Source organism: Rattus norvegicus, chromosome 2 (assembly GCF_036323735.1).
Source record: "Rattus norvegicus strain BN/NHsdMcwi chromosome 2, GRCr8, whole genome shotgun sequence".
In the NCBI taxonomy this organism is placed as follows: domain Eukaryota; kingdom Metazoa; phylum Chordata; class Mammalia; order Rodentia; family Muridae; genus Rattus; species Rattus norvegicus.
In genome coordinates this window covers 91,369,792-91,441,880 of record NC_086020.1, presented here as the reverse complement: position 1 = coordinate 91,441,880, position 72,089 = coordinate 91,369,792, and the positions used below count along the sequence as shown (strand labels likewise).

Below are 72,089 nucleotides of genomic sequence, written 5' to 3'. Positions count from 1 at the left end.
TTGTAAATCTTCAGCTAAAATATATGGACAGGATAGGCACATATAATATATATAATGATGACATTGCTCAGCCTGTAATTTTACCAACTCATTATACCTGCTTGTCAGTAGCAAATGCCCATTGAACCTATCAGTTTCCGTGGCTGTAATTTTGATGACTGTATCTTTCATTCTCTCATAGCTGGCCTTGGAATAAAATTCATTTTTTCCTAAAAAATTGTCATCTCCCTAGTCTTGGTTTTTGAGAGGTAAGCACTCCTGACCTATGTCTGGTACAGCTCCTCTGCTTATTGCTCTAAATTGCTTAACCTTTTCACTTATCCAGCACCAATCACCAGTGATGGAAAAAGCTAGACAAATTTCTTACAAAGTCAAGCCATTGTGTTATCCATTGCTTTTGCCTATTAGGCTACAGTTAATTTCTTGTCACAGAGTTGCTCAGTGATGTCTATAAATGCAAGAAAAGTACAGAAAGTTTATGGAGCTACTGTGGTTTCAGTTTTCCAAAAGTTACCTATCCTGGAGAGCAAAGTAAGGTTTTGAATCTTCCTCTCTTATTTAATGACAATCATAAAATTTATAGGAAGGTAAAAGGAAAAACTGTTGCTTATTGGATGGTCCCCTGAACATGTGTAGGAAGCCATTATGTCCCTTCGGTGATTGTTTCTATTTGAGATGTAGTTATCATATTATGCTATGATATCAGCAAGTCATCATCTAGCTTCTATAGAAGCTCCTTCTTTGAGAAATAGTTTCAAACCAACCTTCACTAGATTCTGCAGATACTCTATAAATACATGACTCGAGCACTTTGTATCTTAAAGAATTTGTGTGCTAAGGTGTCCAGGGTCAATGCGGCAGACTAATGAAAACAATGTGTACAGCTTAGCGGAAGGTATCTGGGAAAAATGCCAAAATAGAGCCACCTGTTTTCTGATGAATGTAACAAAAAGGGATAAGAGAATAGAAAAAAATATATATCCTAGAATCTACTCCCAAAATACTTTGTATTTCAAACAAGAAACAAAAATAAGGCTTTGTTTAAAATGTCCATATTGACTACACGTAGAGAAATTTAATCCAGCATCATGACTTCTCTGGTTAGAGACTGCATCCATAGACATTCTAGGTCTATTTGATTTCACTGGAATACAGAAAGACCCTTAGTCCAATCCCTTACTGTAATATTGTAGGTAAAGTTAGTTTGTAAAAGGAAGCATTCATATAGAACAGTAACATCTAAGGGACGGACGAAGTGATGAAAGATTTGACAGATTGAGTCAGAGATAAGTTATTTTCCACTCTCACGTGAATAGAACAGGAAAGAACAGCTATTCATGAGCATTGGAGGGGAAGCTAGTTCTTTCCAGGCAGTTGAGTTCAGTGCAGTAGAGTTTAGTTACTCAATTTAGCTGGGAGTCAGTGCAATGAGTGCCATGCAGTGGAGTTGTGTTTGTGGCGAATTTATTCAATTCAGTGCAGGTCAGCACAGACAGTTGAAGCCAGAGACTATGAATGAATCAGAAGATTAGAACAAATTCCCACAGTTTGTTTTAGGCCAAGAACATCAATTCAATGAGAAGCTAAGAGAAGCCAGATTGAATCTGTCAGCTTAAAATGATTGATCCAGGTAAGTTGAACTAGCCAGTCAGAGTTCAGAAAGAAACAATGAGTAAACTTATTCAGCAGTAAGTCTACAAGATGACAATTACATCAGGTAAATAAAAAATATTTTTAAAAATACAGGTGAAGGTAGTTGCTCTATTCTATAGAGAGAGTTCCCAGGAACTGGTTAATCAAATAAATACTCGTAAATTAGTCTAGGAAACTACTTATATAACAAAATTATTCATCAAAATAACTTAATCTTAAAATAGATGACTTTAAAAATATTTTCATAGGAAAATGCATATCCATTAAAACATTCATTTGTAAAGATGTCTATATTTGAATAAGGCATTGTTTTAAGATAATAGCACAGATCTTGCTCTCACTCAGTTTTATGTATAGACTTTTCTATTTCAGCAGTGATGACATTTATGATTAACATGCCTTCAATATGGAACTTTCTGTCTCCCTAGTAAATGTTGGCTCTCTTTTAAAATAAAATGGAAATAAATTTTTTAGAGGAAATGGGGGATATAGATAGTAATTAGACATAAATTACCAAGACTTATGAATAAGTGCTAACAATTATGTTTTCATGAGTGTGAATAAGCAATAATGTGAATATTATAATACATCTCATTGGGCTTATGAAAACTGACCAGTGAATCAGGCTCAGAAGGTTATTATGGACCAGATATAATTGCCTTCCTGATACAATTAAGTCCTCAAATATATGAAACAACCATTCATAAGACAACGAATTTAAGCCAATAAAGAGCAGTGATTCTGGAAAATGAAAGAAGTAGTAAGTTACCCTTATAATCATGTTAGCTGACATCTGTGTTCATAGGGCTTCATTTGAAAGTGCTTCTTCCCTTGTTCTGCCTTTTGTCTTCCCTCTGTTTCCTAATAATTTTTATTAAAGATAAACTCATTCTTCAGGTCCTGTTGATCAGCCACAAAAGTATACTCTGTGAGCTTCCCTGAAGTGATTGGAAAGGAGGAAGTACCCCAGATGACCAGACTTCAACATTTTGGTACATGTCCCATAAAATCTCTTGATGTCATTAAAAGCAAAAATCCTGAAATTTCATGGAAAAAAACCCTATAAGAATGAACTAGAAATTAGAAACATTATCTAGAAAAGACAACCTAAAGTATTTGACTAAAATTTGGTTTTGGAAATATCCAAACTAGAATAGGAATGATACACATTAAAAATGTGTTGGGAGCGATGTCCTTGAAAACCCTCCATTATTGATGTTATTATTATGTTTAGAATTAAGTATGACTAGGTTCATGGAAAATACCCAGCCAGCTGCAGAAGACTAATACAAATCTGGTAGTCAAAATGAATAATGATATGATAAAGCTCTGACCTTGCTGAGAAATACATCTGACGTCAAGAAACCCAAGGTGATGACCTGTAACCTTTCTGAAAAACCAACATCCTACTGATCAATAGATATGACAAACCTGTGACCTTTCTAACATCCTGTCAACATCAGCCGATTCCCTGACCACACGAATAATATGTCCTTGGCCTGCGTAAATGTTTCATACTTCCCCCCTCCCTCTGTTACCCCTGTTATGGTATAAATTCAGCCTTGGGAAAAAATAAAATTGTCGCCTTGATCAGACTCTTGTCTTGGCGTCCTTCTTCAATCTCTTCTCCCCCATTCTCTTCCAGGTACCCTCAGCACCCTTGTTGACAAAAATGTAAGAAGTACAAGGGAAATATCTCTCCTTGAATAGAATTAATAGAAAGTAGTATTTATTAACAAATTCATAGGAAATGGATAATGTGCAAAGTAAACAGCATAGAGACTGGAAGAAACAATAAAATTTGGTCCCATACATCTAGAAGTTTATAATAATCAGGTCATAAAAACTGCCACCATCATTGTTTCCACATAGTGAGCAACTCTGTTGCATCCATAACCACATCTCTTTTTTTGCAATCAATGATTTTCAGGAGAAGTGTTCACTAGTATTAATAATCTTAAAGCTTCCGGTACCATTATTTCAGTTAGACTTTATGAATTTTCATGTGCCCTTCTTTTTCATAAAGTATTTAAAATTACTTACCTAATGCACAGAAAAGTTGACAGAATATCTGTTCAAAAATTAAATTATTTCAGTCATAACACTATACTAATTTAAAGAAACATTTTTAGAGAACTGAAAATGATTAGTGAAATTTAAATAGTTATGCCATAGTTTAAAAACATTTAGCATTGAATTACCCTAGATGCACAGAACACATGAAACTCAAGACGGATGATCAAAATGCGAATGCTTCACTCCTTCTTTAAAAGGGGAACAAGAATACCCTTGAGAGGGAATAGGGAAGCAAAGATTAAAACAGAGGCAGAAGGAACACCCATTCAGAGCCTGCCCCACATGTGGCCAATACATATACAGCCATTCAATTAGACAAGATGGATGAAGCAAAGAAGTGCAGGCGGACAGGAATGGGATGTAGATCTCTCCTGAGAGACACAGGCAGAATACAGCAAATACAGAGGCGAATGCCAGCAGCAAACCACTGAACTGAGAATAGGACCCCCGTTGAAGGAATCAGAGAAAGAACTGGAAGAGCTTGAAGGGGCTCGAGACCCCATATGTACAACAATGCCAAGCAACCAGAGCTTCCAGGGACTGAGCCACTACCCAAAGACTATACATGGGCTGACCCTGGGCTCCAACTGCATAGGTAGCAATGAATAGCCTAGTAAAGGCACCAGTGGAAAGGGAAGTACTGTTTCTGCCAAGGCTGGACCCCCAGTGAACATGATTGTTTGGGGGAGGGGGTTTTGGGGGGAGGATGGGGAGGGGAAAACCCACAAAGAAGGGGAAGGGGAGGGGTTAGGGGGATGTTGGCCCGGAAACCGGGAAAGGGAATAACATTCGAAATGTAAATAAGAAATACTCAAGTTAATAATTAAAAAAAAAACATTTAGCATGATTCACGAGTGCATGGGATTGTTGAAAAACTATGTGTCATATGCTTCTTCAATTAAAAATATGTAAAAATATAAAGTAGATATATGAGAAATATAAATCGAGGTTTTCTTTTGTTCAGTAAAAATAAATATTTTGCATAATCTATTGCTCTTATTGTAGGGAAAGCTCTCAATTCTTATTGAAAGCATTAAAAATTAGTATTGTTTGTATGTTTTAGCATTATAACTATTTTGTCAGATATATGTGTAAAAATCATGTCTTTCTTAATATCCAAAAAAATACCAGTTTTCCCTAACTGTTAGAAATTAGGCAATATCTTTCAGTGTTCAGTATCAGTGCGTGAAGTATACAAAAATTCGATGCTGAACCACATGACATAGACAGGTGTTGGTGGAAAGGTTAAAAAAGGGACCTCATTGAGGAAATAAAGTCATTTTGAGTATGATGTTAAAGAGAACACTGTGGCTCCAGCAACAGAACATGATACTATTTTTCATGGCATGGTATGGCAACTCACATGTAAACAATTTTTTTCTAGTTTAGCTCAAGTATTTCAAATTAAAAAACATGTATTACTCATTAACTTTTACTGCATTCTCAGGAGGTTCTTGCCTAGTTTAATTTAGATCACTTTTGTTTTTGTTTTATTTTGTTTATTTTCTTAATTAATTTTTTTTCTGCACATCAATCTTATTTGAAACACAGACATGTAAAGGTCTTGTTTGCAGCTCTAGTCATCTTGTAAATGCAGAATAAGAGTATGAAGAAGCACATGGGTGTGTTTTACCATGTTGCTAAGGCCTAATATTCTTTGTTTAAATTATTTCTCTTTTCTTTATTTACTTTGAAAATATTAAGTGGATTTATTTGCCACTCTCTTGAATCTTGTAGCAGTCCAGATCAACTGTGAACTCCACTGAAAAATAGACAGGCTCAGAGTTCACTATAGAAGACTATGTGATGTAAAGAGTCAGGTTATTTACAGCTCAAACTTCCTTAGATTAATATAAGTTGGAGAGGGAGTCATTTATGGTTGTTAATTCTCTTTTCATTTTCATTTTATTGAGAGATAATAAGTCATCTCTTTCCTAATTTAGTGTGGCCTTGTTCTACCAATACTTATTTTGTAGCGTTTACAAGAATTGACAATTTTCTCAAATAAAAATTTAATCAATACAAGTATATAATTTAAAAGTTACATGGTTTTCACAGTCAATATTGAATAGAAACCACAGATGATTAAAAGGTGATCAAATTAGTTTGTTTCAGTTTTAATATATCATGTCTCTTTTAGTTTGATTTTATTTTGAGTAAAGAAACGTATTATGTAACTTAAATCTATCTACTTGAATGCTTTCCTCAAAGAAGACAATACCCTATGAATGAAATATAATATTTTCCTGTGTATTTCATTCTTATGTGGTAGTAATTGCAAATCTAAGTTAATCTCCTTAGCAACTCCAGATAATGATTAGGATGAATTATCATTAAGAACCATGAAAAGACAGTTTCTATAGAACAAATGAGAATCAATACTGCACTATCAATGAAAATGACATGGTTAACAGAATGCTGTTTAAAGCATGTGTTTAAGTCTTAGTCAGAAGAAAGTAGAGATGATGGCGAAGCCTCAGAGGGAAGCAATATTGAAAAGCACCTATGATTGTCTCTCATTACTATACAAATGCATAACTTTTATAAATATGCATAAAATATATTACATATACAAAAGTACTAGTATATATATATTAAAAAATATATCAATTGTTAACTGTATCTATATGTTTTATTTTATAAGTGAATATTTATGTGTAAGTGATTATATCCTTGGAATATTTTCATATATGATTAGATAGATACAATATTTTTAAATATATTCATACATGGTCTAAATTACCATTTAACTGCATTACTAAATTCTGCCTAATGAGGTCCTGGCTTTCTTGTCCAAAATAGATATGCAATGTTTTTAAATACCATATCATTTTCTTATATTAATGAGATCTCAGTCTTAAAGAAACCAAAGTTGAAGGTACCAAGGAGTCTTTTTGTCCTCAAAGTCTACATGACGAAAATATAACCAACTTAAACAAGTCAAACACACCAATCTAAATATGTTCAGTATTCAAAGTTAATAAGCTGATACACTTTCTAGTCTTTTCTATTCTGTAAGTCCAGGATTCCATTCCATGGTTTACCTCATCTTTAGACACCATCAGAGATCTTCCTTAGAGGAACATATAATGAGCCGATCCTCTAACAATCAGGGATTATGACTAGATATCCTCACCTATCGTTGGCAGCAAGACTTTTGAGTTCTCCAAAGCTTTTTTTAAAATCTTTTTTATTATGTCTCTTAAAATAATGGTCTACCATGATAGAATAGGGAGAAAAATAGCATTATTTCTTTGATTTTTATATAAATCTCATCATTTAGCCCCAGTTCTATTGTTCATACATTTTGAGGAAATAGTACATATGTACTGGTTCATTTTGTCTTAAAATTTGCACTAAACTTGGATCCACACACTCCAATTGAGGGTCAGATTACACATGCTTTCTATGTTATCTCATGGAAATTAGTTGAGGGAGAACAACAAATGAAGTAAGCAAATTGTAAAACAAACAAAAACACATTAACAGATATAACTAATAAAACCTGGAGAAAAGGAAGAGTGTGGATGCCAAAGAATATGGGAGATCTTCAAAAAACACCAATGCTCAATTTCGGCCCTAGGCAGCTGGTGCATGGCAACATGGCTATAGGCAGGAGAAATTATATAAATAAAACACAAGGCAATTACACTTTTGAAATTGTTGTTTTGAAATAAATATGCAAAGTTCTAACACTTCCAAAAATTGATGATTAAATAGTAAGACTTAATTTTGACTCAGAAAATGAATGACTTTGTAGTCAGAGTGGCATTTGAGCTAGCTTCTCACTTGTTCTATGGTCTCAGGTGGCAGGAGAAACAGTCTTCCCCAGAAAAGAGGCACCAATTAATTAATCAATATTAAATGGTCTGCCCTGAAAATATATACATATAGATAATATTTTACAGATGGAGAAGCTCCTCTGAATGCTGCTGCAAGGGCCTTTAATACCCTCCACCTGCTCCTCATTGATGCCAACAAACCATCTCTTCTAAACAGCAGTTCCTGATTGGCTGGCATTGCCTGCATCGGGAATCCTGGTCTCTCAGATAGTCCTCAGTTAAGTCCACTTGCATCTGTGCAGCCAATCCTTTCCTTCTACACACATTGAGAACAATGGTTTAATAATAATTTCAAATTAATATAATTTCAACCCTATCCTTAGCTCCATATTCCCACCCATAACTTCAGCAGAAGCCTCTGCTTTTCTGGAGGCCATACTAGTATTAGGTATTAGGCATTAGGGTGACAAGGTAAGACACTGCCCACATCCTGTGAATACTCCTTAAAGCCCTCCCATCAGTCCCAAATTACAATACTCCTCTGGAATCCATATTATACCCCATGGATTTGGCAAAACAAATTTGCTTTATAGGAGACCATGCTATACTAAGGAGTCCAGAAACCAAGTAAGTACACAGAACCCTAGAGACCACACAAGAAATTGGAACTCTAGAGGCAACACTAGCACTCAAAACTCCAGAGGTCACCCAGACAGAGAAAACACTAGTGTAGATATCCTATTACACCACAAGACATTTTAATCACTAGAATTGCAGGCTACTCAGGCCAGAAGACCAATGTTGTCATGATGGTTGAAAATAGGGAAATAGCTATATCACGCCATATGATCCATCACATACACAAGCTGAAAGAAATAAAAACACATCATCATTTCATTAAATGCTGAAAGTCTTTGACAAAATCCAACACCACTTCATGGTAAAAGTCTTGGAGAGATCATGAATACAAGAGACATACCTATACATAATCTATTCAATATACAACAAGCCAATAGCCAACATCAAAATAAATGGAGAGAGACTCTAAGCAATTCCACTAAAATCAGGAACAAGACAAGTCTGTCAACTCTCTAGATATATATTTAACACAGTATTATTTGAAGTTTTAGCTAGGACAAAAGTAGATCAAGGGAGATAGACAAAGAAAGAAGTCAATGTATCTGTTTTCAAAGGGCATGATCGTATCCATGGGCAATTTCCAAATCTACCAGAGAATTCTACAGCTGATAAATCCCTTAAATAAAGTGGAAGGATTCAATATTAACTCAAAACATAATCATTAGTTCTTCTACAAATGAATGAACTGGGCAGAAAAGGAAATCAAGGAAACAATGTCCTCTACAACAGTAAAAATAATATAAAATATCTTTATCTAACTGTAAACAAACAAGGGAATGTTCTGCATGACAAGAAGTTCAAGTCTTTAAGAAAGAAATTGGGGAAGATCTCAGAAGATGGAAAGTTCTGTCATGCTTATAGATTGGTAGAAGGAACATAGTAAAAATGGCGATCTTATCAAAAGCAATCTACAGACAACACAATTCCCATCAAAATTCCAACACAATTCTTTACAGACCTTGAAAGAACAATGCTCAACTCCACACATTAAAACGAAAACCCCAGGATAACTAAAAGAATATTGTACAATAAAAGAATTTCTGGAGGTATCACCATTCCTGATTTTAAACTGTACAACAGAACAGTAATAATAAACTCCTCAGTATTGTCATAAAATCAGACAAAATGATCAATGGAATAGAACTGAAGACCCAGTTTTAATCTATATATCCATGGACAATTGATTTTTTGACAATGAAGCCAAAATTACACAATAGGACATAAAGAATCTTCAATAAATGGTCCTCTTATAGTTGGATGTTTTCATGTAGAAGAATGCAAGTAGATGCATATCTCTTACTCTTCACAAGCTCAAGTGAATCAACTATCACAACATAAAACCAGATGAGCCAAAACTGATAGAAGGTTGATATCGAAATATGTAAAGAATTTAAGACACTAGACATCAACAAGCTCAATAGTGCAAGTTGAAAAATGTGCACAGGTCTAAGCACTGAATCCCCGACAGAGTTATTGCTAATGCCTGAGAAACACTTAAGGACGTTTTTGACAGCTTTAGCCATTAGAAAAATTCAAATCAAAATGGCGTTGAGATTTCATGTTATACCTGTCAGATTAGCTAAGTTCAAAAACACAAGTGACAGCTTATGCCAGTGAGGATGTAGAACAGGGAGAACACTCCTCTAGTACTGGTGGGAGTGAGTACATGTAAAGCCACTTTGGAAATCAATTGGGCAATTTCTCAGAAAATTAGGAATTGATTTACCTTAATCTATCTACCTCTTGATCTATCCGCACTCCTGGGCATATACCCAAAGGATGCTTTACCATACCACAAGGCCACTTATTTGCTCAGTTATGTTCACAGCTGTTTTATTCACAGTAGCCAGAAACTAGAAACAAGTTAGTTTTCCTGGGATGGAAATTGAATAAAGAAAATGTGGTACATTTATACAATGGAACAGTACTCATCTGTTAAAAACAATGACATCATGAAATTTGCCGGAGATAGACAGAGATAGGAAAAAATATCCTGAGATAACACAGACCCCAGAAAGACAAACATGGTGTGTACTCACTTATAAGTGGACATTAGCCAGGAAATAAAGGAAATCATGCTACCATCCATAGATATAGAGAAACTAAGTAACAAGTGTTCAAATGGGAGGACACATGAATCTCACTGTGAAGGTGAAAAAGAATAGATATAGCTGGTAGACAAGGTCTGGTTTCGGTGAGAGCCTGGGAAAAGGGGGAATGAGGTAGAATGAAGGGAGTATGTGAGAGACAAGCAGAATCAGGAAGCAGTTCTGTTAGAAGCTAGAAACCTAGAGTAATGGAAAGTCTATGATAGTGAATCTGTGTAAGACTCCTAGCAATGGGGGATACATAACCTAAACCACTCATCTGCTGTAACCAGGCAAGACTTCCAGTGGAGGGATAGGGACATCAACACAGCCACAAACACTTTGATCTACAGGATATCTTTCCTACAAGTTGTGCTAGGTAAAGGTAACCCAGAAATTGTGAGAATAGCCAAACAATGGCTGGTCCAGCTTGATGGCCATGCCACAAGGAATGGCACAGTCCTGCCACTTCTTGGAGGGACAGGAACCAGAGGCTTACTATACCAGAGACCCAGGATAGAACCAAGCACAAGTGAGAACAAAAAAGTCAATGAAATTATCCCTAATGATATTCTGCTATATTTATAGATTGATACTAATAGGTACAGGTGGTGCTGGGAGTGACATGGAGGAGAGAAGGGAAGAGAAAGTATAGTAAAGAGGTAAAAATAATAATGAATAAATAGAATGAAGGAAGGGAGGAGAGAAGAATGGAAGGAAGAAAGGAACGAAGGAAGGAAGGAAGAAAAAAGAGAGAATACAAAGTAATTTTAAAAGCATCACTAAAAACAGTTGAAATAATGGTTGGAAATAAGTTGGGGAATTTAAGGATTAAAGCTTTATTACTGAAAATTCGAATAAATGAACAAACATAGTTTCTGGTTCAAGTGTTCAGATGAATATTATAAAATAGTAATTTCTTTTACTATGATAATGCTATTTCTCACAAGATTTCCTACCAAAGTTGTTATTTATAATACACTAATGGCTCTCATATTCAAATCTGAGTCAATGGAAATAACAGAAATCACAGAAATGTTCAATCCAATATTGATGGAGCCAAGCAATTAATGTTGAGTTGATAAAACATCACTAAGGGTACAGAGATGTCTGATTTCAAGTGTGGTGTTTGAATTTCTTTTTTTATTGGATATTTATTTCATTTGGATATTTTTATCCCCTTTCTCCCACCCAATCACCCACTCCTATTTGCCTCCCTTCCCTGACATTCCCGTACATGGCGTGGTCCAGCTTTGGCAGGACCGAGTGCTTTTCCTCCTATTGGTGCCCAACAAGGCTATCCTCTTCTACATATGCAGCTGAAGTCCTGCATCTATCTATGTGCACTCTTTGGATGGTGGTTTAGTCCCTGGAAGTTGTGGTAGGTTGGTGTTGTTCTTACGAGGTTGCAAAATCCTTCAGCTCCTTCAAACCTTCCTGGAACTCCTCCAATAGGGACCCTGTCCTCAGTTCAGTGGTTGGCTGCAAGCATTTGTCTCTGTATTTGTCATGCTTTGGCAGAGCCTCTGAGGAGACAGCTAGATCAGACTCCTGTCAGCATGCACTTCTTGGCATCAGCAATATTGGGTGGGTTTGGTGACTGTATCTATAGGGAATGGATCCCCAGATGGGGCAGGCTCTGAATAGCTGTTCCTTCAGTCTCTGCTCCAAACATTGTCTCCATATCTCCTCCTATGAATAGTCTTGTTCCCCCGTTTAAGAAGGACTGAAGCATCTGTACTTTGTTCGTCATACTTCTTGAGCTTTATGTGGTGTTTGAATTGTATCTTGGGTAGGGTAATCTAAGCTTTTAAGCTAATATCCACTTATCAGTGAGTACATACCATGTGTGTGTGTGTGTGTGTGTGTGTGTGTGTGTGTGTGTGTGTGAGAGAGAGAGAGAGAGAGAGAGAGAGAGAGAGAGAGAGAGAGAGATTGGGTTACCTCACATGGGATGTTATTTTCTAGTTCTATCCATTAGCCTATGAATTTCATGAAGGCATCGTTTTTAATTGCTGAGTAGTACTCCATTGTTTAGATATACCACATTCCCTGTATCCATTCCTCTGTTGAAGGATATCTGGGTTCTCTCCAGCTTCTTGCTATTATAAATAAGGGTGCTATGAACATAGTGGAGCATGTGTTATATGTTGGAACATCTTTTGGTTATATGCCCAAGAGAGGTATAGCTGGGTCCTCCAGTAGTACTATGCCCACAATTCTGAAGAAACTCCAGAATGTTTTCCAGAGTGGATATATCAGCTTACAAACCACCAGCAATGGATCTCTCTCTCTCTCTCTCTCTCTCTCTCTCTCTCTCTCTCTCTCTCTCTCTCTCTCTCTCTTTCTCTCTCCACATCCTCCCCAGCATCTGTTGTCACCTGAGTTTTTGTTCTTAGCAATTCTGATTGGTGTGAGGTAGAATCTCGGAGTTGTTTTGATTTGCAATTCCCTGATGACTAAGGATGTTGAACAGTTCTTTAGGTATTTCTCAGCCATTCGATATTCCTCAGTTGAGAATTCTTTGTTTAGATCTGTACCACATATTTTAATAGTGTTATTTGATTCTCTGAAGAATACTTTCTTGAGTTCTTTGTATATATTGAATATTAGCCCTCTATCAGATGTAGGATCGTTAAAGATCTTTTCCCAACATGTTGGAAGCTGTTTTGTCTTATTGACAATGTCTTTTCCATTATATAAACTTTGCAATGTTATGAGGTCTCATTTGTTAATTCTTCATCTTAGAGCATAAGCCATTGTGTTCTCCTCAGGAAATTTTACACTATGCCCTTGTGTATGAAGCTCTTCTATTAGTTTCATTTTTTCTTCTATTAGTTTGAGTGTATATGTTTTTTGTGGAGGTTCTTGATCAACTTAGACTTAAGCTTTGTACAGAGTGATAAGAATGGATCTATTTGCATTCTTCTACATGCTGACTTCCAGTTGAACCAGCACCATTTGCTGAAAATGCTATCTTTTTTCCACTAGATGGTTTTAGCTTCTTTGTCAAAGATCAAGAGACCATAGGTGTGTGGGTTCATTTCTGGGTCTTCAATACTAAACCATTGTTCTACTTGCCTGTCTTTACAAATATGATACAGTTTTTACCACTATTACTCTGTAACACTGTTTGAGGTCAGGGAGGGTGATTCCTCTGGAAGTTCTTTTATTGTTCAGGATAGTTTTGGCTATCTTGGGGTTTCTATTATTCCAAATGAATTTGCAAATTGCTCTTTCTAACACTATGAAGAATTGAGTTGGCACTTTGATGTGGATTGCACTGAATCTGTAAATTGCTTTCAGCAAGATGACCATTTTTTCAATAGTAATTCTGCCAATCCATGAGCATGGGAGGCCTTTCCATCTTCTGAGATCTTAAATTTCTTTCTTCAGAGACTTGAAGCTCTTATCATACAGATTGTTCACTTACTTGGTTAGAGTCACACCAAGGGATTTTATGTAATTTGTGACTATTGTGAAGGTTATTATTTCCCTACATTCTTTCTCAGCCTGTTTATCCTTTGAGGAGAGGAAGGCTACTAATTTGTTTGAGTTAATTTTACACTCAGCCACTTTGCTGAAATTGTTTATCAGGCTTCGTAGTTCTCTGGTGGAAGTTTTGGGGCCACTAAATTATACTACTCTCTTATCATCAAGCAAATAGGGATATTTTGACCTCTTCCTTTCCAATTTGTACCCCTTTAACCTGCTTCTGTTGTCTGATTGATCTGGCTAGGACTTAGAGTACTATATTGAATAAGTAGGGAGAGAGTGGGCAGCCTTGTCTAGTCCCTGATTTTAGTGGGATTGCTTCAAGTTTCTCTTCATTTAGTTTAATGTTAGCTACTGGTTTGCTGTATATTGTTTCTACTATGTTAAGTTATGCTCCTTGAATTCCTAATCTTTCCAAAACTTTTAACATGAACGGTTATTGAATTTTGTTTCAAGTCCATATACTATTGGCACATTTGTTGAATACTTGCTTCACAGATACTAGACCACATTTTATTTTTTTAATATTTATTTTTTAATATTAATTATTTTCATTTTTACACTCCAGTTTTTATTCCCCTCTTGGCCCACCTTCCAATACCTTCCCATACCTCCTTCTCACTTCCCTGTCTCCGTGAACATGTCCCCACCCCACTGATCGCCTGAGACCTCTAAACAATCTGGGTCTCCTGTTTCTTGAGGGTTATGTGCATCTTCTCTGATTGAAACCAGACCCAGGAGTAATCTGCTGTATATTCATTGGGGGCCTCATATCAGCTGGTGTATGCTCCCTGGTTGTGGATCCAGTGTGTGACAGATCTCAGAAGTCCAGGTTAATTGAGATTGCTGGTCCTGCTACAGGGTTGTCCTGATCCTCACCTTCCTCCAACTTTCCCCTAATTCAACCATAGGGTTCATCAGCTTTTGTCCATTGGATAGGTGCATCTGACTCATTCAGCTGCTTCTTGGGCCTTTCCAATGATAGTAATGATAGGTCCCTTTTTGTGAGCACTCCATAGCCTCATTAATACTGTCAGGTCTTGGGGCTTCCCCTTGAGCTATATCCTACTTTGGGCCTGTTGCTGGACCTTCTTTTCCTTAGGTCTTCTCCATTTCCATCCTTGTAGTTCTTTGAGACAGGTATAATTATAGGTCAGTCAAAAGATTGTGGGATAACAACCTCATCCCTCACTTGATGCTGTGTTTTTTCTACTGGAGGTGTACTCTACAAGTTCCCTCTCCCCATGGTAGGGCGTTTCATCTAGAGTGTCTCCCTTTGATTCCTGAGAGTTGCTTACCTCCCAGGTTTCTGGTACATTTGGAGGGCCCTCCCAACCTTGTACCTCCTGAAGTCTCCTGTTTTAATTCTTGCTGCTGGCCCTCAGAGCTTTAGTTCTTTTCCTCCCACACAGTACCAGATCATGTTCCCCTCTCCACGCTATCCCCTTTCCATTCCAAATTCTTCCCTTCTTACCCCGTTTTGGTTGCTTTTATCTCCCTCCCAAATGGGTATGATGCATCCTCACTTGGGCCCTTCAGCTTGTTGAACTTTTTGAGTTCTGTGGACATATCTTCAGAGTTCTGTAGTTGTGGGTTTTTTTTTGTTTTGTTTTGTTTTTGTTTTTGTTTTGGCTAATATCCAGTTAATAGTGAGTATATACTATGCATGTCCTTTTGAGTTTGAGTATCCTCACTCAGGTTATTTTCTAGTTTTATCCATTTGCCTACAAAACTCAGGATGTCCTCATTCTTAATAGCTGTGTAATATTCCATTGTGTAAATGAACCAGATTTTCTGTATCCATCCTTCTGTCATGGGACAACTGGGTTGTTTTTAACTTCCGGCTATCACAAATAAGACCATTATGAACATATTGGAACATATGTCCCTGTGGCATGGTGGGTTATCTTTTGAGTATATTCCCAAGAGTGGTCTTGCTGGATCTATTTCCCATTTTCTGAGGAACCTCCAAATTGATTTCCAGAGTGGTTTTACCAGTTTGCAATCCCACCAGCAATGGAGGAGTATTCTTCTTTCTCCACATCTCTCCAACATGTGCTGTTACATTAGGTTTTGATCTTAGCCATTTTGTTTGGTGTAAGGTGGAATCTCAGGGTTACTTTGATTTGCATTTCTCCGATAACGATCACTAAGGACTTTGAACATTTCTCTTGGTGCTTCTAAGCCAATTGAGATTCCTCTGTTATGAATTCTCAGCTTAGTTCTATATACCCCATTTTTTGATTAGGTTGTTTCATTTTGGCATTTAGATTCTTGATTTCTTTATATAATTCAGATATTAGCTCTCTCTCTGATGTGGGGTTAGTGAAGATTGTTTTCTTAGTCTGTAGGTTTCTGATTTTTCTTATTGATTTTGTCCTTTGCCTTATAGAAGCCTTCCAGTTTCATGAGGTCCCATTTATCAATTCTTGATCTTAGAACATGAGTCATTGACATTCTGTTTAGGAAACTGCCCCTGTGCAAATGAGTTCAAAGTACTTTCCCACTTTTTCTTTTATTAGATTGAGTTTATCTGTTTTTTTGTTGAGGTCCTTGATCACTTGGACTTAAGCTCTATGCAAAGTCACAAATTGGTTTGCTTTTCATTTTTCTACATACAAACAGACACTTAGACCAGCACTCTTTATTAAAGATGCTTTCTTTTTTGCATTTTATATTTCTGGCTTCTTTGTCAAAGATCAAGTGTGAGTAATTATGTGGTTTTATTTCTGGGTTTTCATTTCTATTCCATTGATCAACCTGTCGTTCTCTGTACCAATACCATGCAGTTTTTATTACTATTGCTCTGTAGTAGAGATTGAGGTCAGGGATGGTGATTCCACCAGCTGTTCTTTTATTGTTAAGAATTGTCTTTGCTATTTAGGTTTTTTTGCCTTTTCAGATGAATTCAAGAGTTTTTTTTTTGTCCAACAACTGCAAATACATTAAAGAAAACATATTCTTGTGAATAACCAAAGAGCACACACAGGCTGGACCTAGGCCTCCCTGCACATATATAGCAGATGTGCAGCTTAGTCTTCATGTTGTTGACCCACTAACTGGTGCTGGGGCTGTCCCTAAGGCTGTTGCCTAAATGTGGATTCTATTCCATAATTGGGCTTCCTTGTCTGGCCTCAGTGGGACAGGATACACCTAGCCCTGCAGACTTAATGAGTCAGTGAGGGGGGAAACCCAGGAGGGAGCTGAACCCTCTTAGAGCAGAAGGGAAGTGGAAATATCTGGAGGGACTATGTGATGGGGTTCCAGGAGGAGGGAGATAAGTGATGGGATGTAACATGAATAAAAAAAGAAAAATGAAAAGAAAGTCTATTCTAAAGAAGGTTGTGTGATCACTATCATTTAACGGGAGCTCAGTTAGTTCATGTTTAGATTTAAGTCATCCTTTCTATTTATTTTCTCTTGTAGATGTACTTTTGCCAATTTTATAATTGGAAAATTGAATTTATTTCCATTATTTTTTAAATGCAGCATGGGATATTTACTTGCTTAAGAGAAGGTGTACTTTTCTTCCTCACTGGAAATCAGATGTGTCTGAATTTTTCTCATGAGCCTTAACAAAACCAAATAACATGTTGTCTAAATTACATAAATGGATACATCTGAGAAACTTGTCATTTCTAAAACAGTTAATAAAATATAAATTAATTGTAGATTTGTGGAAGTAATTATGAAATTTCTTTAAGGAACATCAGAACATTCTGATGTCCACCTTTAATTTAGACATCTTCGTGAAAATGTATTTTCCATTTAGAAACCAGCAGGAGGGTACACCAAGAAAGGGATAAAGTCTGGATTGTGAAAATAATGATTAAAGAATAAAAATAAATAAATAAAACAAAAAACAAACAAAAAGTAACAATCTTCAGGAAAGATACTTAGGGCTGTTAGCAAATTAACACATAAGAAGAAGGGCATAGCACATTATGTGTTTAGAAGGAACCTCTTGTCACAGGACACCCTGGTGAAATTGGTCTTTGGCTTAGACTTAGCCCTCATTGTCCTAGAGCATTGTGAGAGAAGTGCTGGATGCATTATATCTCAAATTCTACAGAAGAGTCCTTGTTAGCAGGGTGACTTGGCCCATTGTTCCTGTCAAATTGACATTATTAAGGCAGAAGTTCACAATTATAGCTCCTTAAATCTAACAATGACAACACAAAGGAAGCAACCTTGAATTTGTAGAATGCTGTTTTCCATTTAACCAGATGTAAAAGAAATCAGAATGAAAGTTTAAACAACTGGTCCTTTGTTCCTTTCAAATAACTATATACTTAATATTCATTAATATTGAGTAAATGACAAAATCATTTCTGAGTTAAAAACACATTTTATCTTCTCCCCTTAGGGATAAGTTATTCTGCAGAGCTATGAATATAGCCTATGGTAGACCACATCCTTACATCTAAGTAAAGAGAGAAAAAAATAGGAGAACTTTAGTTATACTTTAAAAACATTACAGTACATACTGAAGTCAAATAATAATAGCAGGTAAATAGAAGCTATAATATTCTAATTAAAAATGTCTGAGTTTATCACTTAATATAGCAAACATTGACTTCTTACCTCACACTTAACTGTAACAACTCCAGCCAATATTCAGCAGGTGTATCTGTGAGCCTGTGAACTAATTTTGTGTTACTGTTTCCCTGAAGCAATTTTATGAAACCAAATTTATAGGGAGGATTCTAATCAGCCATAGTGATGCATGGCAGTCATCACTGAGCTGCAGAGAATGAGGCAAAGGGCCGGTAAGGTGGAGGACAGTCTAGGCAATTAAAAGGAACACTGAAGAAAATAAAAATGAAATTGGTTTCTTTCTTGGCTTGAAAATGGTAGAAAAATGCACTCTTTTTGAATGTGTGCTTTCTAATTACTGTAATAAGTTTATGACCAAATAAATTAACACTTTACAAAGTATAAAATAGAGTAACTTAAACGATAAATATATGCACAACATATGATTACTTCTCATTATCATCACATTGTTAAAACAATTTTCATATGTATATTTTGGTGAAGCAAAACTTCTGAAACACTCTGAGGAATAGTACTCATAGTTCTAGCCAGAGCAATTAGGAAACAAAAGGAGGTCAAAGGGATGCAAACTGGAAAGGAAGAAGACAACATATCACTATTTATAGATGATATGCTAGTATAGTTAAGTGACCTTAAAATTTCTACTGAACTTCTCCAAAAAAGTTCATCAAAGTGGCTGGATATAAAATTCAATCAAACAAACCAGTAGCCTTCCTCTACTCAAAGGAAAGCATCACAATATTCACGAATAATATAAAATACCTTGGTGTGATTCTAACTAAGTAAGTGAAAGATCTGTATGACAGGAACTTCAAGTCTCTGAAGAAAGAAATTGAAGATCTCATAGGATGGAAAGATCTCCCACGCTCATGGAACGGCAGGATAAATATTGTAAAAATGGCCATCTTGCTGAAAGCAATCTACAGATTCAGTGCAATCCATAGCAAAATGCCAACTCAATTTTTCATAGAGTTAGAAAGAGTAATTTGTAAATTCATTTGAAATAATAAAAAACCAAGGATAGCAAAAACTGAAAACTATTCTCAGCAATCAAAGACCTTCTGGGGGAATCACCCTCCCTAATTTCAAGATGTATTACAGAGCAATAGTGATAAAAAAAAAACAAAACTGTGTGGTACTGGTACAGAGACAGGCAGGTAGATCAATGGAATAGAATTGAAGACCCAGAAATGAACCCACACATCTATGGTCACTTGATCTTTCACAAAGGATCTAAAAATAGCATTTTACAACAAATGGTGTTGATTCAACTGGAGGTCACCATGTAGAAGAATGCAATAAATCCATTCTAATCTTTGTACAAAGCTCAAGTCCAAGTGGATCAAGGGCCTTTGCATAAAGCCAGATACACTGAAACTAATAGAAGAGAAAGTAGGAAAGACCCTCAAACACATGGTCACAGGAGAAAATTTCCTGAAGGGAACACAGATGGCTTATGCTGTAAGATCAAGAATGAACAAATGGGACCTCATAAAATTGCAAAGCTATTGTAAGGCAAAGGACACTGTCAACAGGACAAAACAGCAACCAACAGGTTGGAAAAGGATCTTTAGCAATCCTAAATACAAAAGAGGACTAATACCCAATATATAAAAAGAAATCAAGAAGTTGGACTCCAGAGAATCAAATAATTCTATTAAAAATGGAGTGCAGAGCTAAACAAAGAATTCTCAAATGAGAATGGCCACAAATTCAACTAATTGTTCAACATCTTTAGTCATCAAGGAAATCCAAATCAAAACAACCCTGAGATTTCACTTAACACCAGTCAGAATGGCTAAGAACAAAAACTCAGATAACAACAGATGCTGGGGAGGATGTAGAGAAATCAACACTCTTCCATTGTTGATGTGATTGCAAGCTGGTATAATTACTCTGAAAATCAGTTTGGAGTTTCCTTAGAAAATTGGACATAGTACTACCTGAGGAACGAGCTATACCACCCCTGGTCATATATCCAAAAGATGCTCCAATATACAACAAAGACACATACTCCACTATGTTCATAGCAGCCTTATTTATAATAGCCAGAGGCTGGAAAGAACCCAAGTGTCCTTCAACAGGGGAATGGATACAGAAAATGTGGTACATTTACACAATGGAGTGCTACTCAGCTATTAAAAACAATGACTTCATGAAATTCTTAGGCAAATCATGGATCTAGAAAATACTGTCCTGAATGAGGTAACCCAGTGACAAAAGAACACACATGGTATGTACTCACCGATAAATGGATATTAGTCCAAAAGCTTGAATTACCCAAGATACAATTCACAGACCACATGAAGCTCAAGAAGAAGGAAGACCAAAGTGTGAATATTTCAGTCCTTCTTAGAAGGCCCAACATAATACTCACAAGAGGAAGTACTGAGACAAATTGTGGAACAGAGACTGAAGGAAAAATAATCCAGAGTCTGTGCCACCTGGGGATCCATTGCATATGCAGTCACTGAACCAGACAATATTGAGGATGCCGAGAAGTGCATGCTGACAGGAGCCTGGTATAACTATTCCTTGGATGCTCACAGCCAACATTGTACTGAAAATGGAGTCCTCAATGGAGGAGTTAGATAAATGACTAAAAGAGCTGAAGAGATTTGCAACCCCACAGGAAGAACAACAATATCAACCAATTGGTAAGTAATCCCTGAGTTTGTATGTCTTCATAGGGTTTTAATTTCTGCGATGAAACATCTTGACCAAATGACAAGCTGGAAAGGAAAGGATCTATTCAGTCTATATTTCTAGATACATAGTCTATTATTGGAGGAAGTCAATACAAAAACTAATGCAGCACTGGAACCTGGAGGCCAGAGATGGTGCAGAAGCCATGGAGGGGTGCTGCTTACTGGCTTGCTTCCCATGGCTTGATCAAGTTGCTTTTTTATAGAACTGAACACGACTAGACCAGGCATGATACTATTCACTATGGCCTGGGCCCTCCCCAATTCTTCTCTAATTGACAATATGCCTTAGAGATGGACCTCATGTGGGCATTTTCTCAGTTGAGTATACTTACTTTCTGATGACTCAAACTTGTATCAAGTTGTCATACAATCCAGCCAGTATAACTATACATATGTGTGTATGAATATACTTACATATGTAATAAATCAAAAAAGAGACCATAGATTCAGAAGAGAACAAGTGGGAACATGGAAGTTGGAAAAAAGTAGGAGAAAGGATAAATTATGTAATGACATTTTAATTTCAAAGTTAAACTAGTATTAAAACTAATGAAGACACTTCTACGCTATTTTTGAGACAGTTCTCAAGTGGGCCAAGGAGACCTCAGGCTTCCTATGCAACTGATGAGGACATTGAATATCTGCCTTCACCTCATTAATCTGGGGATTATAAATGTGCAGCATGTCTGGCACAATTTAATATTAATTCATTTATATCTATTATGGATCTATGTATCTGCATTTATTTATCGATTTGTTTATTTACTTTTATAGGTGTGAATGCTTCCATATTTGTATGTACATCCTTGGGTAACTTTTTGCCAAAAATGCCAGTATGGATTAACTGATCCTCTAGAAATAAAATCATGGTTTTATATTATTGCTCTGCTGTTAACAGAAGCATAGGGTCTTGAGAAAGAGCAGCAACAAATGTTCTTAACAGCTTAGTCATTGGTTTTGTCCAGCACAGCTCATTTAATAACATGAGTGAACTGAGAAATATTTGAGGTATTAAATAACTGAATCTACATAACCACCTTACACCACTTGTAATACATAATTCAAACCACTACATAGAAGTGTTGTGTTGAACCGAAGATTCAACAAGGCATAAGCTGTAGGTAGGAGTATGGAAAACATGTGTGATTATTACTAAAGTGGCTCTCCATGCTCTGGCACATAAAAACACGCTTCTGAACTGCTCTGTCCTTGAGGATATCTCATTTACTTTCCCTGGGTTGCCTTGGCTTTTCCCTCATGCTCCAGTTCATTAGTAATAGTAGATATGTACAAATACCCCTGTCATTCACAAGCTTACTTTCAGTATTCCAGAATGTCATTTCCATGCCTTTCTTCATGACTTAGAGTTAAGAAGTAAAATGACTTGCAACTCCAATTCCTCATGCCAGCCACCTCTAAAAGTATGGTGTGTAATTATGTGTGGAAAAGCTCACAGATCATTTTTATTTTCTTCTTTAATGGTTTTCAACTGTATTTTTTGTTGACTCAAATAATGCATAAAATGTATTTTATAATATTAAGCTAACAATAATTCATTATTCTGAGAGCTTAATTTATAGTGAAAAAATGCCTGTATTTTTTTTAATTTTGAATATCTGAATAACTTCATGCTGTCAGAACTTATTCTGCACTTGCTCTTTCTGGCAAAATTGTATAAACTGTCTACAGTTAATATTGTGCCAAACAATATTTTATTTCATAATGACAGACTGAGGCACAGAGAAGTTAGATAAGGCCCCATAACTAGAAGGAGTCATAATTGGCATTTCAAGCTGCCCAAACTGTAATTCTAAATGCATGTTCTTTAGTATGCTTCATGCCTGGTTAGTGGGGTCAGGCCCACAGGTATCACTGTATCACTGCAGAGAGTTTTGAGAACTTGTTGTAAATAGAGTGGTTTTCAAGAAGCAACCCTCCCATCCTGTAACTTGCACTCCATCTTTTGAAAATAATAAACACCTTAGTCCTATTATTCTGTTTCTGCTCCTGCCTCACTGAGCGCCAGACTCCTTGTGATTGCTAGTTATCCATGGGTACAATGCAGACTGATTCGCAGCTTCTGAAGCCTTTGCTGCTTGTCACCAACACTCTTCCTCCACAACATGCCCCAAATTTGGAGGTTCAAATCATGGAACCCATTAATGCTATGCAATCTTTTCTCCCAGTCATATAATTTGCATAATGTTATGTAAAAACCTACAATACTTAAATACACTTAATTTTGATGCAAGCCTGATTTCAAATATTTGTGTGTAGTCAGATTATGTACCGATCCACATAATTCATTGACTCGAAGCTGTATTTGCTATATGTTGGTATGGTTCAGTGAGCACTTATGTGCAATGTTAATTTTGCTCACAGAATATTTTGGGTCCTACAGTTGTTTTCCCTTTAATTTGCTTTTTGTACTCATTCTTTTGTCTGAGCTCTTCTTAATACATAATATAACCTCAAGCAAGAAAGAACACTTATTTTTACAAACATGCTATTAATTTTCATTTCGTGTCATAAAGAAAGGAGCTTACATACCGAAAATGCTTTCTGAAGCACATCTGAATATTTTATCATAATTATATTAAGTGAAGTAAAAAGAGAATGGTGAGATTCACTTAGATTGATTTATTCCCTTTGTTGATAATGACATCTATTATCACTTCCAGGTTGCTTCACTGGAATAAGAATTATTAGAAAGCATTGACTGAGTCAGCATGTGCACTGCATGTGAGGATGAAGATTCCATTAGGAACAATCAGGAGCTCAATATTCTGAACACACACATCCATCACAGAAAGAAGATTAAAATGCACCACACATTGTGCAAATTGGAACCTTTACATTGCTAATTGAAATTTAATTGGATTTCATTTTAATTTAATTGTTAACCCATATCAAAAATGTTTACTTAAATGTGAGTATTTGAGAGATTCCATGACCAAGTAATAGATTCTACTAAGTCTATTAATTAAGCATAGCTCTCATGTTTTCAAAGATACAATTTTTCTCAGAGTGTACTATCAGAGTATATTTGGAAAACAGTTTGTGATGCTTTTGTTGTTAAACAGAGCTTCTTGGATAAAAAGTAACTAGAGGAGAAATTTAAATTATACTACTATATTTATTCTGTTAATTTTAAACATTTGGAAACTGAATAAAATGTCTAGCTTATTTCGTTAAGCACTATATGTTTCATATTTTAGAAAAAATAAATTTCAGGCTCTTTCTGTCTACCTGTTCTCTTATTTTTGAGTTTAGCTTAAAATTTAAATTATGAAGCTTAATCAACACATTCTTGAAACTTTGAAATAAATGGATGCACATTCAGTTGTTTTGCTTAAAATAATTTGTTGAACACTATGAACCTAGTGTATACTACTACACAGATCCTTCCTCCTGTGTTCCTGAGTACATTTTGTTTTTAATTTTATTTTGTGCACCTAGTAAGCAAGAATGGTTCCTTATGAATTATGAACTACTCCACATAAGTAGCAAAATCTACCAATAACGTCTATCGTAAACTGCTCCTCTCAGTAATGGGAAGTAGGATTGCTGCCTCAGCACTTTGCCTGCCTTCCCTTTCCCTTTAGTAACTGGCTGTCTCCTGATGCATTATTCAGGTATGTACTGCTGACGATTTTTATGATGTGTTCCATTTGGGAGGAAATTCTATGATACACAGCAGACAGGTGGTCATAGAATTCAGGACACACTAGGCATTTCACAGCAGACAGTCTCTGTGATCAAGGTCACTCATTCCTGCCCTAACTTTAGGTCTACCCCTCAGTTGCTCTCATTCTGCATTATTTTTACTGTGATAAGAAGAAGCATGCATAAATTTAGTTGAACTTTTTTCCTCTTCAGTGCAAATACATATATATAATATTTTCCTGCTTCCTCAGATAGAATATTTATTCTTTGATTATTATTCATTTAAGTAACTCAAATGTTTTATCTGTAAAACAAATGTTAAGGATTCCACACAGCTAAGTTTGAAATTCCCCTGAATCTCCTCGTTGTCATCATAGTAGAATTTCTTTCATCTTACTTTAAAAATGCCTAGAGTGTATTATAAAATGTAACCCAACCCTAGACAACATTTTCTATTGAGTGATAATCCACACATATTGGATTCTATTTTTTTATTCCAAGAAGGTGAAGTTAGTCTATTAGGTAAACTCATAGCAGGAAGAGAAATTACACAGGATTTACAGGAACACCTAAAATCTTTAGTCATTTAACAAAATTACTGATGACATGAACGAGTGAAAGAAATGGTTCCTAGAACATAAATGACCCTGTTCTTTCTTTTATTGAGCATCAATGTAAATTAAAATAAGCAGAATGTATAATATAGAGTAAATATAGAGTCAGAAAAATTGATACAAGACAACGATACATCTGTGAAGTTTAAAAGCCAAGTATGGTGTGGAGATGGCCATCTTGAAGGTTTTAGCAGGCTCTCAGAGCATGCTTTCTACTCTCCCTTCTTCAGCATTTTCTATACTCATTTTCAATTCTCTGTTCTTATGGCTTAAGTACCAAATGAAACGAATAATATTTGGAAGTTCTATCTGACTAGTCTTCATCTTTCATGGTCTATCGACTTCAAGTAGACATGTTGATTCATGTCACATGACCTTACCACTCAGTAAAAACTTTGTTATTCAAACTGGGATTTTGATATTTTAACTTGAAGTCATGCTCCAACAAAGCACGAATCTAACGTAGTCCAATGACTGTAACCCTAGACACAGGGTTACAACTGGTACTAAATTTAGAGCTGAAGAATACTTAAAAGCATGCTTTAAACAGGAGTATATCAAGCACGTGGGTCAAGCCATGTCACTCAGAACCATTTACAGAGAATGTCATACCACTGAGCAGAGACAAAGAGAACAGGTCAAGTTGTCCAGAGAGAAATGATTTACCTTCATCTCATTTCAACTAAACTCTAAAATTTGGACATCACAAAGTGAATAAATGCAAAGCACCATTGACATATATGGCTAACAATAAGTAAGAAGTGAAAGGAAGTAGTATTTGTATGGAAATATTAGCAACACCCAGGCCTACATTCCAGCAAATGGAAAAGGGTCCACTTAATGATTACAGAATCTGAGAAAGCTGAGTGATTTCATATTTTTGGTGAATAAAATATGTAGTAACTATTTTGAACTTAAATACTATCATAGTTAACTAATTTTTAGACTTTCTGTTATCCTGAATTAATTGTCTTGAGACTAAAAAAATGTCCTGGAGAATATTTAATGCTATTTCACTATGCTCTTTCCATATTAAGACAGAAATTTAAAATTTTTTATTAAAGTAAAATTATAGGATACTGTTTAATAGAATTGGCTTTTGGATTTTCAGAAAGAAGTATATTTTTTTTACCAATTTGTGAAAGTATTGTGAACCCTTTGTAAGAACATGAGTAGTGAAAGACATATCTTTGTTTCAGAAAATTAAATTGTACACAGATGTCAAAATCGATCAGGTTAATGCAGGCTTTCATGCTTAGAAATTAAAACTTAACCTATGGCAAGGAAAGAATTGTCAGCAGACCTTAGGGACAAAAGACATCCTTAAGTTCAAAATTATGGGAGCTGTTTCAAACATACAATTCTTCTCATCTCAACCCCATTCAGGTCTGCTAAAGGAGGAATTGCAAAATCAGGATGTGGCTGGGGATATAACTTAGCAGTTGAGACCTGCCTACTGGCTTAGCATGCACAGAATTTTAGGTTACACAAAGGTAGACAATAAAAGAAGGGGAATTCAGGACAAATCCAGAAGAAAAATTTCTAGAATGAAATGTAGACACATAAAATGGAGACGTGACACACCTTGGAAGGCAAAGAATTAGGAGGTAAGGTATAGGCTTTGATTTTTTTAAAACCTACTTTAATAAGGGTCCTAAAATACTTTGGTCCCCCTTCTAGCTCACTGTCCAAAGTTATGGAGAAGTGATGGTAAGTAAGACAAAGGGATGTGGACCTGAGCCAATTGAAATGCCAGGAGTTCTCTGCTTTGCTTCTCTCAATGAAGTGAAGATCAGTGAATACACAAGACCAATGAACAGTTGCACAGCTAGCTATACCACAGCCCATCACTCTCTTTTGAGGCCTATTTATACTCTCTTCAAACATTACATGTCTTTTCATGGTTCTTGCCTCAAGAAAACATCATGTGAGTTTGCATCACATGACAACACCAGGAATTTCCACTCCAGTTATTCTTAGGTATATAGTGTGGTCAAGGCTGTCATGGGTTGTATGAGACACCACTTCAAACAAAATAAATAAAAAACTGCAGAAATACACAGTAAATGTATCATTAATTCTATGACACAGTTAAACCTGGAGTTAATGAAACAACAAATCAACACTTTATATTAAGTCTCTCATACATTTGGGAAATATTTGGAAATGTGATCCTTACACTTGTGTGTTAAGTTGACTTGATTGAGAGTTACTTAGGAAACTTGTATAACATAGATCTGATTGTGTCTAGGAGCTGTTCCTAGAGATGACTGTCATGTAGGTCAGCCAAGGAAAGAGCACATCCTGTTCTAATGTGGAATTCCCCATGAAACGACTGGCTTTGCTCCCTGTATCTACCTATGGGTTTTGCACTCTCTTCCTTTGTGGCAGTGGCATTAACTAACACTAAAATACAGCACATTTAGTTGGAGCTCTAATTTTTAATTTTTAAGGTATTATTTTATTCAGGTTTGTTATTTTGAAAACATTCATGATCCACTTCCAACTTCAAAGAGCTTTTATAAAAGAACACTGATCATAATGCCAATTCTTCTAAAGTAAATTCAAGAATCTTGAAGGATGATTCAGTCTGTGATGTGCTTCCTCTATGAAAGCATGTAGAATTTAGTGCTATGTCCATCCCCTAAGGGAAAAGCCACATGGAGAGATGAGCACCTACAATTCTGTAATGGAGAATAGGAAATAGTTGCATGCTTGTGGCTTAATGTATAGCCAACCAAAGATTTAAATGGGACACACAACACACATGTTAATGTACATGCATGCATGTGCACACACACACATACCCACACACACAATGCAATTTCTATACATGCCATATATATACATACATATATATATATAAATTCCATATATATATATGGAATTTAAAACAACTGAACTTACTAGTATTAGATCTCTTAGAAATAAGGCAAAGGAACCTAAATAATGGGATTTTGTGGAAATTTGTATGCCTTGGCAACTCAAAATTGCAATGAATATATTGATGCAGAGTTAATTGAGTATATCTGGAATAGAAAATATCTACTCAGTGTTAACTAGTCCATAAATTGCTAACTCAAAGTAGACTTTCAGCCATAATACTTGAATAAGTAATGGTTAATTAATAGTAAGTTAATTAAATAGTTAAAGCTCCCATTTATATGAAAATGTTGGATGTTTGGTTTTAAAACTAAATAAATAAGTGAGTTATCTTCTACTTTATTGATAACAACTTGGAGGAATAGGACTTTGAAAAGGGAGTGATTGCTTTAATGAATGTGAGTCGGATATGGAGGAGACCATAATCATGCTGTGGTGTGTCACCGTCCCCTAACTTTAAGATGTACTGGATGACTCACAGATGCTCCTTGACTATCACTTTAACACTGCTAAGAGCACTTGCAGTGGTACATCATGTTCACTGTTTAGGACATTGTCTTGATTTTTGGTGAGAGTTGGCCGCATAGGGGACATTCCAAATTAAAATTTCCATAATGTGCCTTTCTTTTCAAAAGCAATTCTTGGCCTTCTCAATGAAATGCCAGCAATTCTAGCCAAAACCACAAAACATAATGCACAATACTAATGAACACTCATTAGTTTCTTGAGTCCAAGAACATAAAATGTGAATCTTTACCATCTGTGGGACTTGAAAGGCAGCCTGGTTCCTGGTTGAGCTAAGGCTAGAAATTCCGGTGACTGTGACGGGACAGTAGACATTTTGCCTGACTCCTAGGCAGCAGGCCCCTGTCACTAGCCCCAGCCCTCCATAATTTGTGGCCATCAGTCATGTAAGGGCAATGCCCCAAATCCCTCCACAGGCAGAGGACATGACCACAGGGCAATAAGGTATCTAAAGGTCGGGAGGCTTACTCAATGAACTTTCCTTCCCAAGCACTCCTCCCTGCAAAAGGTATTTAATCTCAGGGCAACAATGAGAAGGGGCTACAGGTTTATTCATCCACTTTCTGCCATAACAACAAATGCCTTAAAACCACCGACTGCCTCTTTTCATTGGGATCTGCCCTGGGGAGCCATGGAGAAGGCCTTAGCCTACAGAGCCACTGTTTAATCTCCTGTTGAAGGTCTTTCACTGCTCCTAGCTGTGGCGACCACCTGGCCTCCTTACAGGCCTGGTGGTCCTGTAAGGACCCGGCGCCCAGCCAGGTCCAGCTGTCCCAAACCTCTGGCTGTGCTTCCCACCCCCAGAGCAGTGTCCTGCTGCTTCTCTATAGCCTGATACCTGGGAGAGCATGGAGTAAACAAGGGTCAACTTTCAGTGTCCTGCCTCCCCAGCCTCCTTGGCCTGTGGTGGAACTGATGCGGGACCTCAATAACCCTACAAACATTCTTTAAGTAACTTCTTTAATAATTTTTATTTTGAATCTAAATTATTAGGTACTCAATTTTATATTTACATTAAAATATTTTCAATAATTTAAAATTGAATTTAAATAATTTACTAAATATTGATATGAGCAAAAGAAATGCACCTGGAATATTTGCAATATAGAGTAAAATACATTAATTTGTTAAACTTGATAAATAAAAGGTAGTTTTTTTAAAGTGGTTATGAACAAGAAAATCAAGACTTTCTATTTAAAAAATAATCAGATGGTCCTCAAGGTTTCATTCTGTCAAAAACATTAACAATATTACTTTATAAGGTATATTATACTTCATCCTAGAGAACTATGGTGATCTAAATTCATATACACATAACTAATGAGAACACTGAGGCTGGAGTGATATCTTGTGAGCTCTTTCCCTGTCTAAGCTGGAATGCAATTGTTCAATCTCATAAAGGTCTTGTAAAGGCCTGTGGGGACACCATGGCTACATCCCTCCTTTCCATATTCTGAAGACACTGAATCATGGCAATCCTTCTTTTCTTCTGTCTCTCACAATCTTTCCGCTTACTTTTCCTCAATGGCCTCTGAGTGTTTAATATTCTGAACATGTCCCATTTAGCATGAGTGCCACAATCACTTTTCGTTTGCATTTTACCAGTTGTAAATTTCTGTATTAACTGTAATCCTGGGAAAACTAAGCTTCTCTTACTAAGGTTATAAGGGCACTCATCTGTGGTCTATAAGGATAAGTATTCAGAAGGTAGTTGGATACTGTGTTAATTTATCAAAATGATAGTAATAAGCTCTCTTCTAAACTATGGCTTCTTGAGCTACTCGTTTGTATATGTGTGGTAATAGGATGAGTTTCCTCGAACTTTGTGAGCCTTCATTTCAATAAGACAGTTGTTAGTTACCAGCAAGACATCCATTACATTATGGCACCACTGAGTAGCTCTTGTCAGGCTTGTCATTATGATACTTCCTGGGCTTGTGTCTGGGTAAGAATATTGATAGCTTTCCTTGCCAAGAAACTTCACATTGCCCTTTAGCCCCACAAAAGCTGCAATCAAGAAGGCTGCATTTAGGTGTGTAACAGCTTGAATTTTTTCTGTTTTTTTACTGAAGTATGTGGTGTCTTTAACAGTAAGGTTGTACTTACATTCAAGTTCTTGCAGGCAATCACAATAAGGCTATGTGAGTCTCTTGGAGCTCCAGATTAACTACTAAAACAGAAGTACAGCAGTGTATCCCATATTTAAGACGGAGATTCTTGCTTTCTTTTGTTTCGATGGTTTATAACAATGCTAGGCAGGATTCTATATCTCATAAGAATTATTACAAGTAAATTATTTTATATTGTAAGAATGTATACTTTTAGAAAGGATATAAATTAGTAGATTTCCATATATTTTCTCAAATACCCTGCTTCAACTCCTTTCTGCTTTACTCTCTTATCCTTCTTCCTACTTAAATCTTCCCTTTTCCTCTCCCCATTTCTGCTCTTTGTCACTTCAAACTACATGTCAGCTTAAGTAGCTAAGAACGCTGATGTTTATTGGAGGAGGGAAAGTCAATTTTCTTTAAGAGTGGATCCTACTGTATTGTTGTCCATACTCCACGTGATCAGATGCATTGTATTCATAAATTGACTTTTATTAATATCAACAAACAACAACAACAACAAAATCACTGAGCTGTAACATGCAGATAGTCATTACAGGCATCATTTGAATACAGTTCAATCACCTCGGGCTCCCCAAAAGTACTTTTGTTTTTTAAAGAAATTACAGGTGGCCTTATATAATTGAATTATTACTTATTAATAAAAATGTATTCCCAGGAGCTGAATAGGTGTATCTTGAGGTAGAACTAGTCCTATTTCCTGAGAAGCTGCCAAATTGATTTCCAAAGTGGTTATGCAAGTTTACACTTGCCACAGTAATGGATGAGTATTGTCCTCGCTCCACATCCTCGCCAGCATGTGGTGTCACTGGAGTTTTCATCTTAGCCATTCTGACAGGTGTGAGATGGAATCTCAGAGTTGTTTGATTTGCATTTCCTTGATGACTTAAGATGCTGAACATTTCCTTAAGAGTTTCTCAAGCCTTCAATATTCGTGTATTGAAAATTTTCTGGTACCCCATTTTTTAATTGGGTCATTTGGTTTCCTGAAGTCTAACTTCTTGAATTCTTTATATTTTTGGATATTAGCCCTGTTGGACATAAGATTGGTGAAAAACTTTTCCCATCTGGACTGCCATTTTATCCTAAAAACAATTATTATGAGTGGGCCAACCTAATTTTATTCTACAAGCTAATGCAACAGTAGATGCTCAGCAGCTCTGTCAGAAACCAAGGGGACTGAGGGTCAGAGCCGAAGTGTATCCAGCCTTGAAAAAGTTCTCTTTCTGTCCTATTTTACAATGACATTTTGAGACTAAGGCAAATGTTATAAATACATTAATTAATTATTAAATGTTATTTACTATATATTATGTAGTAAATCCAAATTGATTTATAGTAGTAAATGATATAGCTTTTACAACCAAGAACATAAGTGTGCTATAAAACATATGTTAATAGAAAATAGAAATGCATATTCACTTTTTTTTGAGTTTTTTTTTTGCATATTCACTTTTAACCTTACATGCAAAACACAAAAATTTCTATGGGAAATAACAACTATGTCCTGAAACTCTCTTCAGGATTTGTATTTATAGAAAAACAAGTGAAATTCTTATATTTGGAAAATTTTATGTTTATTTTTATTTATTCTTTAATCTTTTTTTATAGTTCAGACTGTATCCCCCTATCAGTCCACCCTGTGACTTTTCCACATCCAATACCACTTCCCACCTCCATCTCCAAGAGGCTGTCTCCACCCCTCCAACCACTGCCCACCTGACTCCTCATTCTTTGGGGCTTCAAGTTTCTTGAGGGTTAGGTACATGTTCTCTGACTGAGTCCAGACCTGGCAGTCCTCTGCTGTATATGTGTTGGGGGCTTCATATCAGCTGCTGCATGGCTCAGTGTCTGAGAGATCTTAGGGTTCCAAGTTACTTGAGACTGCTGGTCTTCCTATAGAGTCATCCTTCTCCTCAGCTTCTTCAAGCTTTTCCCTAATTCAACCACAGGGGTAAGCAACTTCTGCCCATTGGTTGGGTGTAAATATCTGCATCTGACTCATTCAACTGCTTGCTGGGTCTTTCAGAGGGAAGTCATGATAGGCTCCTTTTTGTGAGCACACCATAGCATCAATAATAGTGTCAGGCCTTAGGGCCTTTCCTTATGCTGTATTCAAATTTGGGCCTATTGCTGGACCTCCTTTTCCTTAGACCCTTCTTCGTTTTTGTCCCTGCAGTGCTTTCAAACAAGAAAAATCCTGGGTCAGAGTTTTTGACTGTGAAATGGGAAAAATTTTTAAAATGTTTTAATATATTATTTATGATAAAATAAGGAACATTATGTGAAAATGCTTCATAATATAACCACCATTAATAATATGATTCTATTTCAACTTTCATATAACTCACGATGAAATAATACAGGATGATTTTAATATATGCCTCAATATTTAATACACAGCCATTTTAGCTTCGTAAGATCAGCAACTATGTTGTTTGATGCTTAACAGTTTTAAGGTAGTTATTTTTAATATTATATACAGAAAATGTGCCACATTTTAGGAGATGAATGATACAACTTATTTTCATCATATGCTTGAGGTTATACTTTGGATTATCCCAATATAGCATCATACGAAAATCAGGCTTTTGCACTTCCCTCCCACTAACGTCCTATAAATTACCTGTGACAACAAGGAAAAAAACCTCAGGAAAATATGTTTGGTCAGGTTCTTTTGTTTACAAATGATCAGTCCACTGTAGTGAAACCGTTTACATTTCACCAGATTATTGGAAACTTCAAAGAACAAAATAGAAAAGGCATCATCATAAAATTGCAAAGATTCTTTAAGGCAAAGGACACTCATTTGGACAAAACAGCAATGAGGATTAATTAAATCTTTATTAATCCTACATCGATGGAGGGCTAATATCCAATATATACAAAGAACTCAAGAAGGTAAGCTGCAGAGAGCCAAATAACCCTATTAAAAATGGGGTACAGAGGGGTTGGGGATTTAGCTCAGTGGTAGAGTGCTTGCCTAGCAAGCACAAGGCGCTGGGTTCTGTCCTCAGCTCTGAAAACAAAACAAACAAACAAACAAAAATTGAGGTACAGAGATAAACAAAGAATTCTCAATTGAGAAATATCGAATGGCTGAGAAGTACCTAAAGAAATGTTCAACATCTTTAATCATAAGGGAAATGCAAATCAAAACAACCCTGAAATTCTACTTTACACCAGTCAGAATGGCTAAGTTAAAAAACTTAGGTGGTTATGATGTGGAGAAAGAAGAACACTTCTCCATTGTTGGTGGGATTGCAAGCTGGTACAACCACTCTGGAAAACATTCTGGAGTTTCCTCAGAAAAGTGGACACAGTGGTACCTGAGTACCCAGCTATACCACTCCTGGGCATATAACCAAATGATGCTCCAACATATAACAAGGACACATGTTCCACTATATTCATAGCAGCCTTATTTATAATAGCCAGAAGTGGAAAGAACCCAGATGTCCCTCAACAGAGGAATGGATACAAAAAATGTGGTATATTTACACAATGGGATATTACTCAGCTATTAAAAACAATGACTTCATGAAATTCATAAGCAAATGGATGGAACTAGATAACATCAGTCTGAGTGAGGTAACCCAATCAAACACATACAAAAAACAAAACTACATACACACACACACACAAACACACACACACACACACACACACACACACACACACACACACATGCACACACCCCGTATGCACTCACTGATAACTGGGTATTACCAAAGCTCAGATTACCCAATGATATAATCCACAGACCACATGAAGCTCTAGAAGGATGAGTAAAGTGTACATGCTTCGGTTCTTCTTAAAAGGGGAACAAAAATATTAATAGGAGGAAATATGGAAACAAATTTTAGAGCAGAAACTGAAGGAAAGGCCATCCAGAGACCGGCCCACCTGTTGATCAAGTCCATTCATATGCAGCCACCAAACCCAGACAATATTTCTGACGCCAAGAAGTGCATGATGGCAGGAGCCTGATAGAGCTGTATCCTGAGATGCTCTGCCAGAGCCTGACAAATATAGAGGCAGACGCCGGTAGTCAACCACTGAACCAAGAACTGGGTCCCCATTGGAGAAGATAGAGAAAGAATTGAAGGAGATGAAGGAGTTTGCAACCCCATAGGAACAACAATTCCAACAAACCAGAGCTCCTAGTTATTAAACCACCATCTGAAGTGTACACATGAACAGACCCATGGCTCTAGCTGCATATGTAGCAGAGGATGGCCTTGTTGGGCACCAATGGGAGGAGATGCCCTTGGTTCTGCCAATCCTTGATCCCCACCCCATCCCCACCCCCAGTGTAAGGGCATGTCATGTAAGAGAGGTAGGAAGGGTGGGTCATGGGTGGAGGATCATCCTTCTAGAAGAAGGGGGAGGGGAATGGGATAGGATGTTTATAGACAGAAAACCAGGAAAGGGGACAACACTTGACATGTAAATAAAAAAAAACAATAAAAAAAGAAAGGGCTTCATCACACATTCTTATTATATACAATGAAATGCTTTATTAACTGAAACCTATGCTCCCAAAATTCAATGTCATGTACATACAGGGTATTTGAAAAGCATCAGTGAGACACTTGAGAAGTTACTCTGTAAATTGTAAAGTACTGTAATGACATAGAACATTATTGGTTATGTTATGGAATATATAACTACGAATTGCAATGGTGAACCTACAAGACTTTGCAAGTGAGCATTTCATCACAGACATGGCCACGTTGAAATGACATGATTATATCATAAGGACTCTTTGCCACGTAAGTGGCTGTATTATCATTAGAATAGGTCTGGCGTAAAATCTTAATTGGTCCCCACACTAGGACTTTTAATTTTTTTTCCCCTGAATTCTCCTCCTCCTCCTCTTCCACCTGTCTCCCTTGAACTTTTTCTCCTGGACATATATATGCTTTTGCTCATGTGATAGCTTCCAACCATCTTATAATGACTTTAGAAAAATCTGTCCAAACCTCCTTCATTGTAGACTTCTCTGGCTCAGAATTGAAAGAATTAGATCCCCCCCCCCCTTTTGCCAGTGTATGGTACTTTGTTGAGATAACATAAAACAATCTAAGGGAACAAATAGTGCCTAAATAATGATGCAGTTAGGGAAATTAAATTTACTAATTTATTATAAGTATGGAACAGGTCTATCACACCTTTGGCATTAGTTCCAGCACCCAGCATATACTAGGCTAGTTATTGACTACTGATGTGCATTGCCAGCTTCTAATATTATTATAATGTGCATAAACAGAATGGACTATGAGTTAAAATTTAATGGTACTTTAAGTAAATATAAAACAAAACCAAAAATAATACATTATTAGTTGATATTCTTAAAGCGTTTAATAAAGCTTCAGGCTATTTATCAACCTTATTTAACACTCACAAATTTTAAAACTTAATTCCCACAAAACATAATACATTGAAGCAAGCAAAATCTTTATCTTTCATGATAACTAAAGTAGTGTTTATTCCTCATGCTTACTAAAATCACAATATTTCAAGTACACACCTATGAATTTTCATTAGCAATACTTTTAAAATACAAATGATCCTGGAATAATATAGATTTAAGTGTAGAAATTCACTCATAATAAATTGAGATATGGGAATTTATGATGATTTAAAACAGTATGTATCAACCATGTAGATGGTCGATATGGAAAATAAGGAAAACCATAAAATGAGTGATATATATTTCATCAAAATTAGTAATATGTACATTAAAACATAAAATTATAAAGAATTCTGTACAAAACCAAACATTTTATTTAGAGCCATTCATGTTAAGAGAAATGGTAATAAATGTACAAAACAGCATGATACTTATATCAAATTAGCATAGTGTATCACTTCCTATTTATATTTCCATGAGATCATAATCTACAAGCATGACCTTAAAACTCCACATTACACAGATTCCCTTCAGCTGAAAAGTTTATCCTTCTCTTTGACTGTATAAGTGAACAATTGTTACTCTTGTATATACAACATAAACAATATATGCAGATAGGTGTTTATTGATATCAATAAAGTTTCTAGTCCACTACTAATTTTTAATTAAGTTTTAGGGAAGCCGTTATGATACATAATTTTTTTATTAAATTGAGTATTTCTTATTTACATTTTGAATGTTATTTCCTTTCCAGGTTTCCGGGCAAACATCCCCCTAACCCCTCACCCTTACCCTCACCCTCTATATGGGTGTTCCTCTCACCATCTTCCCTTCATTGCCACCCTCCCCCAACAATCACGTTCACTGGGGGTTCAGTCTTGGCAGGACCAAGGGCTTCCCCTTCCACTGGTGCTCTTATTAGGCTATTCATTGCTACCTATTAGGTCAGAGTCTAGGGTCAGTCCATGTATAGTCTTTAGGTAGTGGCTTAGTCCCTGGAAGCTCTGGTTGCTTGGCATTGTTGTTCATATGGGGTCTTCAAACCCTTCAAGCTCTTTCAGTCCTTTCTCTGATTCCTTCAACGGGGGTCCTATTCTCAATTCAGTGGTTTGCTGCTGGCATTCGCCTATGTATTTGCTGTATTCTTGCTGTGTCTCTCAGGAGAGATCTACATCCGGTTCCTGCTGGCCTGCACTTTGCTTCATCCATCTTGTCTAATTGAGTGGCTGTATATGTATGGGCCACATGTGGGACAGGTCCTGAATGGGTGTTCCTTCTGCCTCTGTTTTAATCTTTGCCTCTCTATTCCCTGCCAAGGGTATTCTTGTTCCCCTTCTAAAGAAGGAGTGAAGCATTCACATTTTGATCATCCGTCTTGAGTTTCATGTGTTCTGTGCATCTAGGACAATTCAAGCATTTGGGCTAATAGCCACTTATCAATGAGTGCATACCATGTGTGTTTTTCTGTGATTGGGTTACCTCACTCAGGATGATATTTTCCAGTTCCAACCATTTGCCTACGAATTTCATAAAGTCATTGTTTTTGATAGCTGAGTAATATCCCATTGTGTAGATGTACCACATTTTCTGTATCCATTCCTCTGTTGAAGGGCATCTGGGTTCTTTCCAGTTTCTGGCTATTATAAATAAGGCTGCTATGAACATAGTGGAGCACGTGTCTTTTTTTATATGTTGGGGCGTCTTTTGGGTATAGGCCTAATTATGGTATACCTGGGTCCTCAGGTAGTTCAATGTCCAATTTTCTGAGGAACCTCCAGACTGATTTCCAGAATGGTTGTACCAGTCTGCAATCCCACCAACAATGGAGGAGTGTTCCTCTTTCTCCACATCCTTGCCAGCATTTGCTGTCACCTGAGTTTTGAACTTAGTCATTCTCACTGGTGTGAGGTGAAATCTCAGGGTTGTTTTGATTTGCATTTCCCTTCTGACTAAAGATGTTAAACATTTCTTTAGGTGTTTCTCAGCCATTCGACTTTCCTCAGCTGTGAATTCTTTGTTTAGTTCTGAACTCAATTTTTTTTCAGTTGCTTCAAATTCAATCATTTATTTAAAAATACCACGTGCCACTGTGTGTCCCCCCCACCCCCATTTTTCTGAGAAGACATTCTGGCTTCAGGATGTTCTTGGATACACAATTCATGGACACTGAGCCCGTTGACTAGAAATGGTGATCTGCAGGAAGCATGCTTCTGAAGTGAAGTCCAAACATGGCCTGTTTATATATTCTCTTTCTGCGTTTTTGTCCTGCTGGTGTGGAATCCCAAAACCAAGAAGCAATCTGCTTTGGAAATCCTAAAGCTTGGGCTCTTTTGACTCTGGCAAGGCAAGAAGCTAATGTCAGCTCTGGTAACTGGCGTGAGCATAGTAATTTGCATTCCAGTGGTTTAAATTGAGATAGCCCTAATCAGGCTGGTTATACTGTGAGTTAGAAGAGGTCTTTCCCCAGAAAGTGAGACGGAGCAAGTCTTTGGAGAACAGCTTTGCTGAACTGGTAGGTCAGCTTTCTCCGGATTTTTGTGATCGCCCCAGTTCTGGCGTAATTCCTCAGGGCTCTGGCCATCTTCTGGTAAGTCATTGGTTTCCGGTTGCCTTTTCTTTTCCGCCGAGTTCAGCGAGTTTTTCTTTGTTTTTTGATATAAACTGAAAGATGCCCTTGGCTTTGTCGACCCACTGGATACAAGACACCATCTCCGAATTGCACAGGGATTCGAAAAGGTATTCAAATTGCCAAAGCTTCCTCCTGCCTCTTCCTCCCTTTTCCTGGAAGAAAGGGGCTTGTACCAGCTGACTTTCAGCTACGTTCTGTAGGGATTGATGGAAGCTTCCTTCCAAATACAGGTCCGCAGAACCATTTGTTACACCTCTCCAGTCATAGAGGGGTTCGTCTGTGGGTGGTAACATTCCACAGTAGTTAGAATTGCCTCTGATGTGAGGATAAGGGTTAATGATAGCCATGTAATTTCTATGTTTTGGGGGGTACTGCATTTCTCCAGTGGAATGTTGTGTCAGTACTTCAAAGGCGTCTTCAAATGCTTGGCCCAGGTTCTCTTGCTGGACTCAAGTCTGTGGAAACGGTTCAACGCAAATCTGTCCAGTGCAAGACGGAGACTGAAACCTTCTCTGACATCCTCCCCTGAACTCCAATTTTTAATAGGGTTATTTGACTCCCTGTGGTCTAACTTCTTGAGTTCTTTGTATATTTTGGATATAAGCCCTCTATCTGTTGTAAGATTGGTAAAGATCTTTTCCCAATCTGTTGGTTGCCGTTTTGTCCTAACCACAGTGTCCTTTGCTTTGCAGTTTTGTGAGATCTCATTTGTCGATTCTTGATCTTAAAGCATAAGCCATTGGTGTTTTGTTCAGGAAATTTTTTCCAGTGCCCATGTGTTCCAGATGCTTCCCTAGTTTTTGTTCTATTAGTTTGAGTGTGTCTGGTTTGATGTGGAGGTCCTTGATCCACTTGGACTTAAGCTTTGTACAGGGTGATAAGCATGGATGATCTGCATTCTTCTACATGTTGACCTCCAGTTGAACCAGCACCATTTGCTGAAAATGCTATCTTTTTTTCATTGGATGGTTATATAATGGATCACGTTGATGGTTCTGTATATTAAACCATCCCTATATGCCTGGGATGAAGCCTACTTGATCATGGTGGATGATTGTTTTGATGTGCTCTTGGATTCGGTTTGCCAGGATTTTATTGAGTATTTTTGTGTCGATATTCATAAGGGAAATTGGTCTGAAGTCCTCTTTCTTTGTTGGGTCTTTGTGTGGTTTAGGTATAAGAGTAATTGTGGCTTCATAGAAGGTATTCGGTAGTGATCAATCTGTCTCAATTTTGTCGAATAGTTTGGATAGTATGGTATGAGGTCTTCTATGAAGGTCTGATAGAATTCTGCACTAAACCCGTCTGGACCTGAGCTCTTTTTGGTTGGGAGACCTTTAATGACTGCTTCTATTTCCTTAGGAGTTATGGGGTTGTTTAACTGGTTTATCTGTTCCTGATTTAGCTTTGGTACCTGGTATCTGTCTAGGAAATTGTCCATTTCCTGCAGATTTTCCAGTTTTGTTGAATATAGGTTTTTGTAGGAGGATCTGATGATTTTTTGAATTTCTTCTGTTTCTGTAGTTATATCTCCCTTTTCATTTCTGATTTTGTTAACTTGGACACTCTCTGTGTCCTCGAGTTAGTCTGGCTAAGGGTTTATCTATCTTGTTGATATTCTCAAAGAACCAACTTTTGGTTCTGTTGATTCTTTCTATGGTCCTTTTTGTTTCTACTTGGTTGATTTCAGCTCTGAGTTTGATTATTTCCTGCCTTCTACTCCTCCTGGGTGTGTTTGCTTCTTTTTGTTCTAGAGCTTTTAGGTGTGCTGTCAAGCTGCTGACATATGCTCTCTCCTGCTTCTTTCTGCAGGCACTCAGAGCTATGAGTTTTCCTCTTAGCACAGCTTTCATTGTGTCCCATAAGTTTGGGTATGTTGTACATTCATTTTCATTAAATGCTAAGAAGTCTTTAATTTCTTTCTTTCTTTCTTCCTTGACCAGGTTATCATTGAGTAGAGCATTGTTCAGCTTCCATGTATATGTGGGTGTTCTTCCCTTATTGTTATTGAAGACCAGCTTTAGGCCGTGGTGGTCAGATAGGACGCATGGAATTATTTCTATCTTTCTATATCTGTTGAGGCCTGTTTTTTGACCAATTATATGGTCAATTTTTGAGAAAGTTCCATGAGGAGCTGAGAAGAAGGTATATCCTTTTGCTTTAGGATAGAATGTTCTATAAATATCTGTTAAGTCCATTTGGCTCATGACTTCTCTTAGTCTGTCTACGTCTCTGTTTAATTTCTTTTTCCATGATCTGCCATTGATGAGAGTGGGGTGTTGAAATCTCCTACTATTATTGTGTGAGGTGCAATGTGTGCTTTGACCTTTAGTAAGGTTTCTTTTACGTAGGTAGGTGCCCTTGTATTTGGGGCATAGATATTTAGGATTGAGAGTTCATCTAGGTGGATTTTTCCATTGATGAATATGAAGGGTCCTTCCTTATCTTTTTTGATGATTTTTAGTTGAAAATTGATTTTATTCAATATTAGAATGGCTACTCCACTTTTCTTCTTCCGACCATTTGCTTGAAAAGTTGTTTTCCAGCCTTTTACTCTGAGGTAGTGTCTGTCTTTGTCTCTGAGGTGTGTTTCCTGTAGGCAGCAGAATGCAGGGTCCTCATTGTGTATCCAGTTTATTAATCTATGTCTTTTTATTGGGGAATTGAGACCATTGATGTTGATAGATATTAAGGAATTGTGTTTATTGCTTCCTGTTATATTCATATTTGGATGTGACGTTATGTTTCTGTGCTTTTCTTCTCCTTGTTTTGTTGCCAAGACATTTAGTTTCTTGCTTTTTCTAGGGTGTAGCTTGCCTCCTTATGTTTGGCTTTACCATTTATTATCCTTTGTAGCACTGGATTTGTAGAAAGATATTGTGTAAATTTGGTTTTGTCATGGAATATCTTGGTTTCTCCAGCTATGTTAATTAAGAGTTTTGCAGGATACAGTAACCTTGTCTGGCATCTGTGTTCTCTTAGTGTCTGTATGACATCTGTCCAGGATCTTCTGGCTTTCATAGTCTCTGGCGAGAAGTCTGGTGTGATTCTGATAGGTCTGCCTTTATATGTTACTTGACCTTTTTCCCTTCCTGCTTTTAATATTCTTTCTTTATTTTGTGCATTTGGTGTTTTGACTGTTATATGACTGGAGGAGTTTGTTTTCTGGTCCAATCTATTTGGAGTTCTGTAGGCTTCTTGTATGTGTATGGGCATCTCATTCTTTAGGTTAGGGAAGTTTTCTTCTATGATTTTGTTGAAGATATTTACTGGTCCTTTGAGCTGGGAGTCTTCACTCTCTTCTACACCTATTACCCTTAGGTTTGATCTTCTCATTGTGTCCTGGATTTCCTGTATGTTTTGAACCAGTACCTTTTTCCGTTTTACATTAACTTTGACAGTTGTGTCGATGATTTCTATGGAATCTTCTGCTCCTGAGATTCTCTCTTCTATTTCTTGTATTCTGTTGGTGACGCTTCTATCTACGGCTCCTTGTCTCTTCCTTTGTTTTTCTATATCCAGGGTTGTTTCCCTGTGTTCTTTCTGGATTGCTTCTATTTCCATTTTTAATTCCTTCAATTGTTTGATTGTGTTTTCCTGGAATTCTTTCAGGGATTTTTGTGATTCCTCTCTATGGGCTTCTACTTGTTTATTTATTTTTTCCTGGAATTCTTTCAGGGATTTTTGTGATTCCTCTCTGTAGGCTTCTACTTGTTTATTTATGTTTTCTGTGTTTCTCTAAGGGAGTTCTTCATGTCTTTCTTGAAGTCCTCCAGCATCATGATCAAATATGATTTTAAATCTAGATCTTGCCTTTCTGGTGTGTTTAGATATTCAGTGTTTGCTTTGGTGGGAGAATTGGGCTCTGATCATGCCATGTAGTCTTGGTTTCTGTTGCTTGGGTTCCTGCGCTTGCCTCTCGCCATCAGATTATCTCTAGTGTTACTTTGTTCTGCTATTTCTGATAGTGGCTAGACTGTCCTATAAGCCTGTGTGTCAGGGTTTCTGTAGACCTGTTTCCCTGTTTTCTTTCAGCCAGTTATGGGGACAGAGTGTTCTGCTTTTGGGCATGTAGTTGTTACTGTCTACAGGTCTTAAGCTGTTCCTGTGGGCCTGAAGAGTTCATGTGTGTTCCTGTGAGTCAGAAATGTGAGCCGAGTGTAGTCTCTTCTGGCTTCCCAGGCTTGTCTGCCTCTCTGAAGGTTTAACTCTCACTCCCACGGGATTTGTGTGCAGAGAGCTGTTAATCCAGTCCCTTTAGGTTCCGGAGGTGTCTCGGGGGCAGGGGGTCTGCAGCTCCAGTGCACCTATCTACTGTTTCCCAGAGGTCGTATACAGTTTACTCTTGGGCCAGGGATGTGGGCAGGGGTGGGCAGTATTGGTGGTCTCTCCCGCTCTGCAGTCTCACGAGTGCCCACCTGTCTGGGCGGTGAGCTCTCTCTCCCACAGGGTTCGGGAGCAGTGAGCTGCAGGCAGGGCTCAGCAAAGTTTGATACATAATGTTTTTAGTGCTGCATTTTGTATACAAGTGTAATATATAATTATTTCTTCTGTTAAAAGCTTTCTGTTGATTGATTTTCTATGGTTACTAAGTACACTAATACAACATTTACTACATTACATCTTATTGTCTTACAATACATGTAAAATATAAGAATGTAAATGTTTATTCCCAGTTAAGGAGAATATTTGACATCAACTAATGAATCTATGCAAATATTGATGAGTCTTTGATGCAATTTTTCCATCTTTAGAAAATCATATAAAATGCACAAACTTATACTTATGATTAAAAATTTGATATTAAACTTTTAATAAATAAAACAAACAAAATGTATCTCTACTTAAATATAATTTATCTAGCATTTAAATCTTAAGAAAACTTGTGAGACCTGGTGAAGGGATTTGTATTATATACAGTTAGGTAAAATATAATTTAACACTTGCATACAGTTATGTGATTATTTTTCACAAAGAAGTCAAAGGTTAGACTTGAAACATGTAAGAAACATATATGACAATTACCTAAAAATCTTGCCCAGCGTGGGATGTAGAACTTAGATATTACTCTGGTACTTTGGCATAATATATAAATACACACATGTCTTATAGTTCATACGTAGTTCATTTTATGAACAAAGAGTGCTGAGGGAAAATTGTTGTAGACTTCATTAAAATTTCTTTTCTTTTTTTAGTTTCTGATAAAACTATATAATTTTCCCTTTCCTTTCCTTCTCCCATGTGCTCCCATATATTTCTTCTTGATCTTTTTCAAACTCGTCAATTTTTCTTATTAATGGTTGTCACCACCTAACATACACAATCATACACAAACACACACACACACACACACACACACATACACACACACACACACACACACACACTCCTAGAGACATAAGAACAACCTGCTCATTCCATATAATCTTACCTTTATGTTTTCTGGGTGACCATTGGTATTGAATAGCCAACTGGTGTGCTCTTTGTTGGGGAAGATGTTTGCTTTTTCTTATTCTTAGACCTGGAACTGGCTCTTTCTCTAGAGATCATTCAGTATATAAGGCCACTAGTACCATTTAGTAAGAAATCCATAAAATCACATTGATGGATGCCGTTCAAATGTGAAGCTGTATAATTCTATCAAAAACTTGGACTATATAATCTCATACCATTTCTCTACAGTTTAGATTATAGTTCTTACAACTCTACAGACACTGTAAATATAGCTGAAGCCTGGTGGGCCTTCCCCTGTCCCCTTCTTCATGCCTATTGGTGGTTATTATTGCCTTCACCTCAATTGTTTGTACACCTCTACCACAACCATAGAATTTTGCAACTGATGGAGATCATTTCAGAAAACCACAACTTACCAGAATGCAGACTTTATCAAAAAAGCTCAGGCATCATAAGAGAGGACAGAAACAGAATAAGAGCCCCAAAAGTGGGGTGCTGTGTGACTGTTTCTCTTGAGACTATCAGAAACTAAAGTCTTATCATTATGACTACCTAAACAGAAATTGGAAATATCCTAGATGTCCCTCAACAGGAGAATGGATGAAAAATACATGGTTGACATACTCTAAAATAAGAGTCAATTTCAGGTGTGAGGAAAAGAAAATGCAAATTAATATCCTAATGTAAAAAGTAAAAGTGACACCTGATTTGGAGAAGGAAGGTAGGGGCAAGTTATTTAAGATGAACACAACTCTTTTTAATATATACATGAGCCATGCTGAACATGTTCCAATCACCAAATTTAGAAAAGTGAGAGAAACTGAGCAGAAGAAAAGGAACATTCACATTGTGTGGGAAAACACTATCCAGAATTCACTTCCACTTTATATATTATTCTAATAAAGATGCTGCTGATGTTTGTTCCAATGTCTGTTTTTTAGCTAATTTTCAGGTTTTCCTTTTATTGAAAAATTTCCACATAACTATTCTGATTATAATTTTTCTTTCCTCTTCTCCTACAAGTTCTTCCTTTCCATCAATCTGTACCGAATCCCATTTTATCTGTCATTAAAAAACAAACAGACTTCTATAGGATAATAATAAATAAAATAATAAAATGAAGTAAAACATGACCTAACATATCAGAGTTAGACAAGACAAACCAACAGGAGGAAACGAGTCCAAGAAATGTACAAGAAACAGAAACCAACTTGTTCATATGGTCAGAACCCACATAAAAACACTAAACTGGAAGCTATAATACACACACACACACACACACACACACACACACACACGTATACAGAAGACCTGGTACAGCAATGCACGGCATTTCGAGGTGTATCAGTATTTTGAGTATTCATATAAACTTTGATCAGGATGATTTACAGAGCCTTGTTTTGTTGGATTCTTTTATTCCCCCTGGCTATTACACTCTTTCTGCCTCCTCTCCCCTGGGGAGTCCTAAGCCCTGAGGGACGGCATATAATGAACACACCACATTTAGGACTGTGTTTCAATATCTTTCACTCTCAGTATAATGTCTGGCTGTGAGTCTCTTCAGGAGAAACACTCTCTGATGATGATTGAGCAAGGTAGTGATCTATGAATAGCAGTGTCATTAAGAATAGTTTTGAAGCTACACTTTTATTGTTGTTTGTGTGTTGTGCATTGTTTGTTGGAACAGTATTATTTGGTTTTACCATATATTCCTGAGCTATCTTATTTCGGCTTCTTGGTCACCTAAAAACTATCAAATACAGGCTCCATCTCATGGAGTGGTTATTCTCACAAGCTTTGTGACATTATTTCCCTAGCTTATCTTGAGGCATGATACCATGGTAGATCAAAGAGTTTGTGACTGAGTTGATGTTTATATTTCTCTTTTGTTAGCATGCATAATACCTTCCTGTACTAAAGATGTCAAAATGCAGGGATGAAAACATTATGTACGCACTAGCTTGATATCTCTAAGTTCAATGGGTTTGGGTTTTGTAGGTGTAATTTTCAGCAGTGAGTCCTTGCTGTCAGTTTATAGAGGTCAGGTCCATGACTGGGGGAGGAAGGAAGATTATAGGAAAGGCAGAAAGAAGATGCAAGAGAGAGAAATATGGGAAGGCTGCTGGTGAATATCACCCCAGCAGCAAGTGTATTTTTTAGTGTCTTTTAAAGGCAAGGAACACAAAGAATGAACAATTCCAGGAAGATAAACAGTGACCTCAAATCCTTACATGGCAAGTTTATGATACACAATATCTCTATTTGATTAAATCCACATTTCCTTCAGCCTAGGACTTCTTTCAAGGATGTACATGTAAGTAGCGAAATTTGTCAGGGTATATGGCATGTTAATTAAAAACAATGACAGGTGTCAACAGACTCATTCATGATTAATCGCCACCAAGAAGTCAGTCAAAGTTAACTCTGCACAGTAGAGAGTACCCTACTGTCGTGGCAATAGCCTGGCTCGTTTGGTCACTCCTATTGGATCCCTTTCACCAACAAGTCAATTAGATATTACCCAACACCAAAATTAGAAGTTTAATTTGGTAGCAAGGGATATCCTATTGGGACTCTGTCTCCCCCACCATTTAAAGATTTCATTTATATTATATACTTCTACTGTATTGTTTCTACACTGCTTCTCAAACTGTCCTTAATTTTAACTGTCTTTCCCAGTTTTGTATTCTTTCCATCATCCTCTCCTGTCACCCTCCTAAATTGATCCTCCTGTTCAATTTCTCCTATCCATCAATACCTTTTCTATTTCTCTTTCCTAATGAGATCTACCTGTTCTCCTTCAATCCTTACTCTATATATTTGGATTATTGCTTAGTTATCCTTGACCCAGCACCTAATTGAACACATAAACAAATGCATATATTTATCTTTCTACATTTGACCTTCCTTGAGATGATATTTTTTCTTGGTTCATCCATTTAACTTCAAATATTCATCTTCTTTTTAATGGTGGAGTACCTCTCCACTCTATAGATGTACTGCATTTGTTTCATCCATTGGTCTGTAAGAACATCGAGGTTGTTTTCAATTCTAGTTCTTATGTGTAGAGCAGCAATGAACATGGCTGAGCAAAGTGTCTGTGGTAGGATGAAACATCATTTGGATATATGTCCATAAGTTGTACAAGCAGATATTGAGGTAAATCAATTGTCATCTTCCTGAGGAACTGCAACACTGATTTCCACAGTGGCAATGCAAGTTTTTCTTCTAAAAAAATATGGATGAGTGCTCCCTATACTCCAAATTCTTGAAGCATGAGATGTCACTTGTTTTATTTCTTTTAACCACTTTGAGAGGGGTAAAATGAAAGAGTAGTTTTGATTTGTATTCTCTGATGGCTAAGGATGTTGAACATTTCTTTAAGTGCTTCTCAGCCATTTGAGTTTCCTTCTAGTGTTAAATATATAGCACATTGCACAATAACAGAGAGACATATGATGCATCCTATATGACAAAGTTTATTTCTTAATCAAGTTATTAAAAGGTGTCATCTTACTGTGAAGGTTGCTTGCAGGACCCTTATCTTGTAGAACAACATAAAATAAAGGAACATATTAAAATGTATCAATAGGTAAGTTTGATATAGACTTATGCTTCATCACCATTAACTATGATACAATCACCAGAGTTCAGATAATGATTCACCATGCCATGAAATCAAGGCGTGATTTGTTGTATTTCTATTCCTCCTATTGTCAACACAGTCATTGCTATATAACTACTGATCTGCTTTTAGGTTTGGAAGTTCTAGGATCTCATTAAAAATGTCACTATTCAGTTACACTTTGCCATTGTTTTTAGGTGATTTTCTCTGTCTGTGTCTATCTCTGTCTCAGTGTCTCTGTCTTTGTCTTTCTCTGTCTCTCTTCCTGAGTGGGCATACTGGGTGACATATTACACTAAGCTACTCTTGCCTTCCTGAGTTACTTACATTCTAATAACTGTAGTTAGACATAACTAAAACTCAATTGAAAAAAAGCTAATAATTTATTACTTTGGTTATTTTTAGTCTAGACATACTTTTAGATGTTATTCATAATAAAGGAAGCTGGGCTAGCTATTAATAAACATTTTTTATGGAAAAGTTTTCATTCATCTTAAGTAATTAGGAGTATAATTGCTAATTTAATTGACAAGTACCAACATTTAACTTCTACAAAATTAATTTATTATCTCCACATAATAAGAAATGAAAACTTTCTAAAATGTCCGAAAAAAAAATTCACAATAAATTTAAAAGGAATTACAATCTAAAATCACACTCTTCCAGTCAAAATTGTATGATCAAACTTGTTGTACTTCCTTCAGTTGCACAAATAGATGTTTTATTCTTTGAGTGATAATTTGTTATGGAAAAGATAACATCCTATCCATAAATACAAGAAAATGCATACACATTTTCTACCCCTACAGGTAATAAAAATGATTCAGTTCGAGGGTGGAGTACATTACATGCTGTGTTTTCAAGCTCTGCAATGTAGATTCATTGATGATGGGCTAACTAATAGAAGAGAAAATACTGTACCCAGGTCCTGTACTGAATTGCATCCCAAAATGTCTGCCTTGAATCTTATTCATGATCAAATACAAACTTGACACATTCTATAATCTCATTACACATGTATCACATTACATACACTCTTCAAAGTTGTATGAGATGGAGTGATAGAAGAGAAAACAGTAGAAAATGAGAAATGCACTTCCACCATGTCCAGTGAGATATACTTGGTGTCATTCTACCATCTCATCAGTAAAACAGACACTGAATCATTTATGAAAATGGGATAAATTGAAATTATGGACATTAAAATATCTTATACTTTGTTAATTTGAACTGTTTTGTGTTCAAATAGTGATATAATAGCTGAAGAGATAAATCAGAGGGACACAGTAAAGGGTGCTTGGGTGTCACTAATACTGCTTTCACAGCAGGGAACAAATGATTAAAGCACCTGTTTTAGTACTTTTATTTATCTATGAGTTTATAATTTTTATAAACTTAAAGTAGGTATTTCTCTTATACCATTTAAGTACATCGGATGAAATTTTATATCAACAATGCTACATAAAACAAATAATTGATCTTAATCATAAGGATAAACCCAAAATATGACTTCAACATTAAAAATTTTCATTGTCATGCAAACTTCCTCAGAAAAAGAGAACAGTGATATCAGATATCTACATGCTCTGCAGTCACAGTGTAGTAGTATTCTACTTTTCTCTTCATTTCTCTTATATTCTCAGACTGATCCCTCAGCTTACCAGTAAATTATCAACATGTGTGCAAATATTCAATTAATTTAGAATTATTTGATATTCAATATTCAATTACTTTAGTAATAATGTTAACAAAAATTGCTCTGTATGTTCAGTACTCACATGATTTAATTTTCAAAAAGTATAAAGCAAAACATGCTTATATTTAAAAATGAAGACCCACATATGGGAGTGGCCATTTTATGCCAATCAGAGAAATATGGAAATATTGAGCATTTGAGTTGCTCCAAAGTGAAAAATATATGGGGATTACTTTATTCTAATGAAGTTTCTTTTTTAATATAAATATCATCAGTCTTGATGTTAAAATGTTTATATATTAGATGATATAATTTTTAGCATATAAAATTAAATCACTTTGAAATTTTAAAATATTTATAAAATATAGAGCATCTATTATTTATCAATATATTTATCATTTGTTATGCACTCTACATCATCTCTGTCCCTGAATATATAACTATGAAAATACCAGTACTTTGACTATTTGTGGGACAGAGATGAGTAAATTTGCAGTTGTTGGGTTTTTTGTTTATTGATTTTTAGATGGCATCCCATTCAATTAAGTTGTATTTTTCTTAATAAATTGTAATAATTCTGTGAAGATAAAAACTCAAGTTAATAAAGCAAAAATGCTAAAATATTATATAATTGTACTCTATATGATGAATCAAGATAATTTCAACTATAACTTCTTAAACTTACTCTTATTAACCATTATTTTGAACAGGAGGGAATCATTTTATTATGCATGAAGTGAACAAGTTCCTGGTTACAACTGGAATGTTACTGAGAACTGTTTCCAACCATTTGACAGGCTCCCCTGGTCTTTTTCAGTGACCGATAGCCAAATGTAAGTTTTACTCTAGACTACAGAGTTCTAATTGGTAATATTTTCCTAACCACTAATACTTTGTAAACCACAAAATGTTTACCAATGATTATCATAAGCTTAGCCTGGTAAATGAAAACCTAGGCATACAAGACATATTTCATTTTTGGTAAATATTATCACGTTTAGAATAATATGTGAATCTTTAGATCTAAAAGTCTTCTTTGAAGAAAAGACAAGATATAGGATTGTCAACCACAAAGCTTTTAACTATCAGTGTGAGCTTTGTCAGAATATATCCATGAAAAACAGAAACTGTTCTAGACATAAGCATCACTTCACATCCTTGAAAAACTAAAAATCACTATGACTCTGTTATTTCCCTAGTAATATTCCTTTATAGGTCAAGGTAAAGATAGATAATTTGAAAGTATTAGAGTTAAATTTACTTAATCTAATTCGTTGTAATTCTCTAAATTTATTTAAGGAATGCTTTGTGCAAAATGCTGCATGGCAGCATCCTGTACTCAATTTCCTTAACATTTCAACTTAAAGACGCATGTAAATAAAATTACATATATATATATATATATATATATATATATATATATATATATATATATATGCAGTTTTCAGACTTTTGACTAATACCAATGCAATAAAAGATTTCATAGTATATTTTGGCAGCTGGATTTGTATTGAGGCAGATACTGGCAGTATGGTTTATTAGGAGTTATTTTACAAATTTTAAGACTAATTAAATGGAACAAAAACAATTGTCTAAAAAGAAATAATAATTAACAATGAAATATTAATAAAATACACACACACACACACACACACACACACTTTAACAGAGTCTACCACTGAGGTGATTGAGTGAGGACCAACCGTGTATATGTAAGATCAGACTCTGACCTTATTTCAACTTTTTTAAAATTTCCTTTTGGAGAAGTTTTGCATTTGTCCTGGTTTTATTTTGGATGTATTTGGTTCCACATACATCACTGCACACTATGGTATGCATACCATATATATATATATATATGGTATTAGAACTTTTTATCCAAAAATATCCAAAAACACTATTTCCTCATTTTAATTCATTACTAGGTAGTATAAATTCATTCATACCGATGATCAGCTTGAAGAATCAACAGTGAAAGATTGAATAGAATACATTGGTTGGATATACATATACCCAAGAAAACTTCCTTGCTATTATTCTGATTATCTATTTTATTAATTTATCCAATCTAAATTATCTCAATAAAAACGAAATAGCTAACATTTTGAAATAACAAACATACAACTAATTCACCTGGATAATTTGGAATACTTAAACTCCTCACTAAATTTTAATTTTTCTACAACGAATATAAGTTTTCTCCCCCAGTACAGAATGTAAAAAGATCAACAGATCACCACAACGAAATGCAAAGAGAGGGCACTGCACAGTGACATTGTGGCAACCAGTGCACATGGATGTCAACTATGATTCAGCCGTTTTTATCCCTGTCCCAATCTGGCACTCCTGAAAGGGAGGGGCTCCACAGCCGTTCTTTACCTCCTGACAGGTAGATGGAAAGTGAGAGGAGTGGCACCCAGTGACATTGAAAAATACACTGAGCCTTGACTGAGAACTCATATTATTGTGATAAAGAGTAAATAAAAGGGAGATAAAAGAGGATTTTATAGAATGGATAAAAAAAGATACTCAATCACTGAAAAGGAAAAGTCATTTCTCAGAGTCTCAAGGCACAGAAATATCTCTTGAGACTAGCTAAGTAAAAGTGCAGTGTAGTTAGTAGGAATATATGTTCCATAGCTCATAGACTCTGACCATCAGCAATTTTTCATTCTAAATGTTTTTCTTTTCTGTATTTTTAAAATAATTTCTGGCTTAAAATATACATATTCATGCTGTGTTTATATTATTATAATAATATGATTTTAGGTTATCTTAGGAATCCTATCAACTTGTAATAAATAATAATATTTATTTTCATATTGTTTAATTTTTAATTTGTAACTCATTCTTACTATTATCCCCTTGTCCCATGAAATTTCAAAGACAGTTTCAAGCCTCTAAGCCTATTCTTTTATATGAAGCATGTGGTCTATCAAACCACAGGAGTTTCCCCCTCTTACCCACCAATCTGACCGGTCATCACTCAGATATTGCTAGTTGAACATTTAAAAGCTAAATATAAAGAGAGTCCACTGCCCAAGATAACTTTGAATATTGAATCTGCCTCCTCTTTGTACTGTTGTCATCAGGTCACTGTCAGAGAATTATACTGATTTTATCTTCCCTTTCTTCCTCATTTTTCTTCTGTTTATATTGTGCCTTACAACATAATGTTGCCAAAATCCATCGCACATTTCTTTATTCTTTGTAAGAAGAACTGTTGCATTCTAGTGGGTACATGTCCTAGTTTATTTTTCATTTGCTGTGATAAATCCCACCTAAACAAATGCATGTAGGAGAGTAATTGATTCAGTTCATAGGCCATCATGGAGGGAATACAGGGAAAGACCTGAAGGCAAACGAAGAGACCTCTGAGGAATCCTGCTTAATGACCTGCTCCCAAACCCACATGTGTTATACAGCCCACGCTCACTTCCTGAGGGACGTTCCCACCATCACTGGCATATACACTAATTAACAGTCCTATAAATGTCTCCACAGACTGACCATGGGAAAATCTAATGGAGACAATGCTCCAGCTGAGATTCCCTCTTCCCAAGAGAGCCTAGGTTTGCATCAAAGTGAGAAGAAAAGCTTCTCTGCATGCTGACTCCTCATGAATGTACGCCAACATACACAATTGTCATTTTAGCATCTGGAAGAAGAATGTGCCTGCTGTGTGATCATACAATTAATTGAAAGGATCTGGTACTGTGCCTCAATAGAAAGATACATTAGTTTCTTAAGCATATAGAAACAGAAAATGAAATTCAATACTACAGTCTTTTTAGAAACATAAAAATGGTAATTACATATATGGATATAATTAAAATATAATAAATGCAGTAAACATTCATAACATGCACACAAACACTTTACACTACACTTCATTTGGCTTAATGAGGTAGTCTAGAAGTCAACTTACTTTCTTCCCAAATGTTGTTATGGAAAACTGTGGCTTTCTTACTTATTCCAGAATACTGATATGATATTAACCCTGGCTGCATTGTCTAGGATCTCTCTACACTCAAGCTTTAATTTGGTTTTGTATTGTTTGTTTTCAGTGGCTAACAATGCTTTAAAAATATATTTAATAGATGTAATTGGTTCCATTCCCCCCAAAAAATCTCGAAGTTCTAATCTCCAGTGTTTGTAGATGTGACCTCATTTGGAAATAGGGTAGACTATAAAAACTGATGACCTTAAAAAGAGAGAAATGAGGACACAATTACTGTGAGAGAACAGATAAATGTAGACCCAGACTGGACTGTTACATCAAATCAAAGCACTAGCTTTGTTTTTGTTGATTGTTACCAGCAATTTTAGAAGTTAAGAGAGGGACTGGAAGAGATTTTTATCCCAGGATAAAAGGCCACATTGCCTTAGAAACTTTCTCATTAGACTTCTGATTCCTACCATTATAAAATAATAGATTGTTTACAGATCACTGAATATTTGCTTTTGGCAGCACTCATAAAATAAATATAGTTTGACTATGATATTTCAATGAAATTGAGTAAAACCTTAACTTGAAAAATTCAAAATTACTTACCATTCATTTTTAATCATAAATTAGTAACTATTTTTTTCCAAATGGCAGGTTTGAGTTTGCTCTCCTGACTAGAAAAGGCCTGACCTCTGATTACAGCAGACTAACGGTTACAAAGTTGGCTTCCAGAGAGCTCTGTGTAAATTCTTACCTAGAAAGGATCTCAAAATAATATGATAATGAAGAAGGCATGGTCTGTGATGAAAACCTGCTTTCCTTTTAAAAATGTGAAATTGAGTACATGCTAGAAAATATGTTTTCATGATTGAGTCTAAACCAATCCCCTGGAAGCCGGGGCCTCCTGTTAAACTGAGGCACATATTACTGTGTTTCTGTTGCTAAGATGTGAACCTTGTAAAATTGCATGAAAGGGAGAGAACATGAAGGAATCGTCAAATGGGAGTTACAAATTTCACCCATATTTTATTTTCTTAATCTGGGTATATGTACTTAAATTTTCACCTGGATAAACTTAGCTGCACATGTGTTTATATTCTAATATTTTTGTTTTTATCTTTATGTTTAATATTTAACATGGGTTGGGGGTTATGTGCATGCGAGTGTGTGTGCCTACAGAGGTGGGAGGCCAGAGATGCCTCTGCCCCAGAAACTGGAACTGAAGACTGCGTGAGGCACACAAGGTGTATCTTGGACATTAAACTATGGTCCTCTGCAAGATGAGTATGTGCTCTTATTTTCTGTGCAACATCTCCAGTTTCTCTGTGTATAATTTGAATGATTTTTGACTTTCCTACCGAATTGTGAAGATGGGAACAGGCACGGTGACTCTTGAAACAAGGAGAAATGAACATTTAAACAATTCAATTTATATTCAGGCAGGTGTCATTTAATTTCTTTCTTGGTTGTCTCTTGTTTATTTATTATCTTGTTTTAATATGTGTTTTGTGTGGGTATTTATGGAAGCCAGAGAATGTCTTCTTCTATTGATCTCCACTTTTTTTTTAAATGAAGAATAGTCTCTCACCAGACCTGGCTCCCAGAATCTTCTAATCTATAATATGAGTATTATAGATCTGACCTCAGGTAGTCACAGAATCATACTATCCACCTATATAATGAACCCCATGAACTTTTTGTGAGAGTTCTGACTAGTGTAGGTGCTATAGAAATTAATGTGTGGAGTTGTGAACATCTGAATTAGAACTTCTACGTGAACTATTCATGAGAAAATGTCCAGAAGGTTCTACACCTACTGCACAGATGTCTGTGTATTCTATCCTGACATTTCACAATAGCAAGAAAATAAAATCAGTCTTGATGTCCATCAACAGACGAGTGGATAATGAAAATGGGGCATATATATGAATATAAATATATAAAATAAAAAATACTGAAAAATTTCAGGGAAGTTCATGAACCAAAAAGCATTATGTCAAGTGAAGTTTCCCAGGCTCAGAAAGACAGATACTATGTGAAGAGTCTTTAACTGTAAAGACCCAGTTGGGAATAAATGGTTAAGGGCAAGGAACCTGAAACTGGGAACCTGGAAAATAAGAGAATTTCTGGGAGGGGATGTGAAGAAATGAAAACTTAGTGGATGGGGAGGATTAGAGGCAAACGGCAACATGAGGGAAGGAAGGGAGGGAGATGAGGAAGAGAATTGGAGCATCAGACACAAAAAGGGTGGAAACATCAAGCTAGTTTAAAATATATATCTTTAAAGTATATCTTCCTCTGGCTAAAAGTTTGAATGAGGATGTAGTCACATATGCATTTTTCCCCTTTTGGTTAGATTCTATTCTGCCTCTACATATACATGCAATTCACTTTCTTTATTACTTTCATTTATAATCTTAATTATCAATGTCATGATATATAACATCTATCAATCAGTAAGAACTTTATTATCTCTGTACCAGAGTGTGTAGAGATGGCTCTGAGGGAAACAGAACTTGTTGCTCTTGCCCAGGACCTGTGTTCAGTTACAAGCACCTTCATGGACTCTCAAAGATGTAACTCTAGTCCAGGGAACTCAACATCTCCTTCTCACCTCTGAAGCTACAATGTACTCAGGTGGTTTACTTACATACCTGAAGATAAAACACTCAGATACATAAAACAAAACAAATAAATCTAAAAGGATTGCTACACTAGATAAGCCAGAACAGAAAACATTCTTTTTTTTTAATTTTTTTGGTCTTTTTTTTTTCCGGAGCTGGGGACCGAACCCAGGGTCTTGTGCTTGCTAGGCAAGCGCTCTACCACTGAGCTAAATCCCCAACCCAGAAAACATTCTTATAAATTCAAATTATATGTGTGGACAGAAAGCTAGCATTCAAAGGACAATCTTTTTTTTCTTTCTTCTATATTCATGCAGCTTTTCCTTTACTTTTTTTTCTTTTATTGGATTTTTAAATTTACATTTCAAATGATATTCCCTTTCCTGTCAGTAAGCCACCTATCTTCTCCCACTTCCCTTCTTCTATGTGTGTGTGTGTTTCCCTCCCCATCCACCCTCCTTCCTGACCCACCCCCCCCACATTGCCCTACACTGTGGGTTTCAACCTTGGCAGGGTCAAGGCTTCTCCTTACATTGGTGCCCAACAAGGCCATCTTCTGCTACATATGCAGCTGGAGCCCAGGGTCAGTCCATGTATAGTCTTTGGATAGGGGTTTAGTCCCTGGGAGCTCTGGATGGTTGGCATTGTTGTTCATATGGGGTCTCAAGCCCCTTCAAGCTCTTCCAGTCCTTTCTCTGATTCCTTCAACTGGGGTCCTGTTCTCAGTTCAGTGGTTTGCTGCTGGCATTCGCCTCTGTATTTGCTGTATTCTGGCTGTGTCTCTCAGGAGAGATCTACATCCGGTTCCTGTCAGCCTGCCTTTCTTTGCTTCATCCATCTTATCTAGTTTGGTGGCTATATAGGTATGGGCCACATGTGGGGCAGGCTCTGAATGGGTGTTCCTTCTGCCTCTGTTCTAAACTTTGCCTCCCTATTCCCTGCCAAGGGTATTCTTGTTCCCCTTTGAAAGAAGGAGTGAACCATTCACATTTTGGTCATTCTTCTTGAGTTTCATGTGTGCTGTGCATCTAAGGTAATTCAAGCATTTGGGCTAATATCCACTTATCAATGAGTGCATACCATGTGTGTTTTTCTGTGATTGGGTTACCTCACTCAGGATGATATTTTCCAGTTCCCTCCATTTGCCTATGAATTTCATAAAGTCATTGTTTTTGGTAGCTGAGTAATATTCCATTGTGTAGATGTACCACATTTTCTGTATCCATTCCTCTGTTGAAGGGCATCTGGGTTCTTTCCAGTTTCTGGCTATTATAAATAAGGCTGCTGTGAACATAGTGGAGCACGTGTCTTTGTTATATGTTGAGGCTAATATCAATTTATCAGTGAATGCACATCATGTGAGTTTTTCTGTGATTGGGTAACTTGACTCAGAAAAATATTTTCTAGTTCCATTCACTTGCATATGAATTTCATGAAGTCATTGTTTTTGATAGCTGAGTAATACTCCGTTGTGTAAATGTAACACATTTTTTGTATCCACTCCTCTGTTGAAGGGCATCTGGATTCTTTCCAGCCTCTGGCTATTATAAATAAGGCTGCTATGAACATAGTGGAGCATGTGTCTTTGTTGTATGTTAGAGCATCATTGGGTATATACCTGTCCTGGGCATATACCCAAAAAGTGCTCAAAGGACAATCTTAAAACTAACAAAAAATACACTTCTAAGTTCTCGCAGTTGGAAAGACAGCTCACATCTATTGCAAGGAGATGGTATTAGATTACAGAGTTACTGTCTCCCATCTAAGTCACTTGCATTAACTCTATATGTATGCTCCCTGTGCTTCTGACATCTTGAACACTTTCTGTGTTTATAAATCTGCTTTCTATTTGCTATAATCAACATTTTGATTATTCTTTTGTTCCCCATGTCTTCAATCCCCACTTAATCAAAACAATACAGAATTCCTGAGCATCCTGGACAGTTTATAAGCAGGTTCATAACATACCCTGCTCATTTCTAAAAGAATACTGATAAATTCTGGCTTATAATTAATGTAAACTGTTAGGTTTATCACATGATTTTAATCAACATTGTCTCTTTGAACATAAAGTTTTCTTGAGGATGATAAACAAGTTACTTTAAACCCAAGAATAATGTCCTTTTTGTGTATAATTAAACTCTAATTGTAGTGGTCTCTCAAGAGGTATAACACAAACTGTAATAAGTCTAAATTTTGTGAGGAAGAACACATAAAGAAAATTTATCATAGTCATGAACATAGACTATGCTCATTAGCTATTTAAACAAATTTTCTGTTTGTTTCTGCTTATTTATTTTTTACTAATTAATTATTTTATTTATATACATCTGAAATATTGCCCTCCCTCTCAGTCCCCACAGCAGATTTCTTTCCTCATCCATCTCCCCTTTGCCCCTGGGAGGGTGTCCCCTTACCAAATATCCTTCCTCCCTGGGACTTAAATATCTATGGAACTAGGCACATTCTCTCCCACTGAGGCCAGACAAGGTAGTCCTCTGCTATATATAGGCCTTGGACTGAGCAGGCCATATATGCTCTTTGGTTGGTGGTTTAGTTTCTGAGAGTTCCCAGGGGTTCAGATTAGCTGACATTGTTTGTCTTCCTATGGGGTTGCCATCTCCTTGAATTCTCTCAACCCTTCCCCTAACTCTTTTATCTCCTATCTCTGTCCAATAGTTGGCTGTATATATCTGCATCTGTCTCAGTCAGCTGATGGTAGAGCCCATGAGAGAACAGTCAAGTCTGCAAGTACAACATAGTATTAGTAAAACTGTGAGGATTTGGTGCCTACCCATGGGATGGAGCCCATGTCGGACTGGTGAACTTGTAGACCATTTGTTCAGTTTCTACTCCATTTTTGTCTCTCCATTTTGTTGAGACAGGAAAATGTTTTAGGTTGAAAATTTGAAGGTGGTCCTATCCTTCCACTGGGGGTCCTGACTGTGCACTGAGGTAGTCTCTTCAGGTTCCATATCCCTACTGTTTGGCATTTCAGCTAAGGTCACCCATACTGGCTCCTAGGAGTCTTGCCCATCCCAGGTCTCTGGGACTTTTTAGATGTTCCCCTGCCTACCTTCCCAACCCCTGACAGCTGCATATTTCCATTCATTATCCAGGCTCTCTGGGCTTCTATCCAGTCTCCTCCTATACCTATTCTGTCATCTACCCCCCATTTCCCCTCTCACTTAGGTCCCTCCTTCTGCTTCCCATGATTAAGTTGTTCCCCCTGGTAAGTGACATTGAAACATCTTTAATTGGGCCTTCCATCTTGTTTAACTACTTAGAGTCTGTGGGGTGCATCATGGGTGTTCTGTACTTTTTGGCTAGGTAAGTAATTCTGTGAGTGGGTTCCTTTGTTTTTATTTGAAAAAAACAGAGCAAACATGTTCTTCTGGAGCCATCTCAGGTAATAATGCTTCAAGGCCCTGCAAACGCAGACTCTGTTATGATTCTTTTCATGGGAGGTATATTCAAGATCTATTTTCTGCAAGTACATTAATAGTACACCTTCTGTAGCAATATTAATAGGCAAATTAGAGTAATCATTTCTTATGTATTATAGTCAAACTGGATTAGTACATATTTTATAAGATATATTTCAATTTGTCTTTTCTGTTTTTTGATTTTACAACACTTGTATTGAGTCATAATACTAATGGGAATATAAATTGAATTAAACTATAACTTTGAATTAAAATATAAATATCCATTATATGAGCATTTTGAACAAACTTGCCTCCAAGTTAGGTTACACTTCAGCTCTAACCACCTGTACAACAACATAATAACAATTCTTACATAATGATATATAGGTAACAGTGTAGTGTTCCTAATGGTTTCTTGATTGTTTCAAAAAAGATTGCAGAAGCTAATTTCTGGGCAAAGAGAAAAAGGTGGGATTTCCAGGTACTAGAAGGAAGAGGGGGATGAGAAAGAGGGGGTGCTTTTTGACCAGGCTTTGGGGAGATGGCCATGTACAGCATGTAAGGCCTGGGGGTGACTAGAACCAGTGGTGACCTCCTCTGCCACTGTCAGAATTCTGATATAGGATAGCTGATGGTTATAGGACAATCAATTCTGCCTACAACAGTTTTAAAGTGTTTGGAACTGTCTGGTGTTTTCCATCTGTAGTGACTCATGAAGGCAGGAGCAAAGGCACAATTGGGTTATACATTGGCAGAGCCAGCCATGTGGTGGTTGCAGGAGGAGAGGGAGCACAATTCCTGGCCTTCATGGAAAAAGCATCAGAGCTGGAAGTTTGTTAGAACTGAGTGAGCCATGAGGGCTGAGTAAGATGGCCTTTGTTGGCAGCCTATCTTGGAGCATACAGTGGGCAGCAACACCAGAGAAGGAGCAGGTGTGCTTTTAAAATTACATGCAACAGTTATATAGTTTTTCCTCCAAGTCCTATTTGGCTGCAACATGTTTGAATTATAACATTGACTATCAAAGTAAAATATCCATAAAGATGGGAGAGGTGGCACTCATATATGAGTGCAAACTAATATATATATATATAACTGGATATAAATGGATTTAAGGTCCACTCAATGGGAACAAAATCTTATCTAGAAGAAGAAACTCAGCCAGCTTCCTAGGGTTTGTGAGATCATATAAATGAGAAAAAAATTTATCCTGCCAGTTTTTTTCAATAGAATTGTTTTTCTATAAACCAGCAGAAGTAGCTACATAAACAAAACCAGAAAAAGCATGATACTAATGGAGATATTAATGTGAAAGCAAGATGATATTGTGAGGAGGTCAAATACCTAGGAACGATGGGTGACTTCGGATGACTAGGAGAAGTGAAATTAGCCTCTTCCAGCTTATGATTCCTTATTCGTTGTCCATAGTTAACCGGTCGGTCCTGAAACCTTGTATACCCAAGCAATAAAAATGAAATCATCAGTGTGTGTGTGTGTGTGTGTGTGTGTGTATACATATATATATATATATCTTAGACATATGCATATATACAACAGATACAATAAAAATTACTGTCAAATTAAGAGTCGGGGCTGTGAAAGATTAGGAAGTTTCTGCAGGGCAGAAAGTCTACAGGGATGTGATGTTAACCCAATTCCAAATAAAGTATTTAAGAAACAAGTCTAGCTACTGTGAAAAAGAATAGTTTGTCAAATGCCGATATTCACATATTTAAATATGAATTTTTGTTATTTTAAAATCGTTTCATATTATAATTTTATCTAAAATTCTGATATATAATGTTTTTAGTATTAGTTATTGAATGTAGAGTCTCAGGAATGATGAGTTAATGGTGTTCTACTGAGCAATATCCCCAGCTCTGAAAAGGCAATTTTTAGTCTAGATATAATACACATTTTTCCACTTTAATAATAATCTAACTAAATTTTATTTAAAAATGTATGCATTATGAAATATTTTATGTAATGTTTTATATTTAAGAATTTTCATTATTTGAGAATATTATATACTTTTTCATATAATGTTTTATTGCAGTCCACACAGTGATAGATATTGGGTCTATCTTTTCATTTCATTATTTGCATATGAACATCCAATTTTCCCAATACCACTTGCTAAAGATAATGTCTTTTCTCCATTCTTTGATATTTTAACTTTCCATCAAACAACAGACAACTGTTTTTATGAATATTCTGTTTTGGGGACATTGTATTTTATTTCATTGATCTACATACCTGTGTTTTGTGCCAGAAACATATTGTTCATAACTACAACTCTTTAATACAATGTAAAGTTTGCACTGGTAACTTTCCAGAATTTATTTTTTTGTTGCTCTTGTTATTTTAAGATTGTTCAATCAGAAGCTAATTGGACTTTGGACCAAACCAATGTGGAAATTGTTGTTGGTACTGAAATCTAACTGGCTTTCTGAGGCTAGTATGGTGATGAGCTTTAGAAAAAGACACACTACCAACATTTTGATAGACTAGCAGAATTATTATCTACATTCTAAATCTTATCTTCAAGACTCACAGACAATTGAAGCTACAACCTGTCATCCAGGACATTTCCTGTTCCAGCAAATGGAGTCCTTTAAATAAAACCCCAACTGGGCACATTATAGAGATCAACAGATTGTGGAAAGCCCAATTCCAAATGACACTTTTACATCATAAAGTCTGTGCTTATGGCCCAGAGACCATGACAAAAGCAGGATCAGAAAAATATCTAAGGGGCAAAAATCCAAAACGAACAAATTCTGTCCAAAACTTACCTTCCTTGAAACAGCTTTAAAAAAAAGATTGAAATGTGACAATATCAATGCAACATGGAAAGGGGAAAATTTTGTAGGTGAAGAACAAGAATCAACTGTTGACTTCTGCGGTTAGGATACTTAGCTTCCTCTAGGGATAACCACTTTGCTGATTGTCTAATGCATAGTTGTAAGCCTTTAAATATATACACATGAAAAAAAAACAGACTCATTTTCTATATTATGGTGGTTTAAGTGAGAAAGGTGCTCATTGGCTCATATTATCAAATGCTTAGTCCCCAGTTGGTGGAGATGTTTGGAAAGGATTAGGAGGTTGTTGAAGGAATTGTGTTAAAACATGGACTTTGACATTTCCGAAGCTCATTTCTTTCCTAATTATGTCTCTCTTAGTCTTACACTTATGTGCCAATATGTACGTCCTCACCTGCAGCTCCTGTGTCAGGCCTCTTTCCTGATGTTGTGCTTCCCACCATGATGATCATGTTTTCACATAATGAAACTGTAAGCCCCAAATAAATTATTTCTTCTATAACTTGTTTTGGTCATGGCATATTATTACCGCAAGAGAAAACTGACTTAGACGGAAGTTGGTATCAGGGGTCCTGTATTGCTAGAACACATCTGATCATGCTGCTTGTGGTAGAATGCCAGAAATACTGGAAATTTGCACTAGAAAAGCAGTTGAATGCTGTAATCCGGGCTAAATGGGACACCCTCATTGAAATTTAGAACCCAATAGAACTAAGAACAATGTGAGCTATGGAGGCCTAGCTTAACAGATTTCAGAGGAAAACAATATTAGCAACAAGGAGAAAGACCATATTTTAATATTTTAGCAAATAATGTGATAGTTGTGCCATTGTTCTAAGACTCTTGCTGAGTCAAAATTGAAAAGTTTGGACTAATTACATGGCAGAAGATTTCAAGGAATCCTAATATTGACTCTGCTACCTGGCTATTACAGATCATTCTTACACATATGTACAACAGAAAAATTCTGAAAGCACCAAAGACCAGACCTCTAAAAATATACATTAAATCAAAGCTCTTGAAAATTTAATTAAAAGAATTATTGAGGTTCAATCCCAAGGTCATAAATGAACATAGAAGCATCGACCATACCATTCTTTCTTTAAAACATTAAGGATGCCCAAGAAAAGCAGTTGTGTAATCTTCTGTTATTAATGTGAGTTCCTGAGGGTATGTGTCATGTGAGTCCCTGCCCGAAGCCCTGAGAAGCCATCCATCATGTGAACTCCTGAGAAGCCATTCATCATGTGTAGCAGTGAAAGAGAAACCTGAATTGCTTTAAAGACATAGGGTGTTGGAAGCATCAGGGCCATGAAACACCTGCCACTATGGTGCAACCCAAGAGAGATGTAATACTTGGACTACTGAAAGGAGCAAGCAGATCCATCTAAGACCTTCGTTGGTAGGTAAGGATCTGCAGGATTTGTAGTTTTCTTACTGTGTTATATTCCAGTAATTCTCCACTATGCTCCCATGCCTCTCTTTTAGTATGATTAAGTGTATTCTGTGCCGTTTTAGAAGTATGCATGTTCCTTATTGATTTAACAGGGGATTACAATTAAGAATTACCTTAAGTCTCAGAATAGTCTTTGGAGATTTAAACTGTGCTGAGATTGGAAAATATGGAAATTTTTGAAGTTGAAAAATATACATTTGGAATTATGACATGGCCATTAAGCTATTGGGTCCAGGGAGTGGAATATAGTGGTGTAAATGGAAACAGCATGAATAGGCATTTCTGAATGCTTGATCCAAGGGGAGGGATATCATTAAGAGTGGATTTTGAGTTGTTAAACTCCCATGTTCTTTATGCTTAGTGTTTATGATAATGAAAAAGAGGTCATACATTAGATAGTGGGGGGAAGTAGAGGTTTGAGGGAGGGTATGTCAGAGAGACTGGAACAAGGAAAAGGAGGAAGGGAAGTAATATAATTTTATTTCAGTTAAAAATAAATACTACTAAAAAATAACAAACCAAAACAAGACCAATAACAATAACAATGGAAGTGCATGAAGAGTTTCAGTCTTGTAACTGTGATGTTATGTATGAACCAATAGAAGGACCTTGTACTGAGCCAAATGTCTAAGAGACTTTCTGATGAACGTGAGTATTCTCACTGATGACTTCTTGCACCAAAGCTAGAGAAGGTCAAAGATGGGCTCAGAGTAATAAATGTCCCTATTTATTTTATATCTCGAAAATAAAGAACTGTAGTAAGAGAATTATTTTATTTCTTCCTGGAGATGGTAAAATGCCATCTGGCTCCCCAAACTCACTCTTCTAGAATACTCATAAAAGCCTCAACTGACAAAGACCAGTGGAACCTGGTCTTTATTCTCTGCAGTAAACACAGATTGATTTGCCAAGGTATATCTTCAGATTCTATCTTATCATTTTCATAATTAAGCTTATATGCACAATACATATACTTAGTCTATATATTAGTGGGATTATATTTGTAAGTAGAATACTGTTATATAAGAGAATCCAAAAGAAAGTCTCTTGTCATGATTCACTTTCAGAAAGAAAAAAAAAACAAAAAGCAGGACAGTGACAACATGTTTATCTTCTGAATACACAAATAATTATTTCTGTGTATTGTTCTAGGTTAATGATTTCACAGCATGCTTTCTGTCTCCATTTTCTAATTTCATTTTCTTTGATGATGAGTCCTCATTACTTGTCATTTGCCATCATACTATTTAAACTTCATTTCTATTTAGCAATTATATCCATATAAGGAATAACAACTAATATTTTAAGGTAATTTTACATTGTATCCAATACTTTCATTATTCTATTGAAACTCATCTGGATTTTTACTAGTGAATATTATATTTCATTTATGCTACTCTGTTTTCTATTATTTTAGTAATCATGAATCAGTAAAATGGTTTCTAAAATGAATTGCTCTAAGTTGCATGAAATAGTATTGGGATATTTGTTGGTATTAATACTCTTACTATTTGAATATTCTCTACGATTAGAAATGGACTTTAAGTTTCTATTTGGGGTACCAACATCTAATGAAAAGTAGTTAAGAAAAAACTCCATATTATTTTATAGTAAAAATGTCTTATTTTACTAATATACTCAGTTTTTTCTTTTTTTATCCCCCTAACCCCTCACACTCCCCTTCTACATGGGTGTTGCCCTCCCCATCCTCCCCCATTACCGCCCTCCCGCCAACAATCCCATTCCCTGGGGGTCCAGCCTTGAGAGGACCAAGGGCTTCCCTTTCCACCGGTGCCCTTACTAGGCTATTCATTGCTACCTATGCAGTTGGAGGCCAGGGTCACTCCATGTATAGTCTTTGGATAGTGGCTCAGTCCCTGGAAGCTCTGGTTGCTTGGCATTGTTGTTCATATGGGGTCTCAAGCCCCTTCATCTCGTTCAGTCCTTTCTCTGATTCCTACAATAGGGGTCCCGTTCTCAGTTCAGTGGTTTGCTGCTGGCATTCGCCTATGTATTTGCCATATTCGGGCTGTATCTCTCAGGAGAGATCTATATCCGGTTCCTGTGAGCCAGCACTTCTTTGCTTCATCCATCTTATCTAGTTTGGTGGCTGTATATTTATGGGCCACATGTGGGGCAGGCTCTGTATGGTTGTTCCTTCAGCCTCTATTCTAAACTTTTCCTCCCTAAGTGAATTCTTGTTCCCCTTTTAAAGAAGGAGAGAAGAATCCACATTTTCGTCATCCTTCTTGTGTTTCATGTGTTCTGTGAATCTAGGGTAATTCGAGTATTTGGGATAGTATCCACTGATCAATGAGTGCATACCATGTGTGTTTTACTCTGATTGGGTTACCTCACTCAGGATGGTATTTTGCAGTTACGTCCATTTGCCTATGAATTTCATAAAGTCATTGTTGTTGATAGCTGAGTAGTATTCCGTTGTGTAGATGTACCACATTTTCTGTATCCATTCTTCTGTTGAAGGGCATCTGGGTTCTTTCCAGCTTCTGGATATTATAAACAGGACTTCTATGAATATAATGGAGCATGTGTCTTTGTTATATGTTGGAGCATCTTTGAGTATATGCCCAAGAGAGGTATAGCTGGGTCCTCAGGTAGTGAAATGTTCAATTTTCTGAGGAACCTCCAGACTGATTTCCAGAATGGTTGTACCAGTCTGCAATCCCACCAACAATGGAGGAGTGTTCCTCTTTCTCCACATCCTCGCCTGCATCTGCTATAGCCACTCTAGCTGGTTTTGATCTTAGCCATTCTGACTGGTTTGAGGTGGAATCTCAGGGTTGTTTTGATTTGCATTTCCCTTCTGACTAAAGATGTTAAACATTTCTTTAGGTGCTTCTCAGCCATTCAATATTCCTCAGTTGTGAGTTCATTTTTTAGTTCTGAAACCCAATTTTAATAGGGTTATGTCTCCCTGCAGTCTAACTCTGTGAGTTCTTTGTATATTTTGGATATAAGCCCTCTATCAGTTGTAGGATTGATAAAAATCTTTTCCCAACCTCTTGGATACCATTTTGTCCTAATAACAGTGTCCTTCGCCTTACAGAAGCTTTGTAGCTTTATGGGATCCCATTTGTCAATTCTTGATCTTAGAACATAAGCCATTGGTGTTATGTTCAGGAAATTTTCTCCAGTGCCCATAAGTTCCAGATTCTTCCCCACTTTTTTTCTGTTAGTTTGAGTGTATCTGGTTTGATGTGGAGGTCCTTGAACTACTTGGACTTAAGCCTTGTAAAGGGTGATAAGAATGGACCAATCTGAATTCTTCTACATGCTGACCTCCAGTTGAACCAGCACCATTTGCTGAAAAGGCTATCTTTTTTCTATTGGATGATCTTTGTCAAAGATCAAGTGATCATAGGTGTGTGGGTTCATGTTTGGGTCTTCACTTCTATTCCACTGGTTTATCTGCCTGTCTCTGTACCAATATCATGCAGTTTCTATCACTATTGCTCTGTAATACTGCTTGAGTTCAGGGATAGACATTCTCACAGAAGTCCTTTCATTGTTGAGGATAGTTTTAGGCAACCTGGGTTTTTTTGTTATTCCAGATGAATTTGCAAATTGTTCTGTCTAACTTTATGAAGAATTGGATTGGAATTTTGATGGGGATTGCATTGAATCTATAGATCTCTTTTGGTAAAATGGCCATTTTTACTATATTAATCCTGCCAATCCATGAGCATGGGAGATCTTTCCACCTTCTTAGGTCTTCTTCAATTTCTTTCTTCAGTGTCTTGAAGTTCTTATTGTACAGATCTTTTACTTGCTTGGTTAAAGTCACACCGAGGTACTTTATATTATTTGGGTCTATTATGAAGGGTGTCGTTTCCCTAATTTCTTTCTCGGCTTGTTTCTCTTTTGTGTAGAGGAAGGCTACTGATTTATTTGAGTTAATTTTATACCCAGCCACTTTGCTGAAGTTGTTTATCAGCTTTAGTAGTTCTCTGGTGGAACTTTTGGGATCACTTAAATAAACTATCATATCATCTGCAAATAGTGATATTTTGACTTCTTCTTTTCTGATCTGTATCCCCTTGACCTCCTTTTGTTGTCTGATTGCTCTGGCTAGAACTTCAAGAACTATATTGAATAAGTAGGGAGAGAGTGGGCAGCCTTGTCTAGTCCCTGATTTTAGTGGGATTGCTTCAAGTTTCTCTCCATTTAGTTTAATGTTAGCAACTGGTTTGCTGTATATGGCTTTTACTATGTTCATGTATGGGCCTTGAATTCCTGTTCTTTCCAGGACTTTTATCATGAAGGTGTGTTGAATTTTGTCAAATGCTTTCTCAGCATCTAATGAAATGATCATGTGGTTTTTATATTCCAGTTTGTTTATATAGTGGATTACCTTGATGGTTTTCTGTATGTTAAACCATCACTGCATACCTGGGATGAAGCCTACTTGATCTTGACAGATGATTGTTTTGATGTGTGCTTGGATTTGGTTTGCAAGAATTTTATTGAGTATTTCTGTGTCGATATTCATAAGGGAATTTGGCCTGAAGTTCTCTTTGTTGGGTCTTTGTGTCGTTTAGGTATAAGAGTATTTTCGCTTCATAAAAGGATTTTGGTAGCCCTCTGTTTCAGTTTTGTGGACTAGTTTGGATGGTATTTTTATGAGGTCTTCTATGAAGTTCTGATAGAATTCTGCACTGAACCCCTCTGGACCTGGGGTCTTTTTGGTTGGGAGAATTTTAATCACTGCTTCTATTTCTTTAGGAATTATGGGGTTGTTTAAATGGTATATCTGCCCCTGATTTAACTTCAGTACCTGGTCTCTGTCTAGGAAATTGTCCATTTCCTTCAGATTTTCAAGTTTAGTTGAAAATAGGCCTTTGTAGTAGGAGCTGATGATTTTTTTGAATTTCCTCTGATTCTGTAGTTATGTCTCCCTTTTCATTTCTGATTTTGGTAATTTGGACATACTCTCTGTGTCCTCTGGCTAGTCTGGCTAAGGGTTTATCTATCTTGTCGGTTTTCTCAAAGAACCAACTTTTGGTTCTGTTGATTCTTTCTATGGTCCTTTTTGTTTCTACTTGGTTGATTTCAGCTCTGAGTTTGATTATTTCCTGCCTTCCACTCCTCCTGGGCGTATTTGCTTCTTTTTCTTCTAGAGCTTTTAGGTGTGCTGTCAAGCTGTTGATATATACTCTCTCCTGTTTCTTTCTGCAGGCACTCAGAGCTATGCATTTTCCTCTTAGCACACTTTTCACTGTGTCCCATAAGTTTGGGTATGCTGTAACTTCATTTTCATTAAGTTCTAAGAAGTCTTTAATTTCTTTCTTTATTTCTTCCTTGAACAGGTTATCATTGAGTAGAGCATTGTTCAACTTCCATGTATATGTGGGCGTTCTTCCCTTATTGTTATTGAAGTCTAGCTTTAGCCCATGCCAGTCTGATAGGACTCATGGGATTATATCCATCTTTCTGTATCTGATGAGGCCTGTTTGTCCCCAATTATATGGTCAATTTTGGAGAAACTACCATGAGGCGGGGAGAAGAAGTTATATACTTTTGTTTTAGGATAGAATGTTCTATAAATATCTATTAATCCCATTTGGTTCATAACTTCTGTCTCTGTCTCTGTTTAATTTCTATTTCAGTGATTTCAGTCCATTAATGAGAGTGGGGTGTTGAAATCTCCTACTATTATTGTGTGAGATGCAATGTGTGCTTTGAACTTTAGTAAGTTTTTTTTTAATGTATTTAGGTGCCCTTGTATTTGGAGCATAGATATTTAGGATTGAGAGTTCATCTTGGTGGAGTTCTCCTTTGATGAATATGAAGTGTCCTTCTTTATATTTTTGATGACTTTTGGTTGAAAATCGATTTTATTCTATATTAGAATGGCTACTCCAGCTTGCTTCTTCAGACCATTTGCTTGGAAAGTTGTTTTCCAGCCTTTTACTCTGATGTAGTGTCAGTCTTTGTCTCTGAGGTGTGTTACCTATAGTCAGCAAAATGCTGGGTCCCCATTTCATATCCAGTTTGTTAATCTTTGTATTTTTATTGGGGAATTGATTCCAATGATGTTGAGAGATATTAAGAAATAGTGGTTGTTGCTTCTTGTTTTCTTCTTATTTGGAGGTAAGATAATGTTTGTGTGCTTACCTTCTCTTTGTTTTGTTGCAAAATGATTAGTTTCTTGCTTTTTCTAGGGTAGCTTGCCTCCTCGTATTGGGCTTAACAATTTATTGTCATTTGTAGCGCTGGATTTGTAGAAAGATATTTGGTAAGTTTGGTTTTGTCATGGAATATCTTGGTTTCTCCATCTGTGTTAATTGAGAGTTTTGCAGGATACAGTAATGTGGGCTGGCATTTGTGTTCTCTTAGTATCTCTATGACATCTCTCCAGGATCTTCTGTCTTTCATAGTCTCTGTTGGGACGTCTGGAGTAATTCTGATAGGTCTACCTTTATATGTTACTTGACCTTTTTCCCCTACTGCTTTTACTATTCTTTCTATGTGCATTTGGTGTTTTGACTATTATGTGATGGGAGGAGTTTATTTTCTGGTCCGATCTATTTGGAGTTCTGTCGGCTTCTTGTATGTTTATGGGCATCTCTTTCTTTAGGTTAGAGACGTTTTCTTCTGTGATTTTGTTGAAGATGTTTTCTAGTCCTTTGAGTTGGGAATCTTCATTTTTTTCTTACACCTATTATCCTTAGGTTTGATCTTCTCATTGAGTCCTAGATTTCCTGTATGTTTTGGGCCAGTAGCCTTTTCCATTATCTTTGACAGTTGTGTCAATGATTTCTATGGAATCTTCTGCTCCTAAGATTCTTCTATTTCTTGTATCCTGTTGGTGATGCTTGTATCTATGGCTCCTTGTCTCTTCCTTTGGTTTTCTATATCCAGGTTGTCTCTCTTTGTGCTTTCTTTCTTGTTTCTATTTCTATTTTCAATTCCTTCACCTGTTTGATTGTGTTTTCCTGTAATTCTTTCAGGGATTTTTGTTTTTCCTCTCTAAGGGTTTCTACTTGTCTACTTGTGTTCTCCTGCATTTCTCTAAGGGAGTTCTTTATGTCTTTCTTATAGTCCTCCATCATGATGATTAAATGTGCTTTAAAATCTATATCTTGCTTTTCTTGTGTGTTTGAATATTCATTGTTAGTTTTGGTGGGAGAATTGGGCTCTGATGATGCCATGTAGTCTTGGTTTCTGTTGCTTGGGTTACTGCACTTGCCTCTTGCCTTCACGTTGTCTCTAGTGTTACCTTGTTCTGCTATTTCTGACAGTGGCTCGACTGTCCTATAGGCCTGTTTGTCAGGAAGGCTGTAGACCTGTTTTCCTGTTTTCTTTCAGCCAGTTATGGGAACATAGTGTTCTCCTTTCAGGTGTGTAGTCGTTCTGTCCACTGGCTTTCAGCTTTTCCTGTGGTCGTGTCCTGAGTCCACTAGGCAGGTTATTTGGAGCAGAAAAGTTGGTCTTACCTCTGGTCTCAGGCCTGAAGTCACTCCTTGGGGTTAGGTTTCAACTCTCCATGAAGGCAGCAGCCAGAAGGGCCTGCCCCTACTTCTGGGTCCCTGTGTGTAGGGAGCCCTGATGGTGCTTAGGTGTTTTCCTCTAGAGTCAGAAATGTGGGCAGAGAATAGTCTCCTCTGGTTTCCCAGGTGTGTCTGCCCCTCTGGAGGTGTAGCTCTCCCTCCCATGGGATTTGGATACAGGGAGCTGTTTGACCAGGTCCATTCACATCCGGGCACAATGTGGACCACAGGGCTCCTGCAGTTTGAGTGCCCCTATCTTCCTGTGCCCAGAGGTCCTATACAGTTTCCTCTTGGGCCAGGGATGTGGGCAAATGTGGGCAGAAGTGGAAGTCTCTCCTGCCCTGTAGTCTCAGGATTGCCCACATATCTGGGCGATCAGCTCTCTTTCTCTCTCACACAGGGTTTGGGAGCAGGGAGCTGTCTAGTTTTAAGTCTAAATGAAAAGTTAAGATACTTCAATTTTTTTTTCAGTTTATATCATAGGCAAACGTTTGACAAAGCTACCTTTGATCTCTAAACCATTCTACTGAGATGATGTAGATGACAGGTTGGCCTGAAATTCAGAGCAATCTGCTTGTCTCTGTTTCTGCCCTCTGTGTGCTGGAATAACAGGTATAAAGCTATGAACCACCATAGACAGCTTTCAGTCAGAGATGTTGAGA

At 36.6% G+C, this 72,089-nt stretch overlaps 1 pseudogene; it reads right to left on the bottom strand.

Annotated features, from left to right (window-relative positions):
• Window positions 1-38,588: 38,588 nt before the first annotated feature.
• On the bottom strand, window positions 38,589-62,912 carry Spic-ps1 (Spi-C transcription factor, pseudogene 1; annotated as a pseudogene).
• Between the last annotated feature and the right edge of the window lie 9,177 nt (window positions 62,913-72,089).